Genomic DNA, 70,832 nt, shown 5'->3' on the forward strand with positions numbered 1-70,832 from the left:
AAGGTAGGGAAGGAAAGAGACTCATCTCCCAGATGAATCAGCTCCTTGAAAAAACAGCCTTCCAATAAATGGCTCTTACATGTCTGCTATATCAAAAAGTCTCCAGTCATGACTAAGAGCACTGGCAGGTAGGAAATACAGTCTTTTAGCTATTGGGCATGTTGCCTAATAACAAAATGTATTTGGTGTTGAAAGAAAAGCAGAAAGTAGAGTATTTTTTAGGCAGTTTCTGGCTCCTGCCTAAAAGAACAAAACCTTTTTGGATGGATCAGCCTGAACTGCTGGGCACAATTTAGGAGCCAAGAGGAAGGGGCAGCAGTAAGAAACTGCTTGATGATCCAAGCTGCATTCCAGGAAACAACAACAACCAAAAATACAAAATTATCACTAGAGCTCTTCTAAGGATTGAATTGGGGGTTTTCCCTATCACGTGACACAATTTGTTTTGAAAACTGCTTTTCCAACTCAGGTTGCAAATATCTCTTGGTCCTTCAGCTTCTCAAGTATCTTGCCTTAGTTACCTCACATTCTGACCCCCCGTCTCACCTTCCTTACTCTTGTTCACATCACTTCTCCATCCAGTCCACCAGCATAATAAGATCCAGTACTGAGCAGCTAAACAACGCTTTTCTGAAGCAGGTAAAACAAGATGATTATTACTATTTTAATATTTTTTGTTCCTGATCAAGGTCATCTGAAGGACTGAGATGTATTGGAGTAGGGAGAGCTCATATTTCCTCTAATATCCCAGCCAGGAATGTGACTTCCTTGGACCTGGAGATGGTGTGTTCACTTTTGTATCCACACGTCTTAGCAGAACAATAAGTCCCCTATATATGAACAAGTTCTATTTCAAAGGGTGTTCAAAACTGGACTTTCAGACATTGTAGGTTTGAAATAAAGATAGTGTACTACTCTACTCCATATAGTTCTATACAGTAAAGTATATAAAAGCACAATCACTTGTCAGGGATGTAACCAAAATGATGTGTGTCAGACCTGTGAACTAACTGATGTGTTTGGACATGCAAACGCACTTTTACACTTTTACACTTTTACACCTCAACTTGAAGGTGTGTAAGTAACAGACTTGCTACACAGGCTTTCAGTGAATGTATGTCGTGAAGGAACAAGAGAAGAGAGTAAGGAGCTGCCTGCTCTTTCACTTTTTGCATGTATTATGGCCACTCTGAAAAGAAATGCCACTGGGTGTGATGGAGGCCTGGTGTATAGGAACATAGGTGCGAGTGACAGAGGACCAGGATCCCGGGAGGTGGAGCAAGAGTCAGGGTTGGCAGAAAAGAGTCAGAAGTACAAAATAGGAAGAAACAAGGTTCACCGGTTTATTGGAAACTCAGCAAACACCATACAGATTTGTTTGTAGTGACTTAGCTGTGGCTTAGAAGACCCTGTGGCTTAAGATGGGGCAGACAGAAAAGGAGAAGGTAGACTGAAACATGAAAATCAAACAAATAATGCCAGTCAGATATGTCTTGTACTGAAGATGTGTAAGTCCTGCCAATTTATGTGCTCCCTCCTGGGCAGAATTAAAGTAGTAAAAGAGGGAAGGTCCTCACTATGCTATCACCTTATTCTTCTTCTGTCAGTGAACATTGATTTCTAATTTAAGTTCTTTATAAACAGAGAATATACTTTGTATGATTGAATTCTTCTAACTTACTGTTCCATATAAATTTTTTGGGCTGTTATGTGCCTGGGCACATGGGCCCCTGAGCCTGGCAGGTTCTGTTTCTGCTGTAGAGTACAGTGTATGGGGATCTGCTGTCATCTGGGGCCTGGGTTATGTCTTCAATCTGCGTTCACATGTGTGGGGTTAAGATTAATTGGGTTTAATTCTATCATCTTGCTGTTTGTTTTGAATCTGTCCCATGTTCTTTCTTCCCATTTTTCATTTTCCCCCCTGACTTCTTTGCTTTGAGTAGTTTTTATGATTCCCTTTTATATCCCTTGCCAGTTTATTAGGTGTAACTCTTTTTTATGAAGTGGCTGTATTAAGATTCATGGTATGCATCTTTACCTTGCCAGTCGATCATCAAGTGATCTATTGCCTTACATGTAGAATAAGAACCTAATCATGCTATACTCTCATTCCTCCCTCCTGGCCTTTTTGCTGTTGTTGTCACACATTTCACTTCTATATCCGTTATAAATCACATGATATATTGTTACAACTTTTGCTTTAAACAGTCATTCTCTCTTTTTTTTTAATTTAAATAAATAAAGCAGTTTATTGGGAAGGCAGAAAAAAAAATCTGTTGGTTCTCTAATTCTAAATCTATCTGAAACATTTTGTTCCATATATGTTTATATTTGTTTACATAATGGTGATTTTAAGCTCTTTATGAAGTGAAGTGAAAGTCAATGAGTCGTGTCCAACTCTTTGCGACCCCATCAACTGGTCCATGGAATTCTCCAGGCCAGAACACTGGAGTGGGCAGCCCTTCCCCCCTCCAGTGGATCTTCCCAACCTAGGGATTGAACCCAGGTCTCCCACATTGCAGGCGGATTCTTTACAAGCTGAGCCACAATGGAAGCCCATGAATCCTGGACTGGGTAGCCTATCCCTTCTCCAGCGGATCTATACCCGGGATTGGATTCTTTACCAACTGAGCTATCAGGGAGGCCCAAGCTCCGTATAATTTTATTTATTTTTATTTTTGGCTATGCTGGGTCTTTGCTGCTGTGCGGACTTTTCTCTAGTGGTGATGTGTGGGCTTCTTGTTGTGGTGACTTCTCCTGTTGCAGACCACAGGCTCTAGAGTGTGTGGACTTCAGTAGTTGTGGCACGTGGGCTCAGTAGTTGTGGCTCCCTTGCTCTAGAGCACAGGCTCAATAGTTGTGGCACACTGGCTTACTTGCTTTGCAGCATGTGCGATCTTCCTGGACCAGGGATTGAACTCCTGTCTCCTTCATTGCCAGGCAGATTGTTTACCACTGAGCCACCAGAGAAGTCCCAATAAGCTCTTAAAATAAGACTTTTAAAGGGTCCTAGTTTCCAGTCATGTATGTCAAAGCTGTTTCAATATAGTAAGAAGACGAAGGGCAACAATGAAAAAAGGGCTGAGGATGCTTGTGTAGGATTCCTAAGTAAAAAAGGGCAAAAAAAGATGAAAAATGCTCCACCTCACTAATGAGTTAAAAAAAACAAAACAAAACAAAAAACAAGCACACATTTAAACAAAAGCATAATTTTTAAGGCTTCCCAGGAGGCTCAGTGGTAAAGAAACTGCCTGCCAGTGCAGAAGCCACAGGAGCCATGGGTTTGATACCTGGGTGGGAAAAATCTGGAGAAGGAAATGACAACCCACTCCAGTATTCCTGCCTGGACAATCCCATGGACAGAAGAGCCTGGTGGGTTACAGTCCATGGGGTTGCAGAGACTTGGACACAACTGAGCACACACACGTGTGCATGCATCATTTAAAAAAAATCTGTGTGCATATTTTAATTTTATTTTCCCCCCACAGGTTTTATTTTATTTTTTAATATAAATTTATTACTTTTAATTGAAGGCTAATTACTTTAAAATGTTGTATTGGTTTTGCCATACATCAACATGAATCTGCCACGGGTGTACACATGTGCCCCATCCTGAAACCACCTCCCACCTCCCTCCCCATACCATCCCTCTGGGTCATCCCAGTGCACCAACCCCGAGCATCCTGTATCATGCATCGAACCTGGACTGGCGATTCGTTTCACATATGATATTATACATGTTTCAATGCCTTTCTCCCAAATCATCCCACCCTCGTCCTCTCCCACAGAGTCCAAAAGAGTGTTCTATACATCTGTGTCTCTTTTGCCGTCTTGTATACAAGGTTATCATTACCATCTTTCTAAATTCAATGTATATGTGTTAGTATGCTGTATTGGTATTTTTCTTTCTGGCTTACTGCACTCTGTATAATAGGCTGCAGTTTCATCCACCTCATTAGAACTGTTTCAAATGTATTCTTTTTAATGGCAAAATAATACTCCATTGTGTATATGTACCATTAAAAAGCCTCTTGATGAAAGTGAAAGTGGAGAGTGAAAAAGTTGGCTTAAAGCTCAACATTCAGAAAACGAAGATCATGGCATCTGGTCCCATCACTTCATGGGAAATAGATGGGGAAACAGTGGAAGCAGTGTCAGACTTTATTTTCCTGGGCTCCAAAATCCCTACAGATGGTGACTGCAGCCATGAAATTAAAAGATGCTTACTCCTTGGAAGGAAAGTTATGACCAACCTAGATAGCATATTGAAAAGCAGAGACATTACTTTGCCAACAAAGGTTCGTCTAGTCAAGGCTATGGTTTTTCCTGTGGTCATGTATGGATGTGAGTTGGACTGTGAAGAAGGCTGAGTGCCGAAGAATTGATGCTTTTGAACTGTGGTGTTGGAGAAGACTCTTGAGAGTCCCTTGGACCGCAAGGAGATTCAACCAGTCCATTCTGAAGGAGATCAGCCCTGGTATTTCTTTGGAAGGAATGATGCTAAAGCTGAAACTCCAGTACTTTGGCCACCTGATGCGAAGAGTTGAGTCATTGGAAAAGACTCTGATGCTGGGAGGGATTGGGGGCAAGAGGAGAAGGGGACGACAGAGGATGAGATGGCTGGATGGCATCACTGACTCGATGGATGTGAGTCTGGGTGAACTCTGGGAGTTGGTGATGGACTGGGAGGCCTGGCATGCTGCGATTCGTGGGGTCGCAAAGAGTCGCACACAACTGAAAGACTGATCTGATCTGATCTGATATGTACCACAGCTTTCTTATCCGTTCGTCTACTGATGGACATCTAGGTTGCTTCCATGTCCTGGCTATTATAAACAGTGCTGCGATGAACATTGGGGTACATGCGTCTCTTTGAATTCTGGTTTCCTAAGAGTGTATGCCCAGCAGTGGAATTGCTGGGTCATATGGCAGGTCTGTTTCCAGTTTTTTAAGGAATCTCCACACTGTTCTCCATAGTGGCTGTACTAGTTTGCATTCCCACCAACAGGGTAAGAGGGTTCCCTTTTCTCTGGACAGTCTCCAGCATTTATTGCTTGTAGACTTTTGGGTAGCAGCCATTCTTACTGGTGTGAAATGGTACCTCACTGTGGCTTTGAGTTGCAAAAGGAACAGAAATGAAGTCCCTGTGGGGCTACAGTTACATATAGTTTAGTATTCTTAAAATTATTTCAAAGATCTTTTGGCGCACAATTAATTTTTCACCCAGTCAATTTTTCTTTTAATTTAGGGTTTATTTTACATAGTTTCTGCTGCTACTTCTTCAAGTACACTGATTTTTTTCTTCTGTAGTGTCTAATCTGATGTTCTTTCCATCCAGTACACTCTTTATTTTCTATTTATTTAAAAAATAATTTTATTTATTTATTTTTTTGCTTCTCGAGTTGCAATGAGCCAGGGCTACTCTTCATTGCAGTGTGCAGGCTCCTTATTGCTTTGGTTTCTCCTGTCCCAAAGCATGGGCTCTGGGACTCAGTAGTTGTAGTTTCCAGACTCCAGAGCAGAGGCTCAATACCTGTGGTACAAGGGTTTAAATGCTCCACTGCTGGTGGGATCTTTGAGGATCGGGGATGGAACCTACATATCCAACATTGGCAGGCAGATTTTTACTACTGAGTCGCCTGGGAAGTTCCTTGTATACTTTTATATACTTTATTAGTTAATTAGTTGTAACTTTTTTTTTTTTTGACGGTAGTTTTAACATTCATGCTATTCATCTGATGGCTCAGTTCAGTTCAGTTCAGTCTCTCAGTTGTGTCTGACTCTTTGAGACCCCATGGACTGCAGCATGCCAGGCTTCCCTGTCCATCACCAACTCCCAGAGCCTACTCAAACTCATGTCCATCACGTTGGTGATGCCACCAACCATCTCATCCTCTGTCATCCCCTTCTCCTCCTGCCTTCAATATTTCCCAGCATCAGGGTCTTTTAGAATGAGTTGGTTATTTGCATCAGGTGGCCAAAGTGTTGGAGTTTCAGTTTCAATTTCAGTGCTTCCAATGAATATTCAGGACTGATTTCCTTTAGGATGGACTGGTTGGACCTCCTTGCAGGCCAAAGGACTCTCCAGAATCTTCTCCAAGACCGCAGTTCAAAAGCATCAATTCTTCAGTGCTCAGCTTTCTTTATAATCCAACTCACATCCCACTGGAAAAACCATAGCCTTGACTAGATGGACCTTTGTGGATAAAGTAATGTCTCTGCTTTTTAATATGCTGTCTAGGTTGGTCATAAGTTTTCTTCCAAGGAACAAGCATCTTTTAATTTCATAGCTGCAGTCACCATCTGCAGTGATTTTGGAGTCCCCCAAAATAAAGTCTGTCACTGTTTCAACTGTTTCCTCATCTATTTGCCATGAAGTGATGGGACCAGATGCCATAATCTCAGTTTTCTGAATGTTGAGCTTTAAGACAACTTTTTCATTTTCATCAAGAGGCTCTTTAGTTCTACTTCCTTTTCTGCCATAAGGGTGGTGTCATCTGCATATCTACAGTTATTGCTATTTCTCTCAGCAATCTTGATTCCAGCTTGTGCTTCTTCCTGCCCAATGTTTCTCATGATGTCCTCTGCATATAAGTTAAATAAGCAGGTGACAATATACAGCCTTGATGTACTCCTTTTCCTATTTGGAACCAGCCTGTTTTTCCATGACCAGTTCTAACTGTCGCTTCCTGACCTACATACACATTTCTCATGAGATAGGTCAGGTGATCTGCTATTCCCATCTTTTCAAGAATTTTCCAGTTTGTGGTGATCCACACAGTCAAAGGCTTTGGCATAGTCAATAAAGCAGAAATAGATATTTTTTCTGGAACTCTCTTGCTTTTTTGATAATCCAATGGATGTTGGCAATTTGATCTCTCATTCCTCTGCCTTTTCTATACCCAGCTTGAACATCTGTAAGTTCACAGTTCATGTACTATTGAAGCCTGGCTTGGAGAATTTTGAACATTACTCTACTAGTGTGTGAGATGAGAGCAACTGTGTGGTAGTTTGAACATTCGTTGGCATTGTTGTTTTTGGGGATTGGAATGAAACCTGACATTTTCCAGTCCTGTGGCCACTGCTGAGTTTTCCAGATTTGCTGGCATATTGAGTGAAGCATTTTCACAGCATCATCTTTTAGGATTTGGAATAGCTCAACTGGAATTTCATCACCTCCACTAGTTTTCTTCGTAGTGATGCTGCCTAAGGCCCACTTGACTTCGCATTCCAGGATGTCTGGCTGTAGGTGATGGCTCAGGCTCTAGGTGATGGCTCAGATGGTACAAAATCTGCCTGCAATTCTGGAGACCTGGATTTGATCCCTGGGTTGGGAAGATCCCCTGGAGAAGGAAATGGCAACCCACTGCAGTATTCTTGCCTGGGAGATCCCATGGACAGACGAGCCTGGTGGGCTACAGTCCATGGGATCACAAAGAGTCAGACACGCCTGAGTAATAGACACTTTCACATTCCATTCATCTTTACTTTGCCACAGTCTATCATCAAGTGATCTTCTATTGCTTTACATGTAGAATAAGAAAAATCTCTCTTAAAAATGATTTATTTAATTTATTTATTCATTTATTTGCCTGTGTTGGGTCTTAGCTATGGCATGCAGGATCTTCCTTGTAACGCAGGGACTCTCTACTTGAGGAGGGCAAGCTCAGTAGTTGCAGCACGTAGAGTCTCTATTTGAGGCATGCAGGCTTACTTGCTCAGTGGCATGTGGGATGTAAGTTCTCTGACAAAGGATTGAACCAGTGTTCCCTGCATTGCAAAGCAGATTCTCAACCACTATACCGCTGGGGAAATCCCTATATATACTTTAAATATATAGTACACATTTATCATTTCAGGTGCTCTACATTCCTCCATAGATCCAGATTTCCACTTCCTTTTAAATTCCTTCTGACGTGAGGACTTCTTATTACATTGGTCTGTTGGTGATGAATTCTTATAGCTTTTGGGTCTAAGAAAGACTTTATTTTATCTTGTTTTTGAAATGTATTTTTCTTGGGTATAGAATTCTGAATCAATTATATATCTTTCTGCATTTTAAAATGTGGTACCGGTGTCTTCTGTCTAAATAGTTTCATATGCCTAATCTGCTGTCATTCTTATTTTTTGTTATGTATCTGTTTTTCCTTCTGGCTACATTTCTTTCATTGCCTATTTTAAGTGAATGAACTATGATGTGCCTTGGTATACTTCTCATATTTCCTGTACTCGAGTTAACTGAGTTTCTGTGTTTATGGGTTTAAAGCTTTCATCATATGTGGAAAATTTTCGGCTAATAGTTTTGCAGTTCTTTTCTTTATTCTCTTGTCTTTCACTTCCTGTGGGATTCCAGTTGCATGTATTTTAGGATTCTTAAAGTTGTTTCAAAGCTCTCTGACACACAATTAATTTTTCCCCACTATCTTTTTAAAAACTTTATGGTTTATTTTGCATGGTTTTTGTTGCTATTGCTTCAAGTTCACTGTACTGTCAACAGTCAGTTGAAAACTGGAGAGGTATCTCCTACAGACTCATACCATTCTCTATGTGTATCTCTAATTTTCCGCTCCTTCAGGGCTACATCCCCTTACCCTGCCCAGCTGCTATTGCTGACAGAGCCAGGCTCCCAGGACCCAACTGCCCCTCAAGCTCCACAGTCTTCCCATCTGCAGGATGGGCAAGTCCTGCAGACTGGGACCCAGGCAGACTGCCACTGCTCTTAGGTCCCCAAGACAGGAAATGGGGAGATGTTCACCACTTATCTTGTGGCCAGACTCAGGGCCAGGGGTGACCTTGGTGAGGGCTCTGGAGCCCTGTAGGATGCCCCCAAGCTGGTTCCCTGTGTATGCCAGCTAACCTATTGGCCCAAGGCCAGGTAGGCTGGAGGGCCCCAGGTAAAAAAACGAGATCCAACTCTTATTTCACTTTAGCCTGAGAACCAACTCTCCACCTACTGTAGGCTGAATGGGCCTCTAAGTGATGCTCATAGACAGCTGGTTGCTTGGGCAAGGGGCCACTTGCAGCACCAAACAATGGCAGAGCAAGATCACTAATGATCTTGGGGTAACAGTTGCCTGGTAACACAGTAAGGGCCAATGGTGCACAGCAATGACCACCTGCTAAGGTCTGTGAAAGAGCGAACTCTGTTACAGAATTAATCCCATTTTATCAATAAGAAACAAATTAAGAGGATGAATAATTTGTCCAAGGTCCTGTAGCTAGTAAAAGGTCAACCTGGGATTTCAATCCAGAATATGGGTTCTCAAGCCTTGAAAGCGATTCACTGTCTTTCATGCCATGTTAACTATTTAGCACTGGGGTGTGGTGAAATCTCTTACTGCAATCCCACCCCAGAAATTTCTTAGAAAGAAAGAAATATAAAAAAGTCTTCTTCTGGAGGCGGTCCTAAGATGGCAGAGGAATAGGACGGGGAGACCACTTTCTGCTCCACAAATTCATCAAAACAACATTTGAACACTGAGTAAATTCCACAAAATAACTTCTGAATGCTGGCAGAGGACATCAGGCACCCAGAAAAGCAGCCCATTGTCTTCAAAAGGAGGTTGGAAAAAATATAAAAGACAAAAGAGGTAGGGATGGAGCTCTGTCCCAGGAAGGGAGTTTAAAAAAAGAAGTTTCCAAACACCAGGAAACATTCTCACTGCTGAGTCTGTAGCGAGCCTTGGAACCACAGAGGGCAACATAACCAGGTGGAAAAACAAATAAATAATTAAAACCCACAGATTACGTGCCCAATGGTAACTCCCCCAGTGGAGAACCAGTGCAGTCGTCTGCATCCATCACTAGCAAGCGGGGGCTGGGCAGGGAGGCACCAGCTGCATTGCTTAGAGTAAGGACTGGGTCTCTGTGCCCCGAGGGCAATCTGAAGGAACTAACTTGGGCTAGCAAACCATACTGTGGGATAGCTACCACGTGAAAAGCCGTAACCTAGGACACCGCCAGGCTCGCTCAAAGAACAAAGGACTGACTAGAGCTACATGAAAAGCCCTAACCTAAGGCCCTGTCAGGCTCACTTACAGAACAAAGGGCTGAGCAGAGCTAGCAGGCTGCAGACCATCCCCCTCCGGTGACAGGCAGCCAGAGCCGGTAGGGGGCATTCGCGGCCCCAGAGAGGCATTATCTACCAAACTGCAAGCAGGCTTCATTGCTAAGACTTCTTGGGATTCTGGATGGTCAACATCCACCTGAGAAGGTGCACTGGTTGTACACCCGGAAAACCGAGTGGCAGGGACGGGGGAGGCAATAAATTGCAGCGACCCCGCTCGCCAAACATCTGGTCACCTGAGCTGCTCCGACTTGGGAAGGGCACAAGTGAGCCTAAAAAAGTGTCCACCACTACTCCCTTGTGTCAGGGCGGAAATCAGACACTGAAGAGACCAGCAAATGGAAGAAGCTATAACAGAGGGAACCGCCTTGGAAGTGACAGGTGCAATAGATTAAAACCCTGTAGTTAGTACTGACTACATGGGAAGGGGCCTATAGATCTTGAGAAATATAAGCCAGACCAAGGAACTATCCGAAAAAGAACTCACCCCACACTGCCCACAAAAACACCAGAGAAATACCTAGATATATTTTTACTATTTTGACTATCATTCTTTTTTTTTTAATTTTTAAAATTTGTAAGCCCTCTATTACTCCTTTAATTTTCATTTTTATGACCTACCATTACTTTGCCTCCCACCAAAAAAAAAAAAAAAAAGGAGAGACCCTATTTTTTAAAGGAAACTTCATATATATTTTATAATTTTTGTGACTTTTAAAAAAAATATCGTATTTTTGAAAATCCAACCTCTATTCTAGATTTTTAATCTTTGACTTTTGGAATTTGTTATCAATTTTGTACCCTTAAGAACCCAATCTTCAGTACCCATTTTTACTTGGGAGTGAGTACTGGCTTGATGGCTCTCTCCCCCTTTGGACTCTCCTTTTTCTCCACCAGGTCGCCTCTATCTCCTCCCTCTTCCTTCTCTTCTCTACCCAACTCTATGAATTTCTTTGTGAGTTCTGGACTGTGGAGAACACTTAGGGAACTGATTACTGGCTGGATCTGTCTCTCTCCTTTTGATTCCCCCCTTTATCCACCAGACCACCTTTGTCTCCTTCCTCCCTCTTCTCCTCTCTGTATAACTTCGTGAACATCTCTGAGCAGTCCAGACTGTGGATCGCACATAAGGAAGTGATTACTGGCTAGCTTGTTCTCTCCTCTTTTGATTCCATCTCATCTCATTCAGGTCACCTCTATCTCCCTCCTCCCTCTTCTCTTCTCCATGTAACTCTGTGAACCTCTCTGGGTGTCCCTCAAAACTTTTCATCTTTAACCTAGATGTTTTATCAATGGTGCTGTATAGATGGAGAAGTCTTGAGGCTACTGTAAAAATAAGACTGAAAATCAGAAGCAGGAGGCTTAAGTCCAAATACTGAGAACACCAGAGAACTCCTGACTCCAGGAAACATTAATTGACAGGAACTCATCAAATGCCTCCATACCTACACTGAAACCAAGCACCACCCAAGGGCCAAAAAGTTCCAGAGCAAAACCTTGCAAATTCTCCAGAAACGCAGGAGCACATCCCTGAGCTTCAATATACAGGCTGCCCCAAATCAATCCAAACCCATTGACATCTCATAACTCATTACTGGACACTTCATTGCACTTCAGAGAGAAGAAATCCAGATCCACCCACCAGAACACTGACACAAGCTTCCCTAACCAGGAAACCTTGACAAGCCACCCATACAACCCCACCCACAGTGAGGAAACTCCATAATCAAGAGAACTCCACAAACTGCCAGAATACAGAAAAGTTAAAGTTAGTTAAGTCACTCAGTCATGTCCGACTCTTTGTGACCCCATGAACTATAGCCCACCAGGCTCCTCCATCCATGGGGTCCTCCAGGCAAGAATACTGGAGTGGGTTGCCATTTCAAGGCCACCCCAAACTCAGCAATATAAACAAGATGAAGAGACAGAAGAATATCCATCAGGTAAAGGAACAGGGTAAATGCCCACCAAACCAAACAAAAGAGGAAGAGATAGGGAATCTACCTGATAAAGAATTCCAAATAATGATAGTGAAAATGATCCAAAATCTTGAAAACAAAACAGAATCACAGATAAATAGCCTGGAGACAAGGATTGAGAAGATGCAAGAAAGGTTTAACAAGGACCTAGAAGAAATAAAAAAGAGTCAATATATAATGAATAATGCAGAAAATGAGATAAAAAACACTCTGGAGGGAACAAATAGTAGAATAACAGAGGCAGAAGATAAGATTAGTGAGGTAGAAGATAGAATGGTAGAAATAAATGAATCAGAGAGGAAAAAAGAAAAATGAGTTAAAAGAAATGAGGACAATCTCAGAGACCTCTGGGAGAATGGTAAACATCCCAACATTCGAATCATAGGAGTCCCAGAAGAAGCATACAAAAAGGAAGACCATAAGAAAATACTTGAGGAGATAATAGTTGAAAACTTCCCTAAATTGGGGAAAGAAATAATCACGTAAGTCCAAGAAATCCAGAGCGTCCCAAATAGGATAAACCCAAGGTGAAACACCCCAAGACACATATTAATCAAATTAACAAAGATCAAACACAAAGAACAAATATTAAAAGCAGCAAGGGCAAAACATCAAATAACACACAAGGGGATTCCCATAAGGATAACAGCTGATCTTTCAATAGAAACTCTTCAGGCCAGGAGGGAATGGCAGGACAGACTTAAAGTGATGAAAGAAAATAACCTACAGCCCAGATTATTGTACCCAGCAAGGATATCATTCAAATATGAAGGAGAAATCAAAAGCTTTACAGACAAGCAAAAGCTGAGAGAATTCAGCACCACCAAACCAGCTCTCCAACAAATGCTAAAGGATATTCTCTAGACAGGAATCACAAAAAAGGGTGTATAAACTCAAACCCAAAACAATAAAGTAAGTGGCAACGGGATCATCCATATCAATAATTACCTTAAACATAAATGGGTTGAAAGCCCCAACCAAAAGAGAAAGACTGGATGAATGGATATGAAGACAAGACCCCTATATGTGTTGTCTACAAGAGACCCACCTCAAAACAAGGGACACATACAGACTGAAAGTGAAGGGCTGGAAAAAGATATTCCACGCAAATAGAGACCAAAAGAAAGCAGGAGTAGCAATACTCATATCAGATAAAATAAACTTTAAAACAAAGGCTGTCAAAAGAGACAAAGAAGGACACTACATAATGATCAAAGGATCAGTCCAAGAAGAAGATACAACAATTATAAATATATATGCACCCAACATAGGAGCACCTCAATATGTAAGACAAATGCTAACAAGTATGAAAGGGGAAATTAACAATAACACAATAATAGTGGGAGACTTTAATACCCCACTCACACCTATGGATAGATCAACTAAAAAGAAAATTAACAAGGAAACACAAACTTTAAATGATACAATAGACCAGTTAGACCTAATTGATATCTATAGGACATTTCACACCAAAACAATGAATTTCTTCTTTTCCTCAAGGTCACAAGGAACTTTCTCCAGGATATATCACATCCTGGGCCATAAATTAGCCTTGGTAAATTAAAAAAAGTGAAATCATTCCAAACATCTTTTCTGACCACAATTCAGTAAGATTAGATCTCAATTACGGGAGGAAAACTATTAAAAATGCCAACATATGGAAGCTGAACAACACGCTGCTGAATAACCAACAAATCACAGAAGAAATCAAAAAAGAAATCAAAATATGTATAGAAACGAATGAAAATTAAAACACAACAACTCAAAACCTGTGGGACACTTTAAAAGCAGTCCTAAGGGGAAAGTTCATAGCAATACAGGCATGCCTCAAGAAACAAGAAAACAGTCAAATAAATAACCTAACTCTACACCTAAAGCAACTAGAAAAGGAAGAAATGAAGAACCCCAGGATTAGTAGAAGGAAAGAAATCTAAAAATTAGAGCAGAAATAAATGCAAAAGAAACAAAAGAGACCATAGCAAAAATCAACAAAGCCAAAAGTTGGTTCTTTGAGAGGATAAATAAAATTGACAAACCATTAGCCAGACTCATCAAGAAACAAAGGGAGAAAAATCAAATCAATAAAATTAGAAATGAAAATGGAGAGATCACAACAGACAACACAGAAATACAAAGGATCATAAGAGACTACTATCAGCAATTATTTGCCAATAAAATAGACAACTTGGAAGAAATGGACAAATTCTTAGAAAAGTACAACTTTCCAAAACTGAACCAGGAATAAATAGAAAATCTTAACAGATCCATCACAAGCACAGAAATTGAAATTGTAATCAGAAATCTTCCAGCAAACAAAAGCCCAGGTCCAGATGGCTTCACAGCTGAATTCTACCAAAAATTTAGGGAAGAGCTAACACCTATCCTACTCAAACTCTTCCAGAAAATTGCAGAGGAAGGTAACCTTCCAAACTCATTCTATGAGGCCACCATCACTCTACTATCAAAACCTGACAGAGATGCCACAAAAAAAGAAATATACAGGCCAATATCACTGATGAACATAGATGCAAAAATCCTTGACAAAATTCTAGCAATCAGAATCCAACAACATACATCATGACCAAGTGGGCTTTATCCCAGGGATGCAAGGATTCTTCAATATCCACAAATCAATGTAATATACCACATTAACAAATTGAAAAATAAAAGCCATATGATTATCTCAATAGATGCAGAGAAAGCCTTTGACAAAATTCAACATCCATTTTTGATAAGAACTCTCCAGAAAGCAGGAATAGAAGAAACATACCTCAACATAATAAAATCTATATGTGACAAACCCACAGCAAACTTTATCCTCAATGGAGAAAAATTGAAAGCATTTCCCCTAAAGTCAGGAACAAGACAAGAGTGCCCACTTTCACCACTACTATTCAACATAGTTTTGGAAGTTTTGGCCACAGCAATCAGAGCAGAAAAAGAAATAAAAGAATCCAGATTGGAAAAGAAGTAAAACTCTCACTGTTTGCAGATGACATGATCCTCTACATAGAAAACCCTAAAGACTCCACCAGAAAATTACTAGAGCTAATCAATGAATATAGTGAAGTTTCAGGATATAAAATCAACACACAGAAATCCCTTGCATTCCTATACACTAATAATGAGAAAATAGAAAGAGAAATTAAGGAAACAAGTCCATTCACCATTGCAACGAAAAGAATAAAATACTTAGGAATATATCTACCTAAAGAAACTAAAAACTTATATATAGAAAACTATAAAACACTGGTGAAAGAAATCAAAGAGGACACTAATAGATGGAGAAATATACCATATTCATGGATTGGAAGAATCAATATAGTGAAAATGAGTATACTACCCAAAGCAATCTATAGATTCAATGCAATCCCTATCAAGCTACCAACGCTATTTTTCACAGAGCTAAAACAAATTCAGAATTTGTATGGAAATACAAAAAACCTCGAATATCCAAAGCAATCTTGAGAAAGAAGAATGGAACTGGAGGAGTCAACCTGCCTGACTTCAGGCTCTACTACAAAGCCACAGTCATCAAGACAGTATGGTACTGGCACAAAGACAGAAATATAGATCAATGGAACAAAACAGAAAGGCGAGAGATAAATCCACACACCTATGGACACCTTATCTTTGACAAAGGAGGCAAGAATATACAATGGGAAAAAGACAATCTCTTTAACAAGTGATGCTGGGAAAATTGGTCAACCACTTGTAAAAGAATGAAAGTAGAACAGTTTCTAACACCATACATAAAAATAAACTCAAAATGGATTAAAGATTTAAATATAAGGCCAGAAACTATAAAACTCCTAGAGGAGAACATAGGCAAAACACTCTCTGACATACATCACAGCAGGATCCTCTATTACCCACCTCCCAGAATATTGGAAATAAAAGCAAAAAGAAACAAATGGGACCTAATTAAAATTAAAAGCTTCTGCACAACAAAGGAAACTATAAGCAAGGTGAAAAGACAGCATTCAGAATGGGAGAAAATAATAGCAAATGAAGCAACTGACAAAGAATTAATCTTAAAAATATACAAGCAACTCCTGCAGCTCAACTCCAGAAAAGTAAATGACCCATTCAAAATATGGGCCAATGAACTAAACCGACATTTCTCCAAAGAAGACATACAGATGGCTAACAAACACATGAAAAGATGATCAACATCACTCATTATCAGAGAAATGCAAATCAAAACCACAATGAGGTACCATTTCACAGCAGTCAGAATGGCTGCTAACCAAATGTCTATAAGCAATAAATGCTGGAGACTGTCCAGAGAAAAAGGAACCCTCTTACACTGTTGGTGGGAATGCAAACTAGTACAGCCACTATGGAGAACAGTGTGGAGATTCCTTAAAAAACTGGAAATCGATCTGCCATATGACCCAGCAATCCCACTGCTGGGCATACACACCGAGGAAACCAGAATTCAAAGAGACATGTGTACCCCAACGTTCATCACAGCACTGTTTATAATAGCCAGGATGTGGAAGCAACCTAGATGTCCATCAGTAGACGAATGGATATGAAAGCTGTGGTACATATACACAATGGAGTATTACTCCACCATTAAAAAGAATACATTTGAATCAGTTTTAATGAGGTGGAGCCTATTCTACAGAGTGAAGTAAGCCAGAAAGAAAAACACCAATACAGTATACTAACACATATATATGGCATTTAGAATGATGGTAACGATAACCTTGTATGTGAGACAGCAAAAGAGACACAGTTGTATAGAACAGTCTTTTGGACTCTGTGGGAGAGGGCGAGGGTGGGATGATTTGCAAGAATGGCATTGAAACATGTATAATATCATATGTGAAACGAATCGCCATTCCAGGTTTGATGCATGATACAGGATGCTCGGGGTTGGTGCACTGGGGTGAGTACTTGTACAGCTTCTTAGACTGAAGAAATCTATGATACCAGAATTCAGAAACTTATTAGATGTTGAATTAAGACCTTCATTGCTGCTGACAGAAACACAACTTGGACAGCTTCTGTGACCTGGAAATTATTGGATCACAGAGCAATAAAGTCCATGGGTGGTGACAATGCCAGGAACATTGTCATTCTTGGCCTCATTCTCCTTATTTGACCTGTTCTTTTTTCACTATGTTCCACCCCTCCTTTACCTAGATAACCTCAAATTTCTATTTCAAATTCTAGAGAGAGTGGGCCTTATTGGATAATCACAGTTGCCCGAACTGGACAGAATTTATACGTTCTTGCCTCCACATTGGCTGCCAGGCAGCTTATGTATGAATGGCACTGGGTCAAGTGATCACCTTTCTCCAAGGAGTGGTCACCTGTTAGAACAAAGATGGGGTTTGTGAGGAAGGCTGTCTCAGCTATTGACCCTTCTGAAACATCAGAAACCCTTTTGAGCGATGCTGTAGCTGGTTCTCCAAACATTTCACTTTGAAAATATCATCAGAGTGACTATCACTGATAGCAGCTGCCAGAAATCTGGGTTGAAACTGTTTCTCGGGGGTGGGGAGGGCCTGGGTAGATCACCTTAATGTTTTGTTATATGCCCTTTTGTACTACATAATATTTCACCTTCTATTTGTATTACTTGAGAAACCTATATGCAGGTCAGGAAGCAACAGTTAGAGCTGGACATGGAACAACAGACTGGTTCCAAATAGGAAAACCAGTACGTCAAGGCTGTATATTGTCACCCTGCTTATTTAACTTATATGCAGAGTACATCATGAGAAATGCTGGGCTGGAAGAAGCACAAGCTGGAATCAAGATTGCTGGGAGAAATCTCAATAACCTCAGATATGCAGATGACACCACCCTTACGGCAGAAAGTGAAGAGGAACTAAAAAGCCTCTTGATGAAAGTGAAAGAGGGGAGTGAAAAAGTTGGCTTAAAGCTCAACATTCAGAAAACTAAGATCATAGCATCTGGTCCCATCACTTCATGGCAAGTAGATGGGGAAACAGTGGAAACAGTGTCAAACTTTATATCTGGGGGCTCCAAAATCACTGCAGATGGTGACTGCAGCCATGAAATTAAAAGACACTTACTCCTTGGAAGGAAAGTTATGACCAACCTAGATAGCATATTAAGAAGCAGAGATATTACTTTGCCAACAAAGGTCTGTCTAGTTAAGGCTATGGTTTTTCCACTGGTCATGTATGGATGTAAGAGTTGGACTGTGAAGAAAGCTGAGCGCTGAAGAATTGATGCTTTTGAGCTGTGGTGTTGGAGAAGACTCTTGAGAGTCGCTTGGAATGCAAGGAGATCCAACCAGTCCATCCTAAAGGAGGTCAGTCCTGGGTGTTCATCGGAAGGACTGATGCTGAAGCTGAAACTCCAATACTTTGGCCAACTTATGCAAAGAGTTGACTCATTGGAAAAAACCCTGTTGCTGGGAGGGTTTGGAGGCAGGAGGAGAAGGGGAAGACGGAGGATGAGATGGCTGGATGGCATCACAGACTCAATGGACATGAGTTTGAGTGAACTCCAGGAGTTGGTGATGAACAGGGAGGCCTGGAGTGCTCTGATTTATGGGGTTGCAAACAGTAGGACACAACTGAGTGACTGAACTGAACTGAACTGACTGATCTGTATTACTTATGGTAACACATTAGAAAGCACTAAATATAGGTTAGCTTGAGTTGATGCTCAAGAATCCTTTCACTTACTGATACTGTCGTGGTAATTGGAATATGGGCACAATAGTTGGAGCTAGAGTGGTCACCTTGAACCATGAGGTGATCAAGAGACTAAAGACTATGTCTGGCCACACAAGAGAAGAGGGGGATCCTGAGCCCTGACACCATGGAGCTCCATGCCCCATTACACTGTTGAATGCCCACATCAGGACTTTTATGGAAAGGGAAGTAAACCACCTTTGTAAGCCACTTTTGTTTTGGGTTTCTTGTCACTGACATTTTTAAGTCTTAAAATCCACTTTTGGAAAGCCCATCTTATACTCCCAAGACTGGGTAAATCCCTTCCTTGTATGTTCTTCAAACACCACAACTTTTCTTTTCCTTTCTTAGCCTTTACTACAATTTTCTGGAATGGAACATTCACTGCCTCTCTGTATAAATATAGTATATGTATATCCCTACAGAAGGCAACTTCTCTAAGGGTAGGCAGAGACTATTTTTTACATCTTTTTACACAGACTCTAGAAACTTCTGAAACAATGATAAGAATTTCTAAATGTGACAGACATAGTAATCCCACTGAGGGTGTTGAGAGGAAAAGACAATCTCCTCTCTGAATCAACTGGGTCACTGCCAAGTTATCTTAGGAGGGGGTGCAGAGAGGGTGATGCTGGGCCTGCTGAATAACTACAGGTAGAGAGTTAGAGTAAAGGAGAGAAGGGATAAACATGGAAGGAAATTCAAGTCATCAGAGGCAGGTGGCACTAGAAATGGGTGCTCCTCCCACCTGCTTCCTCCTGTTTTCCACTTCCGGCTCCTTTCAGCCTCCCTGTGACCCTGGTCCCCTATCACTTGCACCTATGTCCCCATATGCCAGGCCTCGATTACACCCAATGTCATTCCTACTCAGAGTGGTCCTGATACAGGCAAAAAGTGAGAGAGAAAGAGAAGATTGCTCCTTACTCTCCTCTTGTTCATTCACTCCACATACATTCACTAACTCCCTGTGCTGTGGATTCAACCTGAACACACCATCTCCAGCTACAAGGAAGTCACCTTCTAGGTTGGAATTTTAAAGGAAACAAGAGATCTCCCTGTTCTTGCCATCTCAGCCTGTTGGATGACCTTGATCAGGAACACAAAGTATTAAGGTAGAAATAGTCATGGTGCTGCTGTGCTGTGTGCTTAGTCACTCATTCATGTCTGACTCATTGCAACCACATCGAGCAGCCCACCAGGCTCCTCTGTCCATGAGGATTCTCCAGGCAGGAGTACTAGAATGGACTACCATGCTCTCCTCCAGGGTATCTTCCCAACCCAGGGACTGAATCCAGGCCTTCCAAATTGCAGGTGGATTCTTTACAGTTGAGCCGCTAGGGAAGCCCCATGGTGTTTTTACCTGCTTCTAAAAAATGCTCATTTGGCTCATCAGTCCTGGATCTTGTTATGCTGGTAGACTAGATGGAGAAGTGATGTGAACAGAAGTAAGGAAGGTGAGATATGTAGGTCATCAGGTGAGGCAACAAAGATGAGATATTTAAGAAGCTGAGTTACTTAGAGAGATTTCAGACCTGAGATGGAAAAGCAATTTTCAAAACAAGCTTGGCCATGTGGTATGTATAATCTACAGTTCAGTCCTCAGGAGATCTCAGAGGAAGACTTTTTCCTTTATTTGCCCCTAGAACACAAGTCAGATCTTGTGTCTGTCATTCCTGCTCCTTCCTCCTGGCTTTTACACTGTGCCCAGCAGTTTTGTCTGATCTATCCAGAAAGGTTTTGTTCTATGAGGCACAGGCTGGTAGCTCTCTACAAAAGTATCCATTGTTGAGATTTCTTGAAAAAAAAATGTAATTTGTTATACAATCATGTGCCTGGTAGTTAAAGACTGCATTTCCCTTTCTTTTTTTGCTCTTAGTCATGACTGGTAACTTTGTGATATAAGCAGACCTGAAAGAGGGATTTCTTGGAAGGCTGCTTTCAAGGAGCTGATTCAGCTGGAAGATGAATCTCTTCACCTTCCCCGCCTTCTTCTTAACTGCTGTCTGGATTTCAGGTGTGATGGCTGGAATTCCTGCAATTGTGCTAGACCATCAGGTCACCTTGGAGATGAAACCAGTGAAGCTCTGGATGGCCAACCTCCAGATTTGTTACAGTGGCAGAAAAAACTATTAAGTTTTACCTCGTTCAAGTTATGGTACTTTTCAGTTCAGTTCAGTTCAATTCAGTCTCTCAGCCATGTCCGACTCTTTGCTGTATCATGGACTGCAGGATGCCAGGCTTTCCTATCTGTCACCATATCCCAGAGTTTGCTCAAACTCATGTCCATCGAGTCGGTGATGCCATCCAACCATCTCATCCTCTGTCATCCCCTCTTCTTCCTGCCTTCAGTCTTTGCCAGCATCAGTATATTTTCCAGTGAGTCAGTTCTTCTCATCAAGTGGCCAAAGTATGGTAATTTTAGGTTTTTGCTGCTGCTAAGTCGCTTCAGTCATGTCCGACTCTGTGTGACCCCATAGACAGCCTCCTACAAGGCTCCTCTGTCCTTGGGATTCTCCAGGCAAGAACACTGGAGTGGTTGCCATTTTCTTTTCCAATGCATGAAAGTGAAAAGTGAAAGTGAAGTCGCTCAGTCGTGTCCGACTCTGTGCCACTCCATGAACTGCAGTCTACCAGGCTCTTCCACCCATGGGATTTTCCAGGCAAGAGTACGCAATGTGGTATAAACTTAAATTTGTTAATAGTATGTAGTTAATGTGGTACAGCTTTATTATTGTTTTGTTGGTTAGTGAATGAATTTATATTTAAAATTTTTCTTTCCTTTGTAATTTTATTAAGTTGATGCATAAACCACACATACACCTAATCTTGTATTAGTGCAGAATTGTGATTTCTTATAGTTTTGGATTTTTTGTCTTTATTTACTTATTTTTGCTTGAATTCCACACTTATTAACAGCCTAGTATATGCCCTCTCTGATAGTCTTATCCAAATCCATATCTACAGGCCAAAAGAGGCTGAGAGCAGGGTGGAGAGAACCAAAGAAGAGTGAAGCACAGGGACATGAATGAAAGGTGGTGGCCCTTGTTGCTCATCTTGAATGTTCTTCAGTAGGATCACATGCCCCTGCCCTTCTGTGTACCCAGCACCCCAGATTTGCCATGACTGTGGAAGTTACTTCAGCCAATGGAATTTAGTAGAAGTCATATGTCACTTCCAAGTGGAACCCTTTAAGGACCAGAGTCTAATTTGCCACACACTCCCTTCCCCTGCACTCAGAGGGAGTCTCCATCTGCTTTCCTCCCTGAAAGACTGTGATGAGCAGGGCTCCCTCACACCCATGACAGATGTGAGTGAGAAATAAACCTTACATAAGAGGAGTCGTTGAATTTGAGAGTTTTATACCTTCATAGAGTAAGTCAGCAATTCTTCACTGAAGCAACAGTGTTAACAGGTCACTAAACACCTAGTGTAGGGTACCCAGATAAAAATTCCTTTTCCTAGCCATTTCAATAAAATGCCTCTGTGATTTCATTGCAACCAGTAAGAAAGTAATTTTATAATTTCTGATTATGCCTCAAACAAAAGGGACATATCCTGCTTCCCCTTCTTTCTCTCTCTAGCTTGAATGCAGATGTAATGACAGGAGCTGGAGCAACCATATCAGACCAGAGGTATTACATGTGGAAGATGGCAAAGCAAGAAGAAAGAAGTGGGTCCCCATCACTGTGGAGTAACCTAGACTATTATTATATGAAAGGGAAATGAAATTGTATTCTATTTAAGACAATGTTATTTAGGGTTTGATTACAGCAGTTGAACTTGTAACCTAGCATTCATAATCTAATAACTGATCTTTGTATTAGCCTTCTTTTGACATTAGAGTCTGGTGTATAGAGACAAGATGTAGCCACATTTACTTGCAAGTGAGTCAGGTGAGAGCCCTGCCCTCCAGAAGCCAGACCATGGACTTCAGAAACAAGCAAGGACAAAGCCACATGGCAGGGACAGCTTCAAGGTGCTGTAGGAACACTTGGCAGGGGAAACTAAATCAGTCCTGGTCTCAGGGGGTTGCCTGAAGCACGGGACAATCTTATCTCTGCACAAATAGGCCATGATGCCAGGTTTCATGTAAAAGTGATTTATTTCAAAGTTCCTCCCAGAAGGACTTCCCTTTTGATCCAGTGGTTAGGAGTCCACCTCCAGTGCAGGGGATATGCATTGGAGATCTAGTTCTGGAAGATTCCATGTGCCACAGAGCAACTAAGTGGGTGGGCCACAGCTACTGAGCCTGTGTACCCTAGAGCCTGTGATCTGCAACAAGAGAAGTCACTGGAATGAAAAGCCAGTGCACTGCAACTACAGAGGAGCCACTTCTTACTGCAAATAGAGAAATCCTGAGCAGCAATGAAGACCCAGTGCAGCCAAGAATTAAAAAAATAAATCTCTCCCAAAGAAACAAGTGAGGTCACAGGGGAAGTAGGACAGGAAAAAGGATGAAATCAGCCTGGGTCTGATTTCAGGGAAAGCTCAGAGAGGGAAGCTGCAGCCTGTTCCCACAGGAAACTCTGGAACATAAGTTGTGCCTCAAAAGTGCCCCAGCCTAAGGCTAGGGAACTGGGCTTTCACAGTCCCAGCAGCACCAACCTCTCAGCCTTCAAGTAGCACCCAGTTGGTGTCTATGGGTATTAGATCCTCCAAAGACAAGTCAAAAGTGCCCACTAGAAGCTGAAGCACACCAAAGCCAGGGAAATTGCAACCTGAGATAATGTTGAGGTGTCCTGCACTTGCTTTGCCCACTCCAGCATCACATCAGGAGCCCTGCGAGTCAAAAGAGCCCCACAGATCTCTAGAGGTTACCTTTTTTCAAAAATTTAGCTTTCAATTTATATTGAAGTATAGTTGATTTATAGTATTGTATTAGTATTAGTTGTATGGGAAACTAATTCCCTTATACATATCCATGTATCATTCTTCTCAGATTCCTTTCTTTCTAAGGAAGAATAACCTTTCCCATACAGGTTGTTACAGAATACTAAGTAGAATTCCTGTGGTATAAAGAAGGTCTTTGCTGATTTTCTATTTTATATGTATGGATGTGAGAGTTGGACTGTGAAGAAAGCTGAGCACCAAAGAATTGATGCTTTTAAACTGTGGTGTTGGAGAAGACTGTTGAGAGTCCCTTGGACTGCAAGGAGATCCAACCAGTCCATTCTGAAGGAGATCAGCCCTGGGATTTCTTTGGAAGGAATGATGCTAAAGCTGAAACTCCAGTACTTTGGCCACCTAATGCAAAGAGATGACTCATTGGAAAAGACTCTGATGCTGGGAGGTATTGGAGGCAGGAGGAGAAGGGGACGACAGAGGATGAAATGGCTGGATGGCATCACTGACTCGATGGACGTGAGTCTTAGTGAACTCTGGGAGTTGGTGATGGACAGGGAGGCCTGATGTGCTGCAATTCATGGGGTTGCAAAGAGTCGGACATGACTGAGCAACTGAACTGAACTGAACTGAATGTAAATATATTAATCTCAAACTCCCAGTTTATCCCTCTCCCATCCATCATCTTTGCTAAACATAATTCTTTATTGAGTTCTGTGAATCTGAATATGCAGGGTCTGATGTGACTGTTTACCAACTGATCAGCCAAGACAGGCCAGGCTCGGACCCTTTTGGTGTCACACCACAGGCCCTCAACCTTTTTATCCCCACTGACCTTGGCATCTGGTTTTATAAGGCTCCAGGAGGTCAAACAAAGTTCCCCAACACTTCGGGCCAAGCTAGATGTCAGAAGGAAAAAATTGCCTCTCCTCCAGGCAGCAGTCCCAAGGTAGGCCCCAGAGCAGCTGTAGGTCAGACAGCCTCCACTTAAACACATCGGACTTGGGGACCCTCAATGCAGCCCATTCAATCCACAGATGGACAGCCCCACACAGAGATCACACAGCTTTCAAGAGGCTGACTCAGGACTCTGACTTGCCTGAGGTCCAGTCCCTGATTTGTCACTAACATCCCTTGGTCTGCTATGAGCTTGGCCAAGTCTCTTCTACTCTATTGGTCTTGATTCCTCATCTGGAAGCCATAGAGAAAACCGGATGATTGCCCAAATCATGACATGACCCTGAAGAGGCTCCCTAGTCCTGGACAAGCTCCTCACATACAGCAGGTGGAACAGGTATGAATTTGAGTCCCACGTACCTGGTTAACTTTGCCAACTAAACATTGTTCCTCACCATCTGGCACTACAAGGATGGAGTCACTAGCCACTGATGTCACTTATTTTCAGCACACCATGAAAGGAGTTTCAGGGCAGAGGTCAGGAATGAGGTACCCAGTGCTCTGGGAAAACAGAAAGAAGAACACTTCAAAAAAATATTTTTAAAAGAAGATTTGATGTGCTTGATATCTTGTATAATCCCATATCTAAAAAAGCACTAAAATTGTTAACATAGACAACTGGTCTTTCTCACTAGCAACAAACTTCTGCCAAAATGTGTGCTTGCCTGCCTGTACCCTCTTCACCAATAAAATGCACACTGACCTCCCTCTCCTCACCTCTTCAGTGAAGCTCCTCAGAGCTAACTGAGAGGCCATCTCCCTGGCTGTAGTCCTTGTTTGCCCCAAATAAAACTTTACTCAAAGCTCTCACATTGTGCTGTATTTTTCCAATCCACACTTTATACAAAACTCATATGGCACTTACCATGAATCAAAGCACCCTACACATATTAACTCAGTTGGTTCTGCTTTTATTCTGTATTTAAAGATAGAAAACAGTAAGTAGTTTGTCCAAGGAAACATAACTAGTAGATGGCCAAGCTGGAGTTTGAATGCAGGCCATATGGCTCTAACACTCTTCTTAAGTGCTCTGCTCACTCTCATTTTGTAAGCCGTGTCATATACCTTTGTCTTTAACTCAAGTTCAATAGTGTCTCCCCTCCAAGATGGAGAGAACATAGTTCCCATTCTTCTCCTTCCTCCATAGAATCCTTTGAAATTTTCAGACTATTGCAGTGTCAAAAGAAAAATGGGGAGGGGTGGTATTTATGCAGATACAGTGGTGTCACTTTGACATTTCAGCTCCCCCAACAGAAAGTTGAAACACCAGTCTGAATGTAGAGTCAAAATTCTGAATGTTAAAGCCCCTTGAGTAAGGTTATGTGTAGATGCTATGGAGGGGGAAAAGCCAATCCACTCCTGTATTGGGAAATTTCATGCACAGAGGAGCCTGGTGGACTACAGTTCATGGGAGTCACAAAAGAGTCAGACACGACTGAGAGACTAAACAGCAACACAAAGGGCAGGCAGTACTTTTTATTCACAACAATCAGTCCGTGAATCAGCACATGCCCCTCCCCCTGCCATGGCAACTGGTGACTCTGCAGATGGTGAAGGGTCCACAGTCTGCATCCCCAGAAGACAATGTCCCAGGTCAGAGCCCCAGTTTGTGAGGTCCTTTCTCAGTGTCACCCTCCATGCCCAACCCTCTTGTCTTCTCTACATTACTTCCAGGTCCCTTAAGCCCAGGACTAAGGAGCAGCTGTATTAGCAGTCAGACAGACCTGGATTCACATCTTGCCTCTAACACTCTCAGGCTCTATGTCCTTCATGGAGATGCTTAACCCCTCTCAACTTCAGTTTTGTCATCTTTAAATCGGGGACAATTTCAAGCTCTAAAGGTGCCCACTGAAAGCACAGAGAGAAGTGCAGTCAGTGTCTATGGGCTCTTTGAATGGACCGGCTCTGTGTTTGTGAGATTGGAGTGGCCAGGGAAGGCTTGCCTGAGGGAGACACATTTGAGATGATGCTATACTTTGTGAAGATGCCAGCAATGCAAAAAGCTGGGAGAAGAACATTCCAGATGTGAGAAATAGTCACTGTAAAGGCCCAAGTTAACCAAGCTTAATGAATGACTACTTTGCACTTCCGATATTTCATTCATGCTTGGAACTTTGCCACAAGTCACCAACCAGGACCTCATTACATACTTCACTTGTGAGTTACCAGCAATGAACCATCTCATGCTCCCCAGAAGGGAGACCCTGGTACTTTCACAGAGCTGAGTCAGCCCTGGGCCCAGGGCTGTGTACACAAGCTGAACATCACCAGGAACATCAGGTGCTAGGGGCATCACCAGGGACTCTGGCTATCTTTGTGTGCTTGTCCTCAGGGGTGGAAACTCCAGGGAACTGATAGAGCCAAGAGACAAACAAAAGCTCTTTTCCCATCTTGCCTTGTGTGATCCCGTGGTCGGCTGACTACACTGCTCTCTGGGCAAAATATCTTTCCTCTATTGCTTCTCTGAAGTTGGCTTGTGAAGAACATCAGCACCTGACCCTGAAGTCTGGTGGCTGGAACTCAACTCACAACCAGCTGAGACCCAGAGATGTCCAGCATTGTCCTGAGTGTCTGTCCTTTTTCTCCAAGCAGATCCATAAAGCAAAGTCCCCAAAGAACATGACTGGTTCACCCCCTCTCAAGGCACGCAAAGCTCCAATCTTTTTTGAGCATCAAAGAGGGAACAAGTCCCTTGATTACAGGCTTGTCTCAGTCCAAACCTCACTCAGGCAGGGGTTCCCTGAGGAAAGAGTAAGACAATGCGTCTAAGTTCTCAGGGGGCTGAACATGGAATGCTCCTTCTTGTGAATGCAGGTCCATGTGACCCAGTGTCTCAAGAGTCTGTGTTGTGTGAATGAGGAGTGGAAGCTCTGGGCCTGCTGAGCTGGGAGTCAGTCAGGCAGCATCTACATGACTGCTTCCTGAGGACACTTCAGCTGGGGCTTCCCCAGTGTGTCTGGAACCTAGCAGCTCCAGATAGTGCTTTCCTGCTGCTACAAGAAGACAGATCTTCTGATAGAATCTCAGCCAGACTTGAGGGGCAATGGGAAAGGAACTTCCACTCTGGTACCTGCAGACCTCTGAGAGCTGCCCAGCAGTGGATACAATTGAGCTTTATGTCATCTTTCCCTTCCTGGAGGTCTCCTATCCTGAGAACCAGAGTTTCTGGTTCCCAGGTCTTCACTAACTTACCTGCAGCCTTAGAGTGAGTCATACATCCCAGGATCTAGTTTCCCATCTCTTGGATGAGGGAAACTGGACTTGCTCCAGAACACTTGTTCCAGATGGAGGTTCAATGTCAATCAGTGGGCAAGTGGCTCAGAGGCACAAGTTACCGAGGATGCTGAGGCTGCGACTAGTGGCCGGGGGGCCGTGACTGCCTGCTGATGTCCATGAATCCTGGGCTCAGGACTGGGAGTGGAAGACAACTTAGCACACAGCTGCTGTGAGATGGAGGACTTTAGAGGCCTTGCCCATTGGAACTTACCACAATTTGGGTTCCCTGGGATGAGATCAGGTAGCTATAAGTCAGAAGTTATCGACTAGGAAGGTTGTAGTTTCCTCTGCAGAAACCTGAGTTGGGCTGATGAATTAACTCTCTGAAAGGAACTCTGGACAAAGACCTGCCAGGACTCTTAGATAAATTAGAAAGTATTTTAAATACTTGGATGACCTGCCATTTTGCTGCCCAGCTTGGGATGATGCCCATAGTTAGAGTGGAATCAAAGGGCCCCTGGGGGAAGCTGTCCCTCTCCCCATGACTCATTAACAGTGAGTATGGCTCTATCCCCTTCATGTCCAGAGCAGGAATTCCAGCAAGAAGAACATGACCTCCAGTAAGGTTAAACAGAAGGCTTGGGTGGACTTGGCTCTCTGGTTGGCACCATTCTTTGCCTAGTGCTTCTTTCCTCCTTCCTGGATACTGGGAAATCTATCCACATTTTGGATTCTGGGCTATGAACTCCTTGCTTTCCTTCTAATGGTCCACAAAGCCCCACTAGTGGCTCCCTCCCTACCCAGGGCCCCTCCCTCACTTGCAGATGACACTAAAGAAGAGAAAACCAGGGAGGGGGCTGCCCAGTTCATTCTTTCTAATTTTTCCCCATTCCTTCTACCTCAAGGCCCTGACCTGGCTCATTAGAGTATACAGCTGGATGAACAAGCAGTTTAGCAGGGGGGTGCAGATGGGGGTGAGGGTGGGGTTCTTGGCTGTGGGTGATGGTGATCAGATGACAGAAGAGCTGGATAGAGAGCATGTGGATTTTCAGCCACTCAATCTTTGGGGGGCCTACCTGAATCTGCTTTTCTGGGGCTCCTCAGGGTACCACTAAGACACAGCCTTCAAAATGCACGTTTTGGAAATTTATTACAAAACGATGTCAAACAAAACAGAAACAAGAAACAATAGTATCATGAACTCTGTATTTCATCATTTGGCATCAATAACTACAAAACTACTCTCTGAGTCCCATAGGTTGTCATAGAGCAGAGACTAGAAGTGCAAGTCAAGGTGGTGGACAATCAGTTCCTGGTGATGACAATCTTCCTGACTTACATCAGTTCTCTCCTTTCTATGTTCTCACATGTGGTAGGGGAGGGGATGGAGGAAGAGGAAGAATAAGAGAAAAAAAAACAGGGGAAGAGTTTAATCCCTTAATGAGGGCCCCACTATCAAAAACCCATATCAACTTAATTACTTCCCAAAGACCCTACCTCCTAATACCAACAAATCGGGAGTTAGGATTCAACATCTGAATTGTGTGGAACACGATTCATCTATAGTAGCTATGCAGATCTCTTTTCAAATCAAGACAAATCCTCACTTAATTTCTTTCTTCTTTTACTATTTATTCATCTATGCTGAAGTATTTTAAGGAAAAGTTGACCATCTCACAAAATATAGACAACCACAATGTATTTTGTTCCAAATAAAATTAACATCAATAGAGTTTTGCCAAGAAAATGCACTGGTCATAGCAAACACCCTCTTCCAACAACACTAGAGAAGACTCTACACATGGACATCACAAGATGGTCAACACTGAAATCAGATTGATTATATTCTTTGCAGCCAAAGATGGAGAAGCTCTATACAGTCAACAAAAACAAGACCAGGAGCTGATTGTGGCTCAGATCATGGACTCCTTATTGCCAAATTCAGACTTAAATTGAAGAAAGTAGGGAAAACCACTAGACCATTCAGGTATGACCTAAATCAAATCCCTTATCATTATACAGTGGAAGTGAGAAATAGATTTTAGGGACTAGATCTGATACATAGAGTGCCTGATGAACTATGGATGGAGGTTCGTGACATTGTACAGGAGACAGGGATCAAGACCATCCCCATGGAAAAGAAATGCAAAAAAGCAAAATGGCTGTCTGGGGAGGCCTTACAAATAGCTGTGAAAAGAAGAGAAGTGAAAAGCAAAGGAGAAAAGGAAAGATATAAGCATCTAAATGCAGAGTTCCAAAGAATAGCAAGAAGAGATAAGAAAGCCTTACTCAGCGATCAGTGCAAAGAAATAGAGGAAAACAACAGAATGGGAAAGACTAGAGATCTTTTCAAGAAAATTAGAGATACCAAGGGAACATTTCATGCACAGATGGGCTCGATAAAGGACAGAAATGGTATGGACCTAACAGAAGCAGAAGATATTAAGAAGAGGTGGCAAGAATACACAGAAGAACTGTACAAAAAAGATCTTCATGACCAAGATAATCACGATGGTGTGATCACTGACCTAGAGCCAGACATCCTGGAATGTGAAGTCAAGTGGGCCTTAGAAAGCATCACTATGAACAAAGCTAGTGGAGGTGATGGAATTCCAGTTGAGCTATTTCAAATCTTGAAAGATGATGCTGTGAAAGTGCTGCATTCAATATGCCAACACATTTGGAAAACTCAGCAGTGGCCACAGGACTGGAAAAGGTCAGTTTTCATTCCAATCCCAAAGAAAGGCAATGCCAAAGAATGCTCAAACTACCACACAATGGCACTCATCTCACACGCTAGGACAGTAATGCTCGAAATTCTCCAAGCCAGGCTTCAGCAATATGTGAACCATGAACTTCCAGATGTTCAAGCTGGTTTTAGAAAAGGCAGAGGAACCAAAGATCAAATTGCCAACATTTGCTGGATCATGGAAAAAGCAAGAGAGTTCCAGAAAAACATCTATTTCTGCTTTATTGACTTTGCCAAAGCCTTTGACTGTGTGGATCCCAATAAACCGTGGAAAATTCTGAAAGAGATAGGCATACCAGACCACCTGACCTGCCTCTTGAGAAACCTATATGCTGGTCAGGAAGCAACAGTTTGAACTGGACATGAAACAACAGACTGGTTCCAAATAGGAAAAGGAGTATGTCAAGGCTGTATATTGTCACCCTGCTTATTTAACTTATATGTAGAGTACATTATGAGAAACGCTGGACTGGAAGAAACACAAGCTGGAATCAAGATTGCCGGGAGAAATATCAATAACCTCAGATATGCAGATGACACTACCCTTATGGCAGAAAGTGAGGAGGAACTAAAAAGCCTCTTGATGAAAGTGAAGAAGGAGAGTGAAAAAGTTGGCTTAAAGCTCACCATTCAAAAAACTAAGATCTTGGCATTTGTCCCATCATTTCATGGTAAATAGATGGGGAAACAGTGGAGACAGTGTCAGATTTTATTTTTTTGGGCTCCAAAGTCACTGCAGATGGTGACTCCAGCCATGAAATTAAAAGATGCTTACTCCTTGGAAGGAAAGTTATGACCAACCTAGACAGCATGTTGAAAAGCAGAGACATTACTTTGCCAACAAAGGTCTGTCTAGTCAAGGCTATAGTTTTTCCAGTGGTCATGTATGGATGTGAGAGTTGGACTGTGAAGAAAGCTGAGCGCTGAAGAATTGATGCTTTTGAACTGTGGTGTTGGAGAAGACTCTTGAGAATCCCTTGGACTGCAAGGAGATCCAACCAGTCCATTCTGAAGGAGATCAGCCCTGGGATTTCTTTGGAAGGAATGATGCTGAAGCTGAAACTCCAGTACTTTGGCCACCTCATGCGAAGAGTTGACTCATTGGAAAAGACTTTGATGCTGGGAGGTATTGGGGGCAGGAGGAGAAGGGGACGACAGAGGATGAAATGGTCTGGATGGCATCACTGACTCGACGAACGTGAGTCTTAGTGAACTCTAGGAGTTGGTGATGGACAGGGAGGCCTGGCGTGCTGTGATTAATGGGGTTGCAAAGAGTCAGACACGACTGACTGACTGAACTGAACTGATCCAGTCCATGTTCAAATTTCCCTGATTCTCTAAAAACAGATGTCTTTTCACAGTTTATTGAAAGAATGTACTGTTTCACTTTTAAATTGTTCTCTTTTAAGACTAAATAACTGTCTCTCTCCCCAATTTTAAAGCCATTTATTTGTTAAAAAACTGGGAGGAAGTGGCATGATTTGTCTTATAGAATGTCCCAAGTATTGGGTTTAGAGCAGGGATCCACAATGCCGGCACCAGGACCAATACCATTCCTTGGTCTATGGAGAACCAGGTCGCAGAGCAGGAGGTGAGCAGCAGGCCAGTGAGTGAGGCTTCCTCTGTATTTACAGCTGCTCCCCATCGCTCTCCCATCAGCCAGAGATGGGACAGTCTCATTCCAGGAAAACAAGCTCAGGGCTCCCACCGATTCTGCATTATGATGATCTGTATAATTATTTCATTACACATCCCAATGTAATAATAAAAGAAATAAAGTGCACAATACGTGAAATATCTTTCAATCATCCCGAAATCATCTCCCTACCAACATTTGTGAAAAAATTGTCTTCCAGGAAACTAGCCCCTTGTGACAAAAGGTGGGGGAATGTAGGTTTAGAGAATTGCTTCTCTATATCTTTATCTGTGTTTTTCCTGGGAGACTGGTAGGTAGATCTAGACTTGAGGTCAAAATTTTTATTGGAATATTTCATATGCAGATATATATTTCTTATGGTGCTACTTAAAGAGTCTCACTATTTCTAGTTGCCTCACTTTGAGAGATGCTGAAATGCAGTGCCTTCTGATGTTGCCAGCTTCATGGATCCATTATATACTCCCCTTAAGGCAATGGCACCCCACTGCAGTATTTTGCCTAGAAAATCCCATGGACGGAGAAGCCTGGTGGGCTGCAGTCCATGGGGTCGCTAGAGTCAGACACGACTGAGCGACTTCATTTTCACTTTTCACTTTCATGCATTGGAGAAGGAAATGGCAATCCACTCCAGTGTTCTTGCCTGGAGAATCCCAGGGAGGGGAAGCCTGGTTGGCTGCCGTCTATGGGGTCGCACAGAGTCGGACACGACTGAAGCGAAGTAGCAGCAGCAGCTACCTTTCATTTATGGTTTCAGCATCCATTGATGACCTTTGCCCAGATCCATTGTTTCATGAGGATGTTGCAAAATAGTGCTTTCCTGTTTCTACCACTCCTTCTGTTTTAATTTCTGGAATTCTTCAATAAAAATAAGATTCTTTTAACTGTTTGTAGTTACATGGAATCTGCTACATACCAATAAAAAGGCATAAATATTGATGACTATTTTCTTTCTCAGCGCTCAGAATGGTGTTAGTGCCCTAGCAATCTGTCACAGTGACAAATGAGATGTTGTCTACTAGTATTTTGAATTTCTGACTTTTTATACATTTAATTTGTTCTAGTTAATGGATGTAATGCTAAAATTATCCCAATTTTGGCTTCTTCATATGGATTCCTATATTTTCTGTCCAGTCCCCACTGGTCTTTGAAGTCCTTCAACTTTCCTCTCCTTCAAGAGTCCCAAGATTATACTGTGCACTTCTGCACCCAGTCCTGAAATCAGCCATCTGTTTAAGAATCCATGGATCCTCTGGTGGGAAATGCATTTAGAGGCTACATGTTAGACTTCAAGATAGTGATTGTTATCAAGCTGTCATTGCTTCTAAGGTTTTCAGTTGTCAGAGCAGGAAGTATAGACATTCTTTATTAAAAAAAAAAAAGGAATGCAATTGATGGTACAAACTTATTCTTTCAATTCAAGTTTTAAAATTGCAGGGTTTTGCTTAAGCTTCTTTATTTTATGTAAAACTCTTTTCTCTAACCACTGAAATTTTTACCTCAGAACAACATCAGCATTAATTACTGACTCACTTTAACCTGTAACATACATATGATACTTTCACAATAAGAGAAGCAATATCACCAACAATAAGTTGTTAAATATAGCTTCAGATTTCTTTGTGTTTTTTGCTTCTGTTTTTCTTTTGGTTTGTTTTGTATGGGTCAGTATTTTTGTTTGTCTTTGTCCTTAGAAGATATTCCACTCTGCATGTAGAGTCATAATTTTGAATTTTACAGCAACTCAAGCAATGTTTTGATATGTACAGCCAATCACCAACTTGCTACAATTAGACTTATTAGTCTTTGTTCTCAATTTTGACACATGTGATTACTTTTTGATTCTGTAACACATTTTCATGGCTGCAAATCAAAGCATAAAACAAGAAAAATCTCAATTCCCTACCCCTCATCAATAAATTACATTTTAGTTGTTTTTGGCTAATTCTTTTACTCTTTCTAAATGAAATAGATATACATGTGTATAAGAAGCAACAAACTCTAAGAACTTTTTTGGACGCTCTTTTTTTAAAAAGCAAAATACACAGTTGACAATGTCACCCATTCCACTACTCCTTCATCCACATTATACCCCGGTGTTGGGATGACCTGTGTCTTGTTGCAGATTCCCCCATGGATGGTCACTTCAGGTATGTTGCTGATATTTTGCTTTTAAAAACAATGTGTAGTAGACAGCTTGTGCATATGGCTTTTTATGTTTTCACCAAAGTGTCATTGGGTAGATCCCTAGGAATAGAATTGCTGAGTTAAAGAGCAAATGTGTGTGTCATTTGTTAGATGCTATCATATTCCCTCTGTAGAGACTGAACCACCAAAACTGGATTTAAACAATTTGCAAAAATGAGGGTTATGACATTGTGCCCCATGTATACACACCTGGTGTCCAGACCAGGCCCCTGTTGTTGTATCCAAGGGACAATCCAGGATAGATCTCATGCAGGAATAGGCCCTGGGAGTCCTGGAAGAGCCAGGAAACACGATCGTCTTTCCTTCGGCTGTGGTAACAGTTTAACAGATAGCCCTGTTCATCTCAGTCTGGGTTGGAGCCCAGACTGGCGTGGTTTTCTTTGCCTTCTTTGATTGGTAAGATACTTCAAAATTATTTTTTCTTTGTTTTGTTTGGCAGTCAAAATTTTTCATGGCATGGACCCTACTGGAGACTTACATCAGACATATATCCATTTATCTTCAGCAAATTGGCATTATTAAGGTCATTGATTGATATGTCCCTGGTGATCTTTCTTTGTAAATAGAAAGAAAACTAAAATGTTTAATATACATTCAGTCTCATTTAAATCAACCAACTTGAATTAAATCCCTCTCTGTCCCCACTGCACTTCTACTTCTAGGCCAGAAATAAAACCTGCATAGACTGAAGGCTGAATCCAGCTCACTGTGGTGGAGATTTGGCTCCCACTATGTTTGAGGGGGATAAAAATTAGTTACTAACATTAAAATCATGAACTTGCACATAAATATCCAGACTTCTGACTTCTCTCGAAAACTTGGCCAACTGACCCACTTTCCAGTATGGCTGAAGTGGAGGAGAGGCTGCTCCCAGTGGAAAGGCATGTGCTGCCCAGTGTTGAGCACGGCTGCCTAGGCTTTGTATCATTTCTCTTGCCTCCTGGACCCTGAGTTTGTGAGAACTAGACTGATAGCTCGATTAAGATAAATACCACTTGTGTCTTGATCAACTTTGACTTTCCACCATCTAACTTAGACACCAGCACACATGTCTTCCTTGTAGGTTTGTTGGACGATATAAAATATCTTGTGGATGCATATGGCACTTCTTCCAATACTGAAATCATGCAATTGAAATACTGCTCTGCCCTAAATCTTTGATGCAGATTGACATAATAGGTGCCCCTGATCTCTGCCATTAGACCCACTACCTAAAGCCACTCATATGTCCTTGGGCTGCCTCTCAAGCCTTCACTTTTCCATTTGACCTCTTTTCCTCCTAGCAATCAGCTCTCCAATGAGGACAGCAAACCATACCTCATGAAGTGGCAAAGCAGACCACGTGAGATCATGAATGTCTAGCATGGCCCCTAGTACTCATTTTTATGGTGTTCTTAGCAGTTATTTTCTCCAAGTTGGCAAGTTTCTCCACTCCTTAGATGTCCATGCACTTCATTTTGGTTTTCCAGCCAAGCCTCAAGGAAGAGATGACCGTAGAAGTCTCTGTATTCTGATAATTTTCTAAGATCATTCACCAAAGACAAGGATGGAGATAAAAATTTTATCAAGAACTTTGTATTTTTATCAGATCCATTAGTGCCCTAAAGCGGACAATTAGGGCAGGTTAGAGCACATATAACTAGAAGCTCCTGGTCACCACTGCATGCTAAGGAACTAAAGCTTCCCTGAGTACTTGGAGCCAGGAAAGAAGCATGAAGTGGCTTGTGCTCCTCGGGCTGGTGGCCCTCTCAGAGTGCATAGTCATGTAAGTATGGGGACTGTAAGTGGCATCATCTTCCTTTCTGGGTTAGAAAGAAATAGAATATTTCCCTGATAGTCTTAAAGTTCAACTCTTACTTATTGATAAGCACCTTTCTATAGGTACTTATCCTTGCTTCTTTAGCCTTGGGCTTCCCAGGTGGTGCTATTGGTAAAGGACCCCTGCAAATATAGGAGATGTAAGAGATGCGGGTTTGATCCCTGGGTCGGGAAGATCCTCTGGAGAAGGACATGGCAACCCACTTCAATATTTTTGCTTGGAGAATCCCACGGGCAGAGGAGCCTGGCAGGCTGTGGTCCATTGGGTCATATAGAGTTGGACAGGACTGAAGGGGCTTAGCATGCATGCATGTGCCTTGCTATAGAAACTGTGGGTCCCTGGGTCGAGGTACAGGTTTGCATGGTTGCACAACTCTTGGAACACCATCATGTGGTGACCTGCTGAAAATGGGACTCCTTGTAATTGCAACCTGTACAAATGTATGTGTGGTCCTGTGGAATAGCATTTTTCTACATTTTATTCTAGGTGTCCTCTCTGTTCTCTCTCTACTTCAGTGTGTATATGTCTATGTCTGCATCTCTGCTTCTCTCTCATTTATCTCTCCATCTCTTTGGAAGTCTCTGTGAGTGCAGATCTGAGAGGATAATAGGCAGGAAGGCCAGGGGTCTCCAAACGGACAAAATAGCTTGCAAGTGTCAGACATTTTTATCTCTCAAGCAGCAGGAGGAAACCAATTAATGATATATTTTTCTTTCTCTATACAAATTTAAAAGGAGGTTTCTCTTAAAATACTGTGTTGCCATAATGACACTTGGTTTTACCTAAAGTTAACTATTCTCAAACATTGAGATAACCAATGCATTTTTCTTATGGACATGTTTGACTTAAGCTATGCTAATGTGCTATGCATTTACCCCAAACTCTGTCTTCAAGTCGGTTCCGCCTCATGGCTTAGAACCTACTTGACGAACCAGCATGTTATACTCAGATATTGTTCTCCTAATCTATGTAAATAAAACTATTTGTATGGTAATCTGTGCTACAAGACTCAAGTTAATCATTTTATGGCCCAGGATGAACATTTGATGCCAAGATTATCCCAAAATTCATCTTATGGGTGAGGGGCCTGGTGCCATTCTGAGTTTTAAGATATTCCTTTCTTTCATTAACCGACTGCTAGTGGAGAAGGCAATGGCAACCCACTCCAGTACTCTTGCCTGGAAAATCCCATGGACGGAGGAGCCTGGTAGGCTGCAGTCCAGGGGGTCTCGAAGAGTCAGACACGACTGAGTGACTTCACTTTACTTTTCACTTTCACGCACTGGAGAAGGAAATGGCAACCCACTCCAGTGTTCTTGCCTGGAGAATCCCAGGGATGGCAGAGCCTGGTGGGCTGCCATCTATGGGGTCTCACAGAGTTGGACATGACTGAAGTGACTTAGCAGCAGTGACTATACAACATCCAGCTGAAGACTAGCAGGGGGGTACTCTTTCTGCCCTCTTCTGATGCCTATGTCAGAAGCTTTCCCTGTCTCCTTTATACTTTAATAAAACCTTATTACACAAAGCTCTGAGTGATCAAACCTCATATCTGGCCCCGGATTGAATTCTTCTCCTCTGGAGGCCAAGAATCCCGGCCATCTTTTAATTCAGCAACAATCTTTCACATCTCTCCATGTTGTTTTTCCTTCTTTTAATGTTTCAGTTTTGACTCATCCTTGCTTCTTTAGCCTCTTAATTTCCCTAATTTGTTTCCTATCTCCCAGATTCTTCTCTCAATTCTCTGTTCCATTTCTATTGGAGGAAGATAGGGAGAGCTACTTCTTTGTTATTTTACATCTCACAAACAGTGTGACTACATCCAAGTGACAAACTACTTGAATTTCAGATTTCTTCCCTGTACAAATAAGATAATGGTTCTCTTCTAGAACCTTCCTCCCTGAGCTTCCTTGAGAAGGATATAGAGGGATGGCAATGGCAATACTAATGGTTGTCATTATTGAGATTTAAGATGTATCAGATACATGATATCCATCACTTCACTTATCTCCCAAATTTTCTATATGGCGGGGGGATCATTAAATTCCACCTTTTTACCCAGGAGTAAGCTGAGAATCCAAATGGTCTTACCCAATGTTACACAACAGAACCTGTATTCAAACCTACGTCCTTGCCATGGTGTTTGCATGGCATTCCGATAATACGGTGACACTCATAAAAACGCTTGGAAAATACACAGTGTATTACAATGACAGTTATACCTTAACAAGGATAGCTAATTGTATCTTCTCTGTTTCTTTTCCTAATCCTCCGTGAAAGTTTGCCTCTAAGGAAAATGAAGACCTTGCGAGAAACCCTGAGGGAAAAAAACTTGCTGAACAATTTCCTGGAGGAACGAGCTTACAGACTGTCCAAGAGAGACTCCAAAATAACTATTCACCCCCTTAAGAACTATCTGGATGTGAGTTTATTGGGAGGATGGCTCTCACAGCGCCCCCTGGTGCTCTGGCCTAGCACTGTGGTTCTTCAGGAAGTAGCAGGTGGGATGTTGGGGCTGGGGCTCCTGCAGGAGTCAGAAACACTGAGGCACAGGGACCCCATTCCAGAGGAGAAGGCACTCTCATCCACAACTCTTGGTCTGTGGTGACTGGGCCCAGCAATGACCAGGTGGCAGGTAAACACCCATTTCTGTGTCAAAGATGTGTCATAAGTTTGAGGGAGATTGTTCCTTCTGAACTAAGTGAACCACTCAGTTACAGATGAAGGGTGAGCCATCTCCAGTCAAAAGATAAAGCCAACTGCAAAGCAAGTGTGCATCCCCAGGCAGAGGAATTCAGCTTCCACAGATGCAAGAATAACAGCAGGAAAAAGTTACTGAATCCTTATTCTGCATAAGGCCATAAGAATCTAACACTGTGGTTATTGTTATTAGATTAGAAAAAAGGGTATGTTTTGTCTTCAAAATTGTGCAGGCTAGCCTGAGAGAAAGGCAAAGAGTAAATATATGTCAAATGAAAGGGTCACCTGTGTGGTGTTGATTGGATGTTGTCTGAGTTTAGAGGGAGTGGCTGGGATTGATCAAGGAGGACCTCCTGGAGAAGGGTGTGCTCAGACTGGGTTTGAAGAGGAGACTAGAGAGCTTCTCAAATGAAGGCATCAGGACTTCCTTGGAGGTCCATTGCTTATGACTCTGGGCTTCGAATGCAGGAGGTAATTTTTCAACCCCTGGTCATAGAGTGAATATCCCGCATATCACATAGTGCAGGAAAAAGTATCAAATGCAGGCACCTCTGAGAACAAAGGCTGTGAGCTGCATGGTGATTGGAAAGTGATCTCAGGAGACATGTGACACCCAGAGGGAGGCAGAAGTGTGGAAATCGAGGGGAGCCAGATCTGCACTAACCTACCCTTCCTGGTCCCCATAGATGGCCTACGTGGGTAATATCACCATTGGAACACCCCCTCAGGAGTTCCGGGTCGTCTTTGACACAGGCTCAGCTGACTTGTGGGTGCCTTCCATCAGCTGTGTCAGTCCAGCCTGTTGTGAGTACAAACACTGCCCCCCCTCAAATCAACCCATCTTTTACTTGCCCTCTCCACCCTTCTCCACCCTTCTCCACCCTTCTCTCCACCCTGAATCTCCCTCTCCACCCTTGGCACCTGACTGACACTCATCTCTTGTGTCTGCAGATACACACAAAACCTTCAATCTTCACAATTCTTCCAGCTTCGGGCAAACACACCAGCCTATTAGCATCTCCTATGGACCTGGGATAATTCAGGGATTTCTTGGCTCTGACACCGTTCGGGTAATGTGGAAACAAAAGCTGAGTCAGGACTGACTATGGAGTGACCACTGCTTACAAAACAGATACAGGACAAGCTGGCAGGACCGTCCTACCCTAACTCCCATAGATATTGGCCTCTTACCCACAGGATCCTGTCCCTGGGGAGACAGTTTCCATAGTGACACACAAACAAATGGATTAGCTAACACAGAGAGGGGCTTGGGCTGTGGACTTGCAGCTCCTCTGCCCATGAGCAGCTCAGGGTTCATTTTGCTGGGAGCCAGAAGAGGGGGGAAAAAGCACCAACTTTTATATTCTCAGACTGTGCCAGGCACTTTCGTGGTAATAACTTGTTTAAACCTGCAACAACCCCACACAGCAGGTGCGTTGACTAGCTAATGATACAGATGAGGAAACAGATGCAGACAGCAAGGGCTTGCTGAGGTCACAGGTGTGGTAAGCGGTGGAGCTGGGCTGGCTTGTCAGAACTGAAGCTGGTGGTGGGTATTTGGGGAAAGGATAAAACTGATCTGGGGACCCTGGGTGCAGTCAAGCACTTCAGGTATGCAGGGTGGATAATCAGGAGGCCAGAGATGTAGGTGGGCCTAAGTGTGTTCTTAACGTATGGGGCCTTTGGGAGTCTAATAAAACCTATAGCCTCCCTCCCCCTAGTGCCTGAGTAGTTCACCTTTCTCTTTCTCTCTCTCTCTCATACACACTCACACAAACACACATATACCCCCAAAAGGGTATTTCCCAGGCAGTAATTTCATAAGAACCCTGCCAGAAACATTGTATAATAGACTTCTGTCCTACTGGGCAGATGCAGAATCCAAAATACATTACCATCAATTTACTCCATTTCTGTCATCAGTTCAGAGAGATGCCAGAGAAGGCTCTCCTGCTCTTTACTCATTTTGTCCACAAGGGGACACCACTGGGTCCTGGCCAGACTCAGTTGCCCCACCTGTACAAGAAGGCATGAGGCCAATTTGACTCACTCAGATGGTGTTTTTCACAGGAGCAGATATTTTATTTTATTTATTTATTTTAATTGGAGGCTAATTACTTTACAGTATTGTAATGGTTTTTGCCATACATTGACATGAATCAGTCATGGGTGTTCCTGTGTTCCCCAACCTGAGACCCACTCCCCATCCCATCCCTCAGAATCATGCCAGTGCACCAGCCCTGAGTACCCTGTCTAAATCCACAGACCACATAAATGGAACCCAAATTCCCCTCCAGGCTAGGTCTAAAAATCTGAGGTCTACCGAGGACACACAAAGACCTCAGATCTCTGCAGTGCTAATGGCATCTCTTCCTCAGCCCAAGCCTAGACCCACTTAACAAAACTTTATGTGGGAACACTCTTCTCGCCCACAGATCGGGAACCTTGTTAGCCTTAAACAGTCATTTGGCCTAAGTCAGGAGGAATATGGGTTTGATGGTGCACCCTTTGATGGCGTCCTGGGCTTGGCCTACCCCTCCATCAGCATCAAAGGTATCATCCCCATCTTTGACAACTTGTGGTCGCAAGGTGCCTTTTCTGAGCCTGTCTTTGCCTTCTACTTGAACACGTAAGTCTGAGCTGGACAGTCCCTCTCCAAATTAGTTATAAGATGCTTTCATTTGTATGAAAATTATGCAACAATTGATACAGAAGTATGCTGAGAGATGATCTAACCCAGGAAAACTATGGCCCCAGGGCCCCACCTGGGTTCACCACTGGGGTGAAAAAAATAAATTTATTTATTTATAAATAAAGTTTTATTGGTATACAATCAGGCTCCTGGATGCAAGAGCTGGGGCTTGGAGTAGGGGGTGAGCGAAAAGGAAAACTAATGCAAGGTGTCAGGATACAAGTTGGAAGAAAAGGCAACAGGATTTGCTGATGAATTTGACATGGAAGGAAAGAGAGGGATGGTGGAAATCTTTCCTTCCTCATGAACATTTCACTGGGCACCCAGGACCAGCTAAACAATTTTCAGGAGTCAGTGCAAAATGAAAGAGTGGGACCCAAAACAAAAGTGTGGGATTTCTTTTTCAACAACTATTGGGAATTTCAAGACAGGGAGAGCAGAGGTGGGGGCCCTGCTGAGTGTGGGGCCCAATGGACAGCACAGGTCACAGGCCAGTGAAGCCAACCCTGAATGACTTGAAGCCACACCCTTGGTCTTTTCAGGCCTTGGTTTTTCTGAAAAAATACAGACTGTACAAGGGGGAAGCCAAAAGCCTTCAGCACACTGCCCTCTGAGAGTATCTGACCACTCAGGTCGCAGGAGGTCCAGGGCCTCTTCTGAAGACTGAGTGGATAGAGACCTGCTAGGTGGCCCAGGTTCTAACCTCCTCTGTGCCACTCATTAGCCAGCGACCAACCTCAGTCTGGTTCTCAATTGCTCCTAGACTCGATTTCTGCATCTGTACATGGGGCCTTATTAGGGCCTTGATGGGTGGACAGGCACAACTCTCAGACAGTGCTGTTGTTACTGTCCTCAAAGGATCCCCGCCCCATCTCTATAGATGCAAGCCGGAGGGCAGTGTGGTGATGTTTGGTGGAGTGGACCACCGCTACTACAAGGGAGAGCTCAACTGGATACCAGTGTCCCAAACTCGCTACTGGCAGATAAGCATGAACCGGTAAGCCTCTCACTCTGAGGATCACCCCAAGTGATGCTCCCATATCTGTACATGGACACAGACAAACACACAAATGCACTACCAGACACACAATTAACCGACATACACACCAACCACTACGACACAGACAGACACACAGGCACACATACAAAGACACTAGTAGGCACATATAAACATGCATAACCAGCCAGAGACACACAAGTACACACACAGAGCCACATATGAATACACATAAACACAGAAACACAAAGATACACAAATCACCCATGGGTTCATAATCACTCCAGGCCTCCTGCCCAGGGCTCTGAACAGGGTCCATCACAGGGTCCAGAGAGGCCTGTGCGCTGTGGGAGGACTGCACCCCTGAGTGTGAGGTGGGGAGCATGGTTATAGGACTTTACAGTGTGATGAAAAGAGGATCAGGGAAAATTTCCTCAGCCTGAACAGAGCTGTGATAACATGACCAACTGTCGAGGGCTACATGGGACCAAGGAAGTTAGTACAGATAAATGTCAGGTTAAAAACAGGGAAAGTCCTGAAGAAATGGGGAAAACTTGTCTCCTTAGGGAGAAGCTAGCCAGCAGTGGAGAGAGGTTGGCCACAGTCTTGGGACCCAAAAGCGACTCATAAAAAGAGACACCCCACGTCCCTAGGCACACATGGGGCAGGGGTTATAACTGAGAGAATCAGGAAGGTGGGATCCAAGAGTGGCTTGAAAAGAAGAGGTAATCATTGATGAGATTCTGTGTTTGACCCTCAGATAAAAGCTTACTGGTCCATTGAGGTTCTGTGTCTAGTCAGGTATCACCTGGTCAGGGTCTCAGGGTCTGAGCCCAGTGAGGGGTTGCTGCTCAGAGACATCCCCTCCCAGGGCAGCAGGTCTCCCCCACCCCTATGAGAATCTGCTGCCGCAGGAACCTCCATCTTTACTGTGTGTTTGTCCCATTGTTGGTGAGACATCAGATATACCTCTCTGGATGGTCTTCATTCATTATTTTCACAGTCTTCATTCACTCATTCAACAGACAAGCATTGTGCATCCACTGTGTGCCAGGCACTTTAGGGATGTGATGAGAATAAAACTCGTCCTCACATCTAAGAAGGCAAATGTACAAGAAATGACACACACACAGAGTGAATTGTCACTTTGGTACATACTAGACATGAGGAAGGGTCTACAGATAGTGATGAAGACAGGAGACTGATATACACTGGGGGAAAGACTTCCCTGGAACCACGACAGTTAAGCTGGAATCTGGAAGATGAGGAGAAATTAGCTAGTCAGAGGGGAGGGGGCTCTTCTAGGAAGGAAGCATGTGTCAAGGTATTAAAGAGCCTGGTGTATTCAAGTGCTGCATTCACGCATGTCAAGGAAGGTGCTGTGATAAGAGCAAAGGAAAAGTCAGGGCAAGAGATGAAGCTCTGGTCAGGAGACAGTCAGGGAGGGGGCAGCTGTGAAGGAGCTTTCTGTATGACCCTGATGCCCGCTTTGTCCTACTGTCTCTCAGCATCAGCATGAATGGGAATGTTACTGCTTGTTCTCGTGGATGTCAGGCCCTTTTGGACACCGGGACATCAATGATCCATGGCCCAACAAGACTGATCACCAACATCCACAAGCTCATGAACGCCAGGCACCAGGGTTCTGAGGTAAAGGGTCATGCTACAGGGTCACTTCCAGTCTCCCCACATAATAAGGATCCTCTGGGCCAACTTGTCTCCTTCTCTCTAACAGTATGTGGTTTCATGTGATGCCGTCAAGACCCTGCCTCCTGTCATCTTCAACATCAATGGCATTGACTATCCACTGCCCCCTCAAGCCTACATTACCAAGGTGAGGGGCCATCCCTGAGGGTTTGTTCTCTAAATTGGGGTTTGCAGGAACTCTTGGGCTACTGCTGGGAGGAGGGCACCCTCTGCAGGCCAAACCACACCATTGCAGATGCTGCTGATCCACTATGGCTAGGCCAGCACCTCCACAAAATCAACCACTTGAGAGTAGAGGACAGTCTGGGACATCCATCCTCCTGAAATAAATGTGGAGACACCACTCCATGATGACATAGTGGGAGTCACAAGGAGAGGGGAAACACTAAGGGCCTCTGCTCTCATAGATCTTCAGTTCAACTAGACCCCTCAGATGCAGGAACTCAGAAAGTCAGCTCTAGGGATCCCTAAAATAGGACATGTGACAAGGGGGGTTGGCTGGTGGCAGTCCCTGTGTGCTCCCACCATAATGATTAACAGTCTCCCTTTCCTTATTGAAATTGTCCCAGTTACAATAAATTACATGGCTACCTTAGACCTTGACTGCAACTTCCCCTTGCTAAGTCCCAGTTTCCCCTCTGTGAGTCAGGCTACCTGACCCCTCTATGGGGAGGTTGGATGCTAAGGTGATTAAAGGGTACACAGTGACTGCTCAGCCCTGACACAGGGTGGAGGCTTCACGTCAGCTCCCTGTGGGAGTTCAGAGCAGGCTGTTGGGCTCAAAGAAGGCTTTGAGGAACAGAGGGAATTGCAGTAATTCTAAAACCCCTGACTCATGGCACCATAGGGAGGTCTGCTTGGGTCTAGGCAAATCTGCCCTGGGTTCCATGCAAATGGCACCCCACAGTGCTCTGCAAAGGGACCCTGGGACTTATTAGGGGTGATGAGGACTATGGACCAACGGGTGGGGATGGAGACCAGAATAAGTCACCCAGCCAAGCCTGGAGTGGCCAAAGGCTGAGTGTGGGTCCAAACAGGCTTTTCAGAGGGGCTGAGCAAAGGCTTAAAGAATGTGTTGTGAGCGCTGCTTTGAATGTATTTAACATGTATAACCAACAGTGAGCTACTGTATAGCACAGAGAACACTGCTCAATCTAAGGTGGCAGCCTGGATGGGAGGGGTGTCTCTGGGACAAGGATACATGTGTATGTATGACTGAGTCCCTTTACTGTCCACCTGAAACTTCAAATACCATTAGTTAGTTATACTCCAAAACAAAATTAAAAGTTAAAAAGAACCAGTTTTGGGGACGCAGGAGAACAGACATTCTCTGCAGAGAAAACAAGGAGAAGGGGTCAGAAGGAAAGAAACAATATGAGGAGAACTAGGAGAAACTCTCTTCTTCTTTTCTTAAAAAAACTGTATTGCAGTATAGCTGATCTTCAGCATTGCCTTAAGTTCTGCTGCACAGCTAAGTGATTTAGCTGTACATATACAAATATGTATATTCTTTTTCATTAGTTAGTCAATAAATATTGAATACAGTTCCTTGCTCTAGAAGTAGGACTTTGTTGCTTATCATTCCTCTGTATATTACTTTGCATCTGATCATTCCAAACTCCCAATCCTCCCCTCCCCACACTCCTGCCATATTGCAACCACATGTCATGGCCCTTTTTGGTTTTGGATGAACCCTCATATCCCCAGCTGCTGAGAAAATCACCTGATACTTACCAAAAGAGGGAAATAAAACCAAGAAGTATGCCAGGTCTGGATATTGAGGAGGGAGTCGCAGTAAGCACACAGGCTGACTGGTATGTCTCTCTAACTCCCCAAGGCTCAAAACTTCTGCCTTAGCATCTTTCATGGGGGCACAGAAACTAGCTCTCCAGAGACCTGGATCCTGGGTGGCGTCTTCCTGAGACAGTACTTCTCAGTTTTTGATCGAAGAAATGACAGGATTGGCCTGGCTCCGGCAGTGTAAATGCTTGGACTCGTTCAGGAATCAATCAGGCTGCTCCTAACACACACTCACTCACACTAGGGCACTCCTGCCCAGCGATGCTGGTGAACTGTGTTTGGTGCTCTGCAAACTCTATTCTCAGTAAAGAATAAAATGTTTCACTCTTAATGGTGCTAAAACAAATGGGTGCCTCTTTTTGGATCTGGCAGGTGCGTCATAATCAGGGAGGATCTAGAACCAAGTTTGAACCACAAGTGAGAGGAGCTCAACTCCAGCTGGTTTCAAGGAAAGGGGAGACTTTTCAGAAGGACACTGGAAATCATGTACATAGGAACCAGAGCAGATAGAAAGATCTCAGTGACTGGACCCAAGAAATCAGAAGTCATCAGTTCTCTCTTTCTCACCCTCGCTCTTTCCCCTCTCTCTTCTTTGATTGTCTTAGCCTGACAGCTTTCTTCCTTAAGGCTTCTACACCTAGTGAGGGAGACCAGAGCTACCTGCCCTAGGGTTTTATATCCCTAAGGTGTCTAACCCATTAGGAAAGAAGCTCAGAGACCTGAGGGTTCAAGGGAGTGCTCTGACTAGCCCACCTCAGATCACATGTCCGTATGGTATCTCCAATTTTCTTGAAGAGATGTCTTGTCTTTGCAATTCTATTGTTTACCTCTATTTCTTGCACTGTTCACTTAAGAAGGCTTTCTTATCTCTCCTTGCTCTTCTCTGGAAGTATGCATTCCTTTGGTTTTAACTTTCTCTTTTCTGTTTGCTTTCACTTCTCTTCTTTTCTCAGCTATTTGTAGCCATCCTCAGATAATCAACCACTTTGCCTTCTTGCATTTCTGTGTCTTGGGAATGGTTTGATCACTGTCAAACTTCCATCATTAGCTCTTCAGGCACCCTGTCTACCAGATTTAATCCCTTGAATCTATTTGTCACCTCCACTGTATAACCATAAGGGATTTTATTTAGGTGATGCTTGAATGGTCTAGTTGTTTTCCCCACTTTCTTCATTTTAAGCCTGGATATTGCTTGCTTCTGCCTTCACAATTAGTGGCAGGTCACCACCCTCTGTCCCTGGTGGGAGCAGAGTGAAACCACACAATTTGGGAACTGATGTCCTGAGTTTGCACGTTGGCTCCTCATATCCCTAGTTGTGGGGCCTTGATCAAGTCCCTTAACCTGTTTCCTCATGAGGAAAGTGGGCATCACGATGATAATTCCACCTTGGAGAATGTATGTGTGCCTGGGAGGAGCAAGTAGCCCTGAGAAAGCTTTTTGAATTCCTGAGTCTGGAGCAAATATGAATTATTCTGCCTCTTGGGGTGGCAATCTTCTGTTTAGAGGCAACTCCTGCCACCCACAGGGCTCAATACTGAGTTATCAAAATGACTGCTGTTTCTGAACCATGATGGGAACTCTGACTGAGCCAGCACTTCTGTTTGCCTGGCTCCACCGGGAGCTAAAGAGCTGGCTTCACTTACTCCCCTCCTCAGCTTGTACAGTAGTTGATGGTGAAATGTTTTCTTTACTTGAAGAATTTCATGAATTAAATCAGAAGAAATGTTAGAATCAGGAAACCACTATTTGCAACAGCTTCATGAAACAATGGATCTAGGACAAGGTCATCAATGGATGCTAAAACCATTAGATGAAATGTTAAAGGGGAAGTTTATAATGGATGCAAGAGGTTGGCAACTCAGGACCCACTGCATCTACGTATCAATCAAAGTGGGGCAACTAGAAATTATGAGTCTCTTGGAGTGGTGCCTTAAGAAATATATGGAACAACATATGAAATACTCCAATAAAATTTGCTGAACTCAAGTCTGGATCTAAATACCAGTTTTCAGGGAAGTACATAGATAAAGGAACAGGGAAGTAATCCTCTAAGCCAGTGGACCCCAACTTTATCAGCCCTAGGGACTGGTTTCCTGAAAGACAATTTTTCCACAGGCCAGAGTGAAGGGATTATTTCAGGATGAATTAAGGGCATTATATTTATTGTGTACTTTATTTGTATTATTATTACATTGTGATATATAATTAAATAATTAGACAGCTGTCCACAAGGCAGAAATCAGTGGGAACCCAGAGCTTGTTTTCCTGGAACTAGACTGTTCCATCTGGGGGTGATGGGAGAGGGCTGGTGAGCAGCTGTAAATATAGATGAAGCCTCACTCACTGGCCTGCTGCTCACCTCCTGCTGTGCTGTCTGGTTCTTAATAGACCAAGGACTGGTACTGGTCCTGGTACTGGTGTTGTGGAGCCCTGCTCTAAACCTAATACTTGACACATTTTATGAGACAAACCACCCCATCTACTCCCACTTTTTAAATAAATGGCATAAAATGAGGGGAGATTGTTATTTAGTTAAAGTCTGAGAAAGGTCTCATGCAATATATGTGTACATTGTCTAGACTCTGGTTTGAATAAATAAACTGTTGAAAGACATTTTTCAGAGGATTAGAGAAATTTGGGTTTCCCTGGTGGTTCAGATGGTAAAGAATCCACCTGCAATGAGAGAGACCTGGGTTTTATCCCTAGGTTGGGATGATCCCCTGGAGAAGGGCAAGGCAACCCACTCCAGTATTCTTGACTGGAGAATCCCCATGGATAGAGGAGCTTGGCAGGCTACAGTCCATGGAGTCACAAAGGGTCAGACATGGCTGAGAGTCTATGCACAGAACAGATAAATTTGAACATGGACTAGATATTGGATATTAATTTAATTTGAAACAAAAGATTTTGGTGGTTATGTATATATTTGAAATGGTAACCTCTTCCTTAAAATAACTTCAGGATTCATTTTGATATATGGCAAAACCAATACAATATTGTAAAGTTAAAAAATAAAAAAAAAAAAATAACTTCAGGAAAAATGAAAAAAAAATATTTTAAAAGAAGAACATTTCAAATGAGGGTCTGTCTTTTTTTTCTTTTCCACAGAATATGTTCAGTCATTGAACATCACTGAAGTCAGTAGTTGTGCTTTTTATTTTAATTTTTTAAAAATTAATTCATTTATTTATTTTCCTTTACAATATTGTATTGGTTTTTCCCTAGATGGACTTGAATCCACCATGGGTGTATATGTGTTCCAAACATGTACTAACTAAACTAACAAACACATGAAAAGATGGTCAGCATCACTCATTATCAGAGAAATGCAAATCAAAATCACAATGAGGTACCATTTCATGCCAGTCAGAATGGCTGCTATCCAAAAGTCTACAAACAATAAATGCTGCAGAGTGTATGGAGAAAAGGGAACGCTCTTACACTGTTGGTGGGAATGCAAACTAGTACAGCCATTCTGGAGAACAGTGTGGAGATTCCTTTTTTTTTTCTTTCTGTTTTTTTTAATTTTATTTTTTAACTTTACAAAATTGTATTGGTTTTGCCATATATCAAAATGAATCTGCCACAGGTATACATGTGTTCCCCATCCTGAACCCTCCTCCCTCCCCATACCATCCTTCTGGGTCGTCCCAGTGCACCAGCCCCAAGCATTCAGTATTGTGCAGCGAACCTGGACTGGTGACTTATTTCATATAAGATATTATACATGTTTTAATGCCATTCTCCCAAATCATCCCACCCTCTCCCTCTCCCACAGAGCCCAAAATACTGTTCTATACATCAGTGTCACTTTTGCTGTCTCGTGTACAGGGTTACTGTTACCATCTTTCTAAATTCCATATATATGTGTTAGTATACTGTATTGGTGTTTTTCTTTCTGGCTTACTTCACTCTGTATAATAGGCTCCAGTTTCATCCACCTCATTAGAACTGATTCAAATGTATTCTTTTTAATGGCTGAGTAATACTCCATTGTGTATATGTACCACAGCTTTCTTATCATGGACATCTAGGTTGCTTCCATGTCCTGACTGTTATAAACAGTGCTGCAATGAACATTGGGGTACACGTGTCTCTTTCAATTCTGGTTTCCTCAGTGTGTATGCCCAGCAGTGGGATTGCTGGATCATAAGGCAGTTCTATTTCCAGTTTTTTAAGGAATCTCCACACTGTTCTCCATAGTGGCTGTACTAGTTTGCATTCCCACTAACAGTGTAAGAGATTTCCCTTTTCTCCACACCCTCTCCAGCATTTATTGCTTGTAGACTTTTGGATCGCAGCCATTCTGACTGGCGTGAAATGGTACCTCATAGTGGTTTTGATTTGCATTTCTCTGATAATGAGTGATGTTGAGCATCTTTTCATGCGTTTGTTAGCCATCTGTATGTCTTCTTTGGAGAAATGTCTATTTAGTTCTTTGGCCCATTTTTTGATTGGGTCATTTATTTTTCTGGAATTGAGCTGTAGGAGTTGCTTGTATATTTTTGAGATTAGTTGTTTGTCAGTTGCTTCATTTGCTATTATTTTCTCCCATTCTGAAGGCTGCCTTTTCACCTTGCTAATAGTTTCTTTTGTTGTGCAGAAGCTTTTAAGTTTAATTAGGTCCCATTTGTTTATTTTTCCTTTTATTTCCAATATTCTTGGAGGTGGGTCATAGAGGATCCTGCTGTGATGTGTGTCAGAGAGTGTTTTGCCTATGTTCTCCTCTAGGAGTTTTATAGTTTCTGGTCTTACGTTTAGATCTTTAATCCATTTTGAGTTTATTTTTGTGTACGGTGTTAGAAAGTGTTCTAGTTTCATTCTTTTACAAGTGGTTGACCAGTTTTCCGAGCACCACTTGTTAAAGAGGTTGTCTTTAATCCATTGTATATTCTTGCCTCCTTTGTCAAAGATAAGGTGTCCATATGTGCGTGGATTTATCTCTGGGCTTTCTATTTTGTTCCATTGATCTATATTTCTGTCTTTGTTCCAGTACCATACTGTCTTGATAACTGTGGCTTTGTAGTAGAGCCTGAAGTGAGGCAGGTTGATTCCTCCAGTTCCATTCTTCTTTCTCAAGATTGCTTTGGCTATTCGAGTTTTTTTGTATTTCTATACAAATTGTGAGATTATTTGTTCTAGCTCTGTGAAGAATACTGTTGATAGCTTGATAGGGATTGCATTGAATCTATAAATTGCTTTGGGTAGTATACTCATTTTCACTATATTGATTCTTCCAATCCATGAACATGGTGTATTTCTCCATCTATTGATGTCCTCTTTGATTTCTTTCACCAGTGTTTTATAGTTTTCTATATATAGGTCTTTTGTTTCTTTACGTAGATGTATTCCTAAGTATTTTATTCTTTTCGTTGCAATGGTGAATGGAATTGTTTCCTTAATTTCTCTTTCTGTTTTCTCATTATTAGTGTATAGGAATGCAAGGGATTTCTGTGTGTTGATTTTATATCTTGCAACTTTACTATATTCATTGATTAGTTCTAGTAGTTTTCTGGTGGAGTCTTTAGGGTTTTCTATGTAGAGGATCATGTCATCTGCAAACAGTGAGAGTTTTACTTCTTCTTTTCCAATTTGGATTCCTTTTATTTCTTTTTCTGCTCTGATTGCTGTGGCCAAAACTTCTAAAACTATGTTGAATAGTAATGGTGAAAGTGGGCACCCTTGTCTTGTTCCTGACTTTAGAGGAAATGCTTTCAATTTTTCACCATTGAGGATAATGTTTGCTGTGGGTTTGTCATATATAGATTTTATTATGTTGAGGTATGTTTCTTCTATTCCTGCTTTCTGGAGAGCTTTTATCAAAAATGGATGTTGAATTTTGTCAAAGGCTTTCTCTGCATCTATTGAGATAATCATATGGTTTTTATTTTTCAATTTTTTAATGTGGTATATTACATTGATTGATTTGTGGATATTGAAGAATCCTTGCATCCCTGGGATAAAGCCCACTTAGTCATGGTGTATGATCTTTTTAATGTGCTGTTGGATTCTGATTGCTAGAATTTTGTTAAGGATTTTTGCATTTCTGTTCATCAGTGATATTGGCCTGTAGTTTTCTTTTTTTGTGGCATCTTTGTCAGGTTTTGGTATTAGGGTGATGGTGTCCTCATAGAATGAGTTTGGAAGTTTACCTTCCTCTGCAATTTTCTGAAAGAGTTTGAGTAGGATAGGTGTTAGCTCTTCTCTAAATTTTTTGTAGAATTCAGCTGTGAAGCCATCTGGACATGGGCTTTTGTTTGCTGGAAGATTTCTGATTACAGTTTCAATTTCTGTGCTTGTGATGGGTCTGTTAAGATTTTCTATTTCTTCCTGGTCCAGCTTTGGAAAGTTGTACTTTTCTACAAATTTGTCCATTTCTTCCACGTTGTCCATTTTATTGGCATATAATTGCTAATAGTTTTCACTTATGATCCTTTGTATTTCTGTGTTGTCTGTTGTGATCTCTCCATTTTCATTTCTAATTTTATTGATTTGATTTTTCTCTCTTTGTTTCTTGATGAGTCTGGCTAATGGTTTGTCAATTTTACTTATCGTTTCAAAGAACCAGCTTTTGGCTTTGTTGATTTTTGCTATGGTCTCTTTTGTTTCTTTTGCATTTATTTCTGCTCTAATTTTTTATGATTTCTTTCCTTCTACTAACCCTGGGGTTCTTCATTTCTTCCTTTTCTAGTTGCTTTAGGTGTAGAGTTAGGTTATTTATTTAACTTTTTCTTATTTCTTGAGGTATGCCTGTATTGCTATGAACTTTCCCCTTAGGACTGCTTTTACAGTGTCCCACAGGTTTTGAGTTGTTGTGTTTTCATTTTCATTCGTTTCTATGCAAATTTTGATTTCTTTTGTGATTTATTGGTTATTCAGCAGCGTGTTGTTCAGCCTCCACATGTTGGAATTTTTAATAGTTTTTCTCCTGTAATTGAGATCTAATCTTACTGCATTGTGGTCAGAAAAGATGCTTGGAATGACTTCAGTTTTTTTGAATTTACCAAGGCTAGATTTATGGCCCAGGATGTGATCTATCCTGGAGAAAGTTGCGTGTGTGCTTGAGAAAAGGGTGAAATTCAATGTTTTGGGATGAAATGTCCTATAGATATCAATTAGGTCTAACTGGTCTATTGTATCATTTAAAGTTTGTGTTTCCTTGTTAATTTTCTGTTTAGTTGATCTATCAACTAAACAGGTGTGAGTGGGGTATTAAAGTCTCCCACTATTATTATGTTATTGTTAATTTCTCCTTTCATACTTGTTAGCATTTGTCTTACATATTGCGGTGCTCCTATGTTGGGTTCATATATATTTATAATTGTTATATCTTCTTCTTGGACTGATCCTTTGATCATTATGTAGTGACCTTCTTTGTCTCTTTTCACAGCCTTTGTTTTAAAGTCTATTTTATTTGATATGAGTATTGCTACTCCTGCTTTCTTTTGGTCTCTATTTGCATGGAAATTCTTTTTCCAGCCCTTCACTTTCAGTCTGTATGTGTCCCCTGTTTTGAGATGGGTTTCTTGTAGACAGCATATGTAGGGGTCTTGTTTTTGTATCCATTCAGCCAGTCTTTGTATTTTGGTTGGGGCACTCAACCCATTTATGTTTAAGGTAATTATTGATAAGTATGATCCCGTTGCCATTTACTTTATTGTTTTGCGTTCGAATTTATACACCCTTTTTGTGTTTCCTGTCTAGAGAATATCCTTTAGCATTTGTTGGAGAGCTGGTTTGGTGGTGCTGAATTCTCTCAGCTTTTGCTTGTCTGTAAAGCTTTTGATTTCTCCTTCATATTTGAATGAGATCCTTGCTGGGTACAATAATCTGGGCTGTAGGTTATTTTCTTTCATCACTTTAAGTATGTCTTGCCATTCCCTGCTGGCTTGAAGAGTTTCTATTGAAAGATCAGCTGTTATCCTTATGGGAATCCTCTTGGTGTTATTTGTTGTTTTTCCCTTGCTGCTTTTAATATTTGTTCTTTGTGTTTGATCTTTGTTAATTTGATTAATATGTGTCTTGGGGTGTTTCGCCTTGGGTTTATCCTGTTTGGGACTCTCTGGGTTTCTTGGATTTGAGTGATTATTTCCTTCTGCATTTTAGGGACGTTTTCAACTATTATCTCCTCAAGTATTTTCTCATGGTTCTTCTTTTTGTCTTCTTCTTCTGGGACTCCTATGATTCGAATGTTGTAGCATTTAACATTGTCCCAGAGGTCTCTGAGATTGTCCTCATTTCTTTTAATTCGTTTTTCTTTTTTCCTCTCTGATTCATTTATTTCTACCATTCTATCTTCTAATTCACCAATCCTATCTTCTGCCCCTGTTATTCTACTATTTGTTGGCTCCAGAGTGTTTTTGATCTCATTTATTGCATTATTCATTATATATTGACTCTTTTTTTATTTCTTCTAGGTCCTTGTTAAACCTTGCATCTTCTTAATCCTTGTCTCCAGGCTATTTATCTGTGATTACATTTTGATTTCAAGATTTTGGATCAACTGCACTATCGTTATTCATATTTCTTTATCAGGTAGATTTCCTATCAGTTCCTCTTTTGTTTGGTTTGGTGAGCATTTATCATGTTCCTTTACCTGCTGGATATTCCTCTGTCTCTTCATCTTGTTTATTTTACTGAGTTTGGGGCGTCCTTTCTGTATTCTGGCAGATCGTGGAGTTCTCTTGATTGTGGAGTTTCCTCGCTGTGTGTGGTTTTGTACAGGTGGCTTGTCAAGGTTTCTTGGTTAGGGAAGCTTGTGTTGGTGTTCTTGTGGGTGGAGCTGGATTTCTTCTCTCTGGAGTGCAATGAAGTGTCCAGTAATGAGTTATGAGATATATATGGTTTTGTAGTAACTTTGGGCAGCCTGTATATTGGAGCTCAAAGCTGTGTTCCTGTGTTGCTGGAGAATTTGCTTGGTATGTCTTGTCCTGGAACTTGTTGGCCCTTGTGTGGTGCTTGGTTTCAGTGTAGGTACGGAGGCGTTTGATGAGCTCCTGTCAATTAATGTTCCCTGGAGTCAGGGTTTGGACTTAAGCCTCTTGCTTCCAGTTATTGGTCTTATTTTTACAGTAGTTCAAAACTTCTCCTTCTATACAGCACCATTGATAAAACATCTAGGTTAAAGATGAAAAGTTTCTCCACCATGAGGGTCATCCAGAGAGGTTCACAGCATTACATGGAGAAGAGAAGAGGGAGGAGGGAGTTAGAGGTGACCCAAATGAGATGAGGTGGAATCAATAGAGGAGAGAGTGGGCTAGCCAGTAATCACTTCCTTATGTGCACTCCACAATTGGGCCGCTCAGAGATGTTCACGGAGTTATACAGAGAATAGAAGAAGGAGGAAGGAGACAGAGGTGGCCAGGAGGCTAAAAGGGGGGCATGAAAAGGAGAGAGACAGATCCAGCCAGTAATCAGTTCCTTAAGTGTTCTCCACCATCTGGAACACACAGAAATACACAGAGTTGGGTAGAGTAGAGAGGGGTTAGGGAGGAGACACAGGCAACCTGGTGGAGAAAAAGGAGAGTCCAAAGGGGGAGAGAGCAGTAAAGCCAGTAATCTCACTCCCAAGTAAAAAATGGGTACTGAAGATTGGGTTCTTAAAGGTACAAAATTGGTAACAAATACCTAAAAGCAAAAATTAAAAATCTAGAACAGAGTTTGGAATTTCAAAAATATAATATTAAAGAAAATAAGAAGGAAAATAAAGAGAGAAAAGAAAAAAAAGTCACAAAAATTATAAAGAAAATATAGGTACAAAATTGATAACAAATACCAAAAAGCAAAAGTTAAAAATCTAGAGTAGAGTTTGGAATTTCAAAAATACAATGTTAAAGAAAAGAGGAAAAAGAGAGAAAAAACAAACAAACAAAAACAAACAAAGTCACAAAAATTATAAAGAAAATATAGGTACAAAATTGATAACAAATACCAAAATTCATAAATTAAAAATCTAGAGTAGAGTTTGGAATTTCAGAAATACAATGTTAAAGAAAAGAAGAAGAGAAAGAAAGAGAGAGAGAAAAAAAAAGGTCACAAAAATTATTAAAAAAATATATGTGAAGTTTGCTTTAAAAAAATAGGGTCTTTTTATTTTTTTTGAAAAGTAATAGTAGGTTATAAAAGTGAAAATTAAAGGAGTAACAGAGGACTTAAAACTTTTTAAAAAATTAAAAAAGAAAGAAAGAAAGAATGATCGTAAAAATAGTAAAAATATATCTAGGACTTTCTCTGGTGTTGTTGTAGGTACTGTGGGATCAGTTCATTTTTGGCTAGTTCCTTGGTCCGGCTTATATTTCTCAAGATCTATAGGCCCCTTCCTATGCAGTCGGTACTAACGACAAAACGACAGGGTTTTAATCTATTGCCTGTCGCTTCCAAGGCGGTTCCCTCTGTTATAGCTTCTTCTGTTTGCTGGTCTCTTCAGTGTCTGATTTCTGCCCTGATACAAAGCGGGCGGTGGTGGACACTTTTTTTTTTTTAGGCTCACTTTTCAGTCGCGCTGTGGGGAGGGAGGGACGCTGCAAACAAATAACACTGGTGTGTGCTGCAGTGCCTCAGCCACACTGGGCCTGCCCCCACTCCCGGCGGGTGTAGCCTCCCTGCCCACACTGCTCAGGTTCTAGGTTGCTCCACCGGGAACCATCCGTGGCTGGCCCTGGGCTGCTTGCACTTCCCAGGTCCAAGCCACTCAGGTTCAGGCACTCGGGTAGTCCTCAGAGGCGCAGACTCGGTTGCTTCTGCATTTTGTGCCCTTCCCAGGTCCGAGCAGCTCAGGTGATGAGGTGTTTGGCGAGCATGGTTGCTGTGACTTATCGTCTCCCTGCCACTCGGTTTTCTGGGTGTACAACCGGCATACCTTCTCAGGCGGATGTTGACCGTCCAGAACCCCAAGAAGTCTTAGTTAGCAAAGAAGCCTGCTTACAGTTTTGTAGATAATCTCTCCCTGGGGCTGCGATTGCCCCCTTCCGGCTCTGGCTGCGTGTCACCGGAGGGGGATGGTCTGCCGCCGGCTATCTCTGTTCAGTCCTTTGTTCCGTGAGCGGGCCTGGCAGTGTCTTAGGTTAGGGCTGGCTTTTCGCGTGGTAGTTATCCCACAGTCTGGTTTGCTAGCCCAAATTAGTTTGCTCAGATAGCGCTTGGGGCATTCAGGCCAGATCCTTACTCTAAGCGATGCAGCCGCACCTCCCTGCCCAGCCCCCTCTTCCTAGTGGCGGGTACAGGCATCTGCGCTGCTTCTCCGCTGGGGGAGTTACCTTTGGGCTTGTAATCTGTGGGTTTTAATTGTTTATTTATTTTTCCTCCCTGTTATGTTGCCTTCTGTGCTTCCAAGGCTCGGCACAGACTCGGCAGTGAGAGTGTTTCCTAGTGTTTGGAAACTTCTCTCTTTTTAAGACTCCCTTCCTTCCTGGGACGGAGCTCTGTCCCTCCCTCTTTTGTCTCTTTTTTTGCCTTGTATATTTTTTCCTACCTCCTTTCGAAGACAATGGGTTGCTTTTCTGTGTGCCTGATGTCCTCTGCCAGCATTCAGAAGTTGTTTTGTGGAATTTACTTGGTGTTTAAATGTTCTTTTGATGAATTTGTGGGGGAGAAAGTGGTCTCCCTGTCCTATTCCTCCACTATCTTAGCTCCTCCCTAGAGATTCCTTAAATAAATGTAAAAAAAGAAAAGAAAAGAAAAGAAAAAACCCTGCCATATGACCCAGAAAACCCACTGCTGGACTTACACACTGATGAAACTCTTTCAGAATTGAAAGAGACGCATGTACCCCAATGTTCATCGCAGCACTGTTTATAATAGCCAGGACATGGAAGCAATCTAGATGTCCATCAGCAGATGAATGGATAAGAAAGCTGTGGTACATATACACAATAGAGTATTATACTCAGCCATTAAAAAGAATACATTGGAATCAGTTCTAATGAGGTGGATGAAACTGGATCCTATTATACAGAATGAAGTAAGCCAGAAAGAAAAACACCAATACAGTATACTAACATATATATATATGGAATTTAGAAAGAAGGTAACTATAACCCTGTATACGAGACAGCAAAAGAGACACTGATGTATAGAACAGTCTACTGGACTCTGTGAGAGAGGGTGAGGGTGGAATGATATGGGAGAATGGCATTAAAACATGTAAATTATCATATGTGAAATGAATCACCAGTCCAGGTTTGATCCATGATACAGGATGCTTGGGGCTGGTGCACTGGAATGTCCCAGAGGGATGGGATGGAAAGGGAGGTGGGAGGGGCATTCAGGATGGGGAACACATTTTAAATGAGGGTCTGTCTTGATTTTAAAAGGAACATCTGTGTAGTTGCTCTGTACTGAATTGTGTCTACCCCCAAACTCAAGGGCTTTCCTGGTGGCTCAGACTAATTTGCCTGCAATGCAGAAGAACTTAATTCAATCCTTAGGTCAGTAGATCCACTGGAGAAGGGAATGGCTACCCACTCCAGTATTCTTGCCTGGAAAATTCCATGGACAGGGGAGCCTGGCAGGCTACAGTTCATGGGGTTGCAAAGAGTCAGACACGATCAAGCAACCAACACACCAAATTCAAATGCTGTGTCCCTAACTCCTGATATGATGGCATTAGGAGGTAGGCCTTTGGGAGGTGATTATCTTGAGATGGAGTCTTGATGGTGGGGCCCTCATGATGGGATTAGAGGTTTTAGAAGAACCACCAGAGAGCTTCATCTATTTCTCTCTTTTCCCCTCTCTGATCCTCCCTCTCCTTCCCTCTAACTCTCTCATTCTTTCTCTCCACCTGCCCCCAAAGACGTTGAGGATACAGCAAGATAAAACTGTCTGCTAGCCAAGAACAGTCCAATATTGAAGAACACTCTTCAATAGAACACTCCACTAGGAACTCAGTTGACCAGTACCTTAATCTTGGAACTGTAGCCTCCAGTCTATGACAGCCTGGGCTAACTAACAGATTAGAGTTGTATTAATGGTTCTTGATGCCAAGTCTTGAAATACAGGGTTCACGATATTATTCTTTTATATTTTTGTTATTTTTGATCTTCTTGTAATAAATTTACAAAATGGCCAATTGAGGTTTCTGTCTTTATGATACCCTCAGGGGCCCAAGGAAAGCAGTCTCTGGCAGGTCCCATTAGTTGAGTGGTTGGAGCCCATCTGCTCATTACACCAGCTTTTCCCCTGTCATCTGACCACTGCCCCCCACTCTGAATTACACCCCCACACCACTCCCATCTCCCCCTTCCTGCTAAGCTGGGTGAAATCCAGGTGGAAACTCTGATGAGCCAGGACAGGCCCTGGAGGTAGAAGGAATGGGGACATCTTTAGAAAGAATGAACTGGGCATCACTTTCCCTAGTCTTCTCCTCTTTAGTGCCATCTGCAGGTGAGGGATAGGGCCTGTGTAGGGAGGGAGCCATGGCGTGGGGCTTTGGGGATATTTGTAAGGGAAGGGAGGAGGAGTTCATTAGCCAGGAACCAAGATGTGGGAAGATTGCTCAGGATCCAGGAGGGAAGGAAGACATACTGGGGAAAGAATGGTACCTGCCAGAGGTCTAGACCCACCTGGGTCTTCCAGTAAACCTTGCTAGAGTTCCTGTCCTTTCTGCTGGAATTCCTGCTCTAGATGGGGAGGGGACAGAGCTGGCCAGAGGAAGAGTCACACTCAGGGGCTTTTTGATTCTAGCTAACTGTGGGCATCATCCCAAGCTGGACAGCAACATGGCAGGTCATGTAAAGCATTTAAAATACTATCTAGGGGGCGGTTCTAAGATGGCAGAGTGATAGGACGGGGAGACCTCTTTTTCCCCTACAAATTCTTCAAAAGAATATTTAAATGTGGAGCAAATTCCACAAAACAACTTATGAACGCTGGCAGAGGACACCAGACACCCAGAAAGGCAGCACATTTCTTTGAAAGGAAGTAGGACAAAATATAAAAGATAAAAAGACAGACAAAAGAGCTAGGGATGGAGACCCATTCTGGGAGGGAGTGTAAAAGAGGAGAAGTTTCCAAACACCAAGAAACCCTCTCACTGGCGGGTCTGTGGGGAATTTTGGAATCTCAGAGGGCAAAATAACTGGAAGGAGGAAAAATAAATAAATAAATAAACCCACAGATTACATGCTTAATGGCAACTCCCAGTGGAGAAGTAGCCCAGATGCTGGCCTTTTCATGGGCTGCCTTGCTTAGGGCTAGGACCGGGCCTCAATGCCCTGAGGGCAATCTGAGGGAACTAAGGTGACATAGCAACCCAAAACTGTGGGATAGCCAGAGAGAGACCAACAAATAAATAAATAAATAAATAAATAAAAATAAAAAAGAAAGAGAGAGAGTGAGAGAGAACTTTCCTTTGAAAAGCCCTAAGCTAAGGCACTGCTGGCAGGCTTACAGAACAAAGGACTGAGCAAATACCAGAGGACAGCAAGCCGGCTGTGGACTGGCCCATCCCCTGCCAGAAGCAGGAAGGAAGATGGTGGCAGCCAGAGATGGAAAGGGGTGATCTTAGCCACAGAGATGACATCATCTACCAAACTGTGAGCAGGCTCCTAGTTGCTAACCAAGTCTTCTTAGTCTTCTTGGGATCCTGGATGGTTGACATCAGCCGGGAGGGTCGCAGCCAGATATCAGCTCCCCAGAGGAGACAACGGCATACCTGAGACGGCACTCCCACTGCGCACCCAGGAAACCGAGTGACTGGGATAGGGGAGGTGATAAGATGCAGCGCACCTTATCGGGGAGAGTGCACTCGCCAAGCACATGGTCGCCTGAGCTGCTGGGACCTGGGAAGGGCACAAAAAGCAGGCCCAACCACGTCTGCATCTTTGTGGACTACCTGAGAACCTGAACCTGAGTGGCTTAGACCTGGGAAGTGCACGCAACTCAGGGCCCACTTTAGAGAGTTCCCCTGCAGAGCAACCTGGAACCTGAGCAGTGTAGTCTGGGAAAGCTCACATGCCGTGAGTGGGGCAAACCCAGTGTGGCCAAACACTGCAAGCACTCCCCACACATGCCAGTGATATTTGTTTGCATGGCTCTCACTTAACTTACTTGTAGTCCATGTGAGAAGATCTAGTTTCTATCTGTGTGGTGTGCTAAGTCTCTTCAGTTGTGTCCAAGTTTTTGAGACCCCATGGCCTGCAGCCCTTCCAGGCTCCTCTGTCTTCAAGATTCTCCAAGCAAAAGTACTGGAGTGAGTCCCCATGCCCTACTCCAGGGGATCTTCCAGACCTGGGGATCAAACTCACAACTCTTATGTTTCCAGCATTGGACAGGCGGGTTCTTTATCACTATTGGCATCTGGGGGTGCCTGTCTCTATCCACCAGACTCTGATGTCAAAACAAGGCTAACACACAGATTTGTTACTAGGCTATGGGTGTTAGGTTACAGGCTCAACTTCTGTACTCAAAATCTAAATAACCTTGTCTTAAATACATTTTCATTTCTTTTCCTGTAATAAGAGTAGAGATTGCTCCACAATGATGCGGACCCAGTTTTTTCTGGTTGCTTTGCCTTCATGAATATGTGATACTCACCTCTGGTCTTACATGGCTGCTCCAGCTCCTGCCATTACATCTGTATCCCAGCTAGCGGGAGAAAGAAGGGGACTCAGGATATGTTCCTTTCCTTTAAGGGCATAACCAGAAGTCATAAAATTACTTTCACTCATTTCTCAGTGGCTGCAATGAAGTCAGAGAGGCATTTTTAACAGAAAGATAGGCTAGGAAATGAACTATCAGCTGGGTGGCCCTAGACTAGGAATTTAGTTAAGTTTAGTTATTAAATGAAGAAGGAGACAAATAGGAGTTCATGTTATAGTCACCTCTTTCAGTGAAGAGAAAGTTACTTACAGTATGAAAACATAAAATGCCCAAATTTCAAAGTCTTAATAACAGATTTATTTCTCACTCACATCTGAGTTTAGTAGACAAGGGGCTCTGTTCAACACTTACTTTCAGGGAGGTAAGTAGATGGAGCTTTCCTCAGGATGCAGGGGAAGGGAGTGTGAGGCCAATTAGACTCTGGTTCTTAAAGGTTTCCATTTTGAAATGATATGTCACCACTACTCAAACTCCGCTGGCCAATGTAACTTCCATGGTCATGGCAAACCTGGGGCTGGTGGGTACACAGAGGGCAGGAGAATGTGATCCGACTGCAGAACATTCATGGTGAGTAACAAGGACCACCACCCTTCATTCATGTCCCTGTGCTGTGTTCTTTGGTTCTGCACACCCTGCTCCTTCATCACTTTTGGCAGGTAATAGGATTCAGACAAGATTAAAAGAGAGGACATATGATAGGCTATACAAATGTGGGGAAAACAAGAAAGGAAAGAAGAAAAGAAAGAATAAAAATTCAAAATCTGTAAGAATAATTTTTTAACAATTTTGCATTTATACTATTTAGGTATATGTGCACTTTATGAACAAATCCTTAAAATAAAAAATAAGACAAATTTAAAATACAAATGTAATCACTAAACCCAACAAAATAATAAGGGTAAACATATTAGTATCAAGATTAAGTTGTATGCACATTGCGAAAAACTAAAACAACCATGCCTTTAACAAGATAAACTTGATTTTTTTCTCCCACTGGAATAAATCTGGAGGTGGGCCAGCCAGACCTTGAGTGGTATCCAACTTCAAGGTTACCTATTGGCCCAAATCAGATGCAAGAGTTCCAGCCATCACATCTGAGAACAAGACAGCACTGAGGAAGAAGGTAGGGAAGGAAAGAGACTCATGTTCCAGCTGAATCGGCTCCTTGAAAAAGCAGCCTTTCAAGAAATCGCTCTTACATGTCTGCTATATCACAAAGTTACCAGTCATGACTAAGAGCACTGACAGGTAGGAAATGCAGTCTTTTAGCTACCAGGCACGTTGCCTAATAGCAAAATACATTTGGTTTTGTAAGAAAAGCAGAGAATAGAGTTGTATGCAGTTTCCGGCTCCTGCCTAAAAGAACAAAACCTTTCTGGATGGATCAGCCTGAACTGCTGGGCACAATTTAGGAGCCAAGAGGAAGGAGCAGCAGTAAAAAACTGCTTGATGATCCAAGCTGCGTTCCAGGAAACAACAACAAAAAAGACAAACTCATCACTAGAGCTCTTCTAAGGATTGAATTAGATAGTATACATATCACATGAACCAATTTGTTTTGAAAACTGCTTTTCAAACTCAGGGCCAAATATCTCTCAGTCCTTCAGCTTCTTAAATATCTTACTTTTCTTACCTTACATTCTGACCTACCTGTCTCACCTTCCCTACTCCTGTTCACATCACTTCTCCATCCAGTCCACCAGCATAACAAGATCCAGTACTGAGCAGCTAACAACACTTTTTAGAAGCAGGTAAAAACAAGATAATTATTGCTATTTTAATATTTTTTGTTCCTGATTAAGGTCATCTGAAGGACTGAGATGTATTGGAGTAGGGAGAGCTCATATCTCCTCTAATATCCCAGCCAGGAATGTGACTTCCTTGGACCTGGAGATGGTGTGTTCACTTTTGTATACACACGTCTTAGCAGAACAATAAGTCCCCTATATATGAACAAGTTCTATTTCAAAGGGTGTTCAAAACTGGCCTTTCAGACATTGTAGGTTTGAAATAAAGATACTGTACTACTCTACTCCATATAGTTCTATACAATAAAGTATGTAAAAACACAATCACTTGTCAGAGATGTAACCAAAATGATGTGTGTCAGACCTGTGAACTAACTGATGTGTTTGGATATGCAAATGCACTTTTACATCTTTGAAAGTTCTCAACTTGAAGGTGTGTAAGTAACAGACTTGCTACACAGGCTTTCAGTGAATGTATGTCATGAAGGAACAAGAGAAGAGAGTAAGGAGCTGCCTGCTCTTTCACTTTTTGCATGTATTATGGCCACTCTGAAAAGAAATGCCACTGGGTGTGATGGAGGCCTGGTGTATAGGAACATAGCTGCAAGTGACAGAGGACCAGGATCCCAGGAGGTGGGACAAGAGCCAGAGTTGGCAGAAAAGAACCAAAAGTACAAAATAGGAAGAAGCAAGGTTCACCGGTTTACTGGAAACTCAGCAAACACCATACAGATTTGTTTGTAGCGACATAACTGTGGCTTAGAAGACCCTGTGGCTTAAGATGGGGCAGACAGGAGAGGAGAAAGGAGACTGAAACGTGAAAATTAAACAAATAACACCAATCAGGTATGTCTAGTACTGGAGACATGTAAGTCTTGCCAATTTATCTGCTCCCTCCTGGGCAGAATTAAAGTAGTAAAAGAGGGAAGGTCGGCACTATGCTATCACCTTATTACTCTGCTGTCCAGTGAACATTGATTTCTAATTTCTTTATAAACAGAGAATATACTTTGTATGATTGAGTCCTTCTAACGTATTGTTCCATATAAACTTTTGGGGCTGCTCTGTGCCCAGGCACATGGGCCCCGGAGCCTGGCAGGTTCTATTTCCGCTGTAGAGGGCAGCATATGGGGATCTGCTCTCATCTGCAGCCTGCGTTATGTCTTCAATCTGCGTTCACATGTGTGGGGTTAACTTTAGTTGGGTTTTATTCTATTACCTTGCTGTTTGTTTTCAATCTGTCCCATGTTCTTTCTTCCCCTTTTCCATTTTTCCTCTGACTTCTTTGCTTTGAGTAGTTTTTATGATTCCCTTTTATATCCCTTGTCAGTTTATTAGCTGTAACTCTTTTTTATAAAGTGGCTGTATTAAGAGTCATGGTATGCATCTTTACCTTGCTAGTTGACCATCAAGTGATCTTCTATTGCTTTACATGTAGAATAAGAACCTAACCATGCTATACTCTCATTCCCTCCTGCCTGGCCTTTTTGCTGTTATTGTCACACATGTCACTTCTACATCCATTATAAATCGCATGATATATTGTTACAATTTTTGCTTTAAACAGTCAATTCTTTTCTTTTCTTCTTTTAAACAAAATTAAAACATGTTTATTGTAGACAGTTGGAGGAAAAAAAAAAACTCTTATAATCCACCCAACCTCAAAAGATTGTTATTAACATTTTAATTTATATTCTCTCAGTCTTTTTTCTATATGTATACTTCACCTAGAAATATATATATATATGTTTACAAAATGTAATCATATTGTGCGTGATGTCTTACAATTATTTTCTAAAGAAATTAAAAAGAACAGAAATGATGTTTCTGTGGGGCTCCAGTTACATGTAGTTTAGCATTAAAATTATTTCAAAGCTCTCTTGACGCACAATTTATTTTCCACCCCATCAATTTTTCTTTTAATTTGGGGTTGATTTTGCATAGTTTCTGCTGCTACTTCTTCAAGTACACTGATTTTTTTTTTCTTCTATAGTGTCTAATCTGCTGTTCTTTCCATGCAGCATACTTTTTATTTTCTATGCATTTCTTTTTTTTTAATATGTTCTTCATTACAATTTTTTTAAATTTTATTTTATTTTTAAACTTTATGTAATTGTATTAGTTTTGCCAAATATCAAAATGAATCCGCCACAGGTATACATGTGTTCCCCATCCTGAACCCTCCTCCCTCCTCCCTCCCCCTACCATCCCTCTGGGTCGTCCCAGTGCTCTAGCCCCAAGCATCCAGTGTCGTGCATCGAACCTGGACTGGCATCTCGTTTCATACATGATATTTTACATGTTTCAATGCCATTCTCCCAAATCTTCCCACCCTCTCCCTCTCCCACAGAGTCCATAATCTATGCATTTCTTAAAATAATTTTATATACTTATTTTTGTCTTCTCGAGTTGCAATGAGCCAGGGCTACTCTCCATTGCAGCATGCAAACTTCTTATTGCTTTGGCTTTTCCTGTTGGGAACCATGGGCTCTAGGGTATGTGAACTCAGTAGTTGCAGTTCCCAGACTCTAGAGCAGAGGCTCAATAGCTGTGGTAAATGGGTTTAACTGCTCCACTGCAGGTGGGATCTACGAGGATCAGGGATGGAGCCCACGTATCCAACATTGGCAGGCAGATTTTTACCACTGAGTCACCTGGGAAGTTCCTCGTATACTTTTATATACTTTATCAGTTAATTAGCTGTAACTTTTTTTTGATGGTAGTTTTAACATTCATGCTATTCATCTGATGGCTCAGTTCAGTTCAGTTCAGTCTCTCAGTCGTGTCTGCCTCTTTGAGACCCCATGGACTGCCGCATGCCAGTCTTCCCTACCATCACCAACTCCCGGAGCCTAATCAAACTCATATCCAATGTGTCAGTGATGCCATCCAACCATCTCATCCTTGGTCATCCCTTTCCCCTCCCGACTTCAATCTTTCCAGTATCAGGGTCTTTTCCAATTAGTTGGTTCTTTGCATCAGGTGGCCAAAGTGTTGGCATTTCAGCTTCGGTATCAGTCCTTCCAATGAATATTCAGGACTGATTTCCTTTAGGATGGAGTGATTGGACCTCCTTGCAGTCCAAAGGACTATCAGGAGTCTTCAACATCACAGTTCAAAAGCATCAATTCTTCAGTGCTAAGCTTTCTTTATAATCAAACTCTCACATCCATACATGAATACTGGAAAAACCATAGCCTTGAGTTCAGTTCAGTTAAGTTCAGTTGCTCGGTCGTGTATGACTCTTTGCGACCCCATGAATCACAGCACACCAGGCCTCTCTGTCCATCACCAACTCCTGGAGTCTACCTAAACCCATGTCCATCAAGTCGGTAATGCCATCCAGCCATCTCATCATCTGTCATTCCCTTCTCCTCCTGCCCCCAATCCTTCCCAGCATTAGGATCTTTTCCAATGAGTCAACTCTTCGCATGAGGTGGCCCAAGTATTGGAGTTTCAGCTTCAGCATCAGTCCTTCCACTGAACACCCAGGACTGATCTCCTTTAGGATGGACTGGTTGGATCTCTTTGCAGTCAAAGGGACTCTCAAGAGTCTTCTCCAACACCACAGTTCAAAAGCATCAATTCTTCGGCGCTCAGCTTTCTTCACAGTTCATCTCTCCCTACCATACATGACTACTGGGAAAACCATAGCCTGACTAGATGGACCTTTGTTGCAAAGTAATGTCTCTGCTTTTAAATATGCTATCTAGGTTGGTCATAACTTTCCTTCCAAGGAGTAAGCGTCTTTTAATTTCATGGCTGCAATCACCATCTGCAGTTTTTTGGAGCCCCCCAAAATAAAGTCTGACACTGTTTCCACTGTTTCCCCATCTATTTGCCATGAAGTGATGGGACCAGATGCCATGACCTTAGTTTTCTGAATGTTGAGCTTTAAGCCAACTTTTTCCTTTTCATCAAGAGGCTCTTTAGGTCTACTACTTTCTGCCATAAGGGTGGTGTCATCTGCATATCTGAGGTTATTGATGTTTCTCCCAGCAATCTTGATTCCAGCTTGTGCTTCTTCCAGCCCAGTGTTTTTCATGATGTCCTCTGCATAGAAGTTAAATAAGCAGGGTGACAACATACAGCCTTCCCTGTTCTCCTTCCCTGTTTGAACCAGTCTGTTGTTTAATGTCCAGTTCTAACTGTTGCTTCCTGACCTGCATACACATTTCTCAAGAGGCAGGTCAAGTGATCTGGTAATTCCATCTCTTGAAGAATTTTCCACAGATTGTGGTGATCCACACGGTCAAATGCAGAGTTCCAAAGAATAGCAAGAAGAGATAAGAAAGCCTTCCTCAGTGATGATTGCAAAGAAATAGAGGAAAACAACAGAATGGGAAAGACTAGAGATCTCTTCAAGAAAATTAGAGATATAAAGGGAACATTTCATGCAAAGATGGGCTCAATAAAGGACAGAAATGGTATGGACCTAACAGAAGCAGAAGATATCAAGAAGAGGTGGCAAGAATACACAGAAGAACTGTACCAAAAAATCTTCACCTCCCAGATAATCACGATGCTGTGATCACTAACCTAGAGCCAGATATCCTGGAATGTGAAGTCAAGTGGGCCTTTGAAAGCATCACTATGAACAAAGCCAGTGGAGGTGATGGAATTCCAGTTGAGCTATTTCAAATCTTGAAAGATGATGCTGTGAAAGTGCTGCATTCAATATGCCAGCAAATTTGGAAAACTCAGCAGTGGCCACAGGACTGGAAAAGGTCAGTTTTCATTCCGATCCCAAAGAAAGGCAATGCCAAAGAATGCTCAAACTACTGCACAATTGCACTCAACTCACACACTAGTAAAGTAATGCTGAAAATTCTCCAAGCCAGGCTTCAGCAATATGTGAACTGTGAACTTCTTGATGTTCAAGCTGGTTTTAGAAAAGGCAGAGAAACCAGAGATTAAATTGCCAACATCTGCTGGATCATGGAAAAAGCAAGAGAGTTCCAGAAAAGCATGTATTTCTGCTTTATTGACTATGCCAAAGCTTTTGACTGTGTGGATCACAATAAACTGTGGAAAATTCTGAAAGAGATGGGAATACCAGACCACCTGACCTGCCTCTTGAGAAATCTATATGCAGGTCAGGAAGCAAGAGTTAGAACTGGACATGGAACAACAGACTGGTTCCAAATAGGAAAAGGAGTACGTCAAGGCTGTATATTGTCACCCTGCTTATTTAACTTATATACAGAGTACAACATGAGAAACGCTGGGCTGGAATCAGCACAAGCTGGAATTAAGATTGCTGGGAGAAATATCAATAACCTCAGATATGCAGATGACAGCACCCTTAATGCAGAAAGCAAAGAGGAAATAAAAAGCCTGTTGATGAAAGTGAAAGAGGAGAGTGAAAAAGTTGGCTTAAAGCTTAACATTCAGAAAACTAAGATCATGGCATCCGGTCCCATCACTTCATGGGAAATAGATGGGGAAACAGTGGAATCAGTGTCAGACTTTATTTTTTTGGGCTCCAAAATCACTGCAGATGGTGATTGTAGCCATGAAATTAAAAGATGCTTACTCCTTGGAAGGAAAGTTATGACCAACCTAGATAGCATATTTAAAAGCAGAGACATTACTTTGCAACAAAGGTCCATCTAGTCAAGGTTATGGTTTTTCCAGTGGTCATGTATAGATATGAGAGTTGGGCTGTGAATAAAGCTGAGCGCCGAAGAATTGATGCTTTTGAACTGTGGTGTTGGAGAAGACTCTTGAGAGTCCCTTTGCCTGCAAGGAGATCCAACCAGTCCATCCTAAAGGATATCAGTCCTGGGTGTTCATTGGAAGGACTGATGCTGAAGCTGAAACTCCAATACTTGGGCCACCTCATGCGAAGTGTTGACTCACTGGAAAAAACCCTGATGCTGGGAGGAATTGGGGGCAGGAGGAGAAGGTGATGACAGATGATGAGATGGCTGGATGGCATCACCAACTGGATGCATATGAGTTTGGGTGAACTCTGGGAGTTGGTGTTGGACAGGGAGGCCTGGCTTGTTGTGATTCATGGGGTCACAAGGAGTCGGACACGACTGAGTGACTGGCCTGAACTGAACTGAAAGTTGTTTCAAAGCTCTCTGACAGACAATTATTTTTTTTCCACCGTCTTTTAAAATAAATTTATGGTTTGTTTTGCATGATTTTTGTTGCTATTGCTTTAAGTTCACTGTACTATCAACAGTCAGTTGAAAACTGGAGAGCTGTATCCTACAAACTCATACTGTTCTCTATGTGTAGCTCTCCATGTGAACTCTAACTAATAGAGTCACAGCTCTTTCTTTCCAAATCTGGGGAGATTGTTTGGCTCTTCCTGGATGCCCCCTCCCTGTGCCATGTGTTAGAAACTCTGTCTAGAGTTGGAACAATTGTAAGGCTCACCTCCGTTCCTTCCCCCTCTCAGGAATCCATTCTCTGGTGCCTGATGTTTGATGTACAAAAGCTAATGCTTCATTTATTTTGTCTGGTTTGGAGTTGTTTGAGGCAGGAGGATAAATATGGTCTTTGCTCCTGTAAGTCTGCCAAAATGGAGGTCCCCTTGCAGTCAGCACTCACTGAGTTCCTTGTGCATGCTAGGCACTGACCTCCATGCAGGGGTGCAGACATGATGGGGAACGTGTGTTGGGTCCTTGGGGAGCCCCTGTCTTTCTGGAGAAACATGCTGATTCTTACATAGTAATCGGAATGTGGTATGCACAGAGGACCATCAGGGAGCAGGAAGAAGTCTGTGGGGAATGAGGAAGGAACAATTCCTGGATAGCTAACAGGGATGGGTCAGCAGGCCATTTCAACCTGAAGAATGTACCAGGAAGAAATTCTAGGCCAAGGAATGGAATGGCAATAGTAAAGGCAGGAGCAGTAGTGTTGGGAGTTCCCAGAGGACAAGATCCCATTTCTATTCATCTTTATCAATGTTTAATGTTTGTTAGGTGATTGGAAACATGATTTCTGTTTTCGGAGTTGTAGAACAATATTCAGTGGAAGGACTGATGCTGAAGATGAAGCTCCAGTGCTTTGGCCACCTGATGCATGAGCCAGCTCATTGGAAGAGACCCTGATGCTGGGAAAGATTGAGAGCAGAAGGAGAAGGGGGTGACAGGATGAGATGGTTGGATGGATTCACCAGTTCAATGGGTATGAGTCTGAGGAAACTGGGAGATAGTGAAGGACAGAGAAGCTTGGCATGCTGCAGTCCATGGAATCACAATGAGTTCGACATGGCTTAGTGAATGAACAGCAACAATGAGAAGAGAGGGTCCAGTGAAGCCTGTGGTTCATGTGGGAATGGAGAAAGATTTAGCTGGAAGGGGAGGTTCCTGATTCTCTGGTGCAGATCCTTCAGTCCCAAGACAAAGAACTCAAGATTTTGAACATGTTACCAAAGGCTGTTTAACAAACAAACAAACCA

At 42.4% G+C, this 70,832-nt stretch overlaps 1 protein-coding gene across 1 annotated transcript; it reads left to right on the plus strand.

Annotated features, from left to right (window-relative positions):
• Window positions 1–36,066: 36,066 nt before the first annotated feature.
• Window positions 36,067–46,253, plus strand: LOC109554195 (pregnancy-associated glycoprotein 2-like). The gene is made up of 9 exons (XM_019954508.2): window positions 36,067–36,119; window positions 38,454–38,595; window positions 39,560–39,677; window positions 39,825–39,943; window positions 41,309–41,502; window positions 42,446–42,562; window positions 44,071–44,212; window positions 44,298–44,396; window positions 46,107–46,253. The coding sequence occupies exons 1-9, from the start codon at window positions 36,067–36,069 to the stop codon at window positions 46,251–46,253; spliced, it is 1,131 nt and encodes a 376-aa protein (XP_019810067.2).
• The last annotated feature ends 24,579 nt before the right edge of the window (window positions 46,254–70,832 follow it).

Source organism: Bos indicus, chromosome 29 (assembly GCF_029378745.1).
Source record: "Bos indicus isolate NIAB-ARS_2022 breed Sahiwal x Tharparkar chromosome 29, NIAB-ARS_B.indTharparkar_mat_pri_1.0, whole genome shotgun sequence".
In the NCBI taxonomy this organism is placed as follows: Eukaryota; Metazoa; Chordata; class Mammalia; order Artiodactyla; family Bovidae; genus Bos; species Bos indicus.

Bases quoted from the DNA above. Each gene is read 5' to 3' on its own strand.
- LOC109554195 (XM_019954508.2), top strand. From the start codon at position 36,067: ATGAAGTGGCTTGTGCTCCTCGGGCTGGTGGCCCTCTCAGAGTGCATA. The intron at 36,120-38,453 runs GTAAGTATGGGG...CCTCCGTGAAAG, and splicing joins CTCTCAGAGTGCATAGTCAT to TTTGCCTCTAAGGAAAATGA. The intron at 41,503-42,445 runs GTAAGTCTGAGC...CCATCTCTATAG, and splicing joins TTTGCCTTCTACTTGAACAC to ATGCAAGCCGGAGGGCAGTG.